At 44.1% G+C, this 72,089-nt stretch overlaps 1 protein-coding gene across 1 annotated transcript; it reads right to left on the reverse strand.

Annotated features, from left to right (window-relative positions):
- Positions 1-784: 784 nt before the first annotated feature.
- GCK (glucokinase) lies at positions 785-22,414 on the reverse strand. Its single transcript, XM_069766699.1, has 10 exons — positions 22,115-22,414; positions 14,444-14,606; positions 9,518-9,672; positions 8,259-8,378; positions 7,829-7,924; positions 4,125-4,224; positions 3,101-3,284; positions 2,469-2,624; positions 1,837-2,070; positions 785-1,685 (listed from the first exon to the last, which is right to left on the reverse strand). Exons 1-10 carry the CDS (start codon positions 22,136-22,138, stop codon positions 1,541-1,543), a joined length of 1,377 nt encoding a protein of 458 aa, XP_069622800.1. The 5' UTR covers positions 22,139-22,414; the 3' UTR covers positions 785-1,540.
- Positions 22,415-72,089: the final 49,675 nt, after the last annotated feature.

Genomic DNA, 72,089 nt, shown 5'->3' on the forward strand with positions numbered 1-72,089 from the left:
TAAAGCTCTGATAAATTGGGGACTATGTGTATTCGGGAGTTGGGAAAGATAGCTGTCTGCAAAGGAGCTTTTATACAACAGCTATTTGATGTATATGGCCACCTTTAGTCATTTTCCATAGAGCTCAGTATGGCTGAAGATAAGTCCTCTATCAAAGTTCATCACTAAAACAATCATATCTGACTCAGAAAACTCAACTGAATCCCAATGTTCATGTATTGGCTTCTAACCAGGTTGGCTTTATCTTGATTCCTCAAGGAAGAAAGGGACAAATTTTATTTGGTGTGAAGCAAACATGCAAAAAAAGGTCTAGAGATGGTGCTGGGAGGTGAGCATCATAGACTTAAGATGATGCGACCCTTCCTGGGTTCTGCAACTCCCACGCCTGTATCGGTGACGTATCACCGCCCAGCACCACTGATGGTTTTTTGCATGCTGGCTTCAAACCAAATAAAATTAGAAGTTTTCTTTAATACCAAAAGTGTGCGGTGAATTACTCTATGATTCTGAGACATACACCCTGCTCCACCACACCTCAACACCTCGACCAAGTGCACGCCAACTTTGCTTCCTTGATTCCTCAAGGACCTTGTTTTTTATATGGAATGGCATGGGTGGGACATGCGCCCCTTCTCTTAAAATTAATTAAAAAGTGAATGGTAGACCATAAATGTCCATGTTTTTCGAAGACTTCAGGTGTTTTGCCCCCCTATTTTATCAAGCTTTACAGTTTATTCTAGAAAGGTCCACTTGTCATAGTCGATTATAAATTAAACCTAATTTACATTGTACAGTTTTAATGCACTTTTCTATCATTACCGACTGCTGTTAGCCACATTATTGTATTGTATTCACAACATACATTATAAAAATTTCGAGAGAAGGGATTCCATTAGCAAACGCTTAGCTATAGATGGATTCTTCTCTTTTATTACATATTATAGATATATACTCTTCAGCTGAACTGCCACACGTCATCCCACGTTCTAAAGAAGGCTGTGGCTTAATTCTTCTTTTCATTCTCCAGGCTGAAAGTTGACCATTGGGTTTGGTCAGGCTGTCAAAGTCTGTAAAGTGGTAATGTGTCTGCTTACATCCAACATTTCTAATTTCTTACCTGAGAAATCCACATGGAATCTGAAAAAGTGCGAGTCTGTAACCTAACAGCCAATACTTTGAAGGTCACCAGTACGTGACTGTCTTGAGAACTCTTCTTAGAGTATTGCCTTACGCACAAACAGACATATTGATTTGGCATGCATTTATGTGAAGAAAGCCAAAATTACACAGACATCCTGTAGGATATCTTTCTAACCAGACCATGTAATCTATCAATGTTCTGCAAAATACATACTAAAGCTAAGGGAAGATGTTTGTCCCTTCTAAACATCATGATGGATCCATATATGCTGTTTAGGCCTGTAGGACAATGTTGATGTAATGAAACATTGTGCACTTTTGAGACTTTTTTTACAGGTCTGTAGAAACTGACTCAGGAGGTACTGAATTCATATGTCCAAGGATTATGTTGCATGAGTAGCTAATGCCCAATAAGATAGGCCATCTTGTATGCTACCGCCGAAATCAAGGCTGCACCTCGCCCGCTGCCTTCCTCTGATTGGATGAAGGTGATATCACACCTCGGTGCCAGCTTGTGGACAGCTGTGTGGAAGTTATCCTTAAAGCTGAAAGTAGAAGAAAATGGCATCAACATCATTTTATGATCATAAAAAAATATAGAGATAAGGAATGTGGATCTCAACACTTGGATTTGCAAATTGTGAATTGGGCAAATAATTTTTGTCTGTAATGTAGACAACTAGATAGTTAACTTACGAAGGGTGAAGTTTGTAGACAGATCCATCCACTCCAACTGTGATCTTGAGGATGTCTTCTCCCTGATTTTTATGCATACGATTGAGGACTCCAGCAAGGCCAGCTGCGCACATGGCGGCTGCTCGTGTAGACACGCTTTCACATGCCATACGCACTGCGTGGCAGTCTCCCACGGTGGGCTGTAGACCCAGTGTCCGCAGGATGTTGCAAGTTTGCTTGAAGTCTGAAGAGTCTCTGGAAATAAGAATCACAGAAAAATAAAAATGGGGTTGCAACTAGCAATAGGGTGGAGATATAAGTAAAAAAGGGATTGACAGGATTGCTCATTTGGGGTTACTATGAATTCGTAAGCTACAAACAACGTCTCTCATTTTAGAGGACTCTGCTTTTTCGACAACTACAAGGACAACATATTGATTTTAAAGGCAATGCCTAATTTCTCCTGTGGAGGCACTGCAGGGAAATTGTAGACTTGTAGCCATGTTTTCCAACAGATTACAATTGATATTTGAGCGTCTCAACAGAGGAACACTCTATGATTGACATATCATCAGATAACATTTTACCAAAATTGGATTGTCCAAAGCGGATAGTCGGATTGAGGATTTATTAGTAGAAATATAAGCTATTACATTTCTATCTGCGACACAAATTGGGTTTCAAAACTTCCTCTCGTCTTCAGTTTTTCAGAAGCTTCTCCTCCAAAAACCAGATTCTCGTTCACCATCTTCATAAGGACCAGTCTGACAAGTTCCCCCATATACTTTCCTCCAATCATCTTCTCGTAGCTATTCCATAGAAAAAGTAAACAGTGAACATCAGGTCACCATTGAGAACACCAAACCATTTTGTCAAAAATCTAAATTTTCCAGCAGATAAATACATTTATTTAGCATTCCGGCAATAGACATGCAATTAATTTGGGTTGACACTACCAATTTTTGGTATTTGTTATTGTAAACTGTTAAAAAATGGAAAAAAAACACACATATATATATATATATATATATATATATATATATATATATATATATATATATATATATTATAGACAATCAGGCTTTATAAGGCTTTTTAATATATTTTTATATTTTTTTATTAGGCTTTTAATATATATATATATATATATATTATAGACAATCAGGCTTTACTAAATGATGACATTGTGATAGAATAACTGATGATGGCCATAGTGTGTTGTGACCCCCACAGATCATTAGAATAAAGTGATCACTATGTGTGGAATGATATAGTGTGTCCTTACAGTTGCTGACCAGGATTCAGGGAGCCCTCGTCCACCACTCGATCATACTCCAGGCGGAAGTCTTCTATTTCACCTGTGTCACCAAATGCCCCCCATTCTGTATTGACACACATACGACCTTCTTCTCCTTCCACCAGTTCCACGTTGCACATCTCTTCCATGTAGCAAGCATTGCATCCAGTGCCTGGAAGATCCAGATAAAATTAAAATAAAGGGTCAACTCTATAAGGCTCAGTTCACATCTTGTTCTTCCGATGGAGGTATACATGGACACACAGTGGTAAACTGTATATCTCCCAGTGAAAAAAAAATCACATTCTGCACGACTCCAGAAGTAAAAAAATTCAGCTGGAAAAGTAATGTATATGGGGACCACCTGGATCTCCCCAGCATATGATGTCAGGGGAGAGAAGGATCAAATATGATGAAGCTAAGCGTTCCTGTTTATAGAGGAGTCAGTGGAAACAGTTGCGGTCTGAACATTCATTTGGTCGACAACTATCTGATTTTACTACCCAAACTACTCATATGTGCATGTAGTTCTTTAAAAGACAAGTCCAGCAATACCCTTACATGGTTAGCCCGTTTTTCCATTACTGAGAAATCAGTATTTTAATTTGTATGCAAATGGGTATGGTAGATCTGAAGCCTCTGTCACTCCAGCTCTATTCATCGCCTCCTGCTTGACTAATGGCTCCTTTGCCTGAAGTCACACGGCATATAGGCTGTCAGTCAAGCAAGAGAAGGCGGCACTGGGTGAGGAATAGAGCTTGAGTGACAGAGGCTTCAGATCTACAAATAAGTCTTGCGCCTCATATCAATTCAGAAGCTGATTTCTCAGTAACAGAGGAGTGGACTGGCCATGTAAAGGTATTGCTGGACTTGTCTTTGAAAGAGATAAATAGTTTTGGATGGTGAAATTCTGCTGACAGATTCCCTTCACGTTTTTCTATATTGACTTGGTGCTCGCCTCAAGAACAAAACTTTACCCTCCCAGACCACCGGCTAGTAAATGCACACTTACCTACTATCATGCCAACTTCACAACGGTGATCTTCATAGTAACAAGAGATCATTGTGGCAACCGTGTCATTGACCATAGCAACAACATCCATCTCAAAATCCTGGAGAGGACAGAAATAACAGCTCTGACAAAAGCAGGCAAGGCTAGGGAGGAGCTGGGGTTAGAACAAGGTGTCGCAATAGCCACTAGTCATATTCATCAATTCCGATGGCATTTCTTTATGCCAGAATTGTCACTCCAGTTTCTGGCTGGAGTAGCATTTCTGGTGAGGTCCACAAAGGCGAACCCCACTGAGAAGATGCACCAAATTCATTAAGGTAACGTTCACACTAGCGTTGTGCGCCGCTGCGTCGGCGACGCAACGCACAACGCACTCAAAAACGCAGCAAAACGCACGCAAAAACGCTGCGTTTTGTGACGCATGCGTTGTTTTTTGCCGAAATTTGGACGCAAGAAAAATGCAACTTGTTGCATTTTCTTGGTCCGACGCTAGCGGCAAAAAAGACGCATGCGTCGCACAACGCAACCAAAAAAACGCATGCGTCCCCCATGTTAAATATAGGGGCGCATGACGCATGCGTCGCCGCTGCGTCGCCCGACGCAAACAAGCATAACGCTAGCGTGAACGTAGCCTTAGTGACGTGTACCTCTTAATGAATTCGGCACATTATACTCCAAGATGCTCCATCATTAAGACTGAAGTATATAACACCAGTTTTAATTAATCAGGCCCTATATGTTTCAATAATTAAGGGGTATATCCTCAGGGCATATTTGGCAACTTCCAGAAAAGTTGACAATTCTCCTGAAGTCTCTTGGCAACTTCTGGACACTTGGTTCCCCCAATATTCTTTTTTTTGCCAGAGTGCCAAGTCTCAGAGTACAGAGGCACAGGGTGAAGGGATGGGGTAGTTATGGGGTTAGACCTGCCATAAAGGGGGCACAGCTATGTAAATATAAATTTGACACTGCAAAGCAATCTCTAATGTCCCAGAAAAGCTTTTTGAGTTGGGAAATATTTTTTAGGGAGTGCAGAAGCAAAAGTCAGACCTAGGTCCATGGTAGGTAGGGGAGCCTCTTTACAGAATTTACATAGGGACAACAGAGCTTCTGTGGCACCCCAGGAGTCCAGATGCCACAGTGGTATTGCCTGCCTCCCGGGAAGGGTGATGCCATGCCTGGAAGCGAGAAGGAATCCTCTTAGCAGGTAACATTTACATACAACACTTTCCTGACTCCAGGCCAGAAGGGGGAGCTCTAAACCCGGTTTCAGGGTAGCTTTCCTATAGGTTCTAGCTTGAAGGTGGAGTTAATCAGTCTGTGTGAGACAGTGAATGGAGAGGAAGCAAAGGAGAGAGAAACTGGGAGTGGAGCTGCGATTGAGCTCACTCCCAGGATTAAGCGCAAGAAACCGGACACCGGGGTCCGAGGTTGTGTGAGAACTGTATGCCCTACAGCTGAAACCGGAGGGCAGGAGATTGCAGGTCTTCTAGCCACAAATGACTCCCGAAGGCACAGCAGCAGATTAGAGCCCGGTGTCACCACAAGAAAGGGACACCTGTAAAAAGGCAGGAGCTGGTTGCCATGCAGGTAGTGTTCCACCTAAGGGACAGATTGAGAGAGGCACTTGAGGAAAGCTAAGGCACCAAGAACCCAGAATCCAGCGCAGAAAGGAAGGCTTCCAACCCCACCTGGCTAGGGGGATTCTGAACTGCTTCCAGGCTGCACGGATTTCAAAGATCACCTTTAACCTGTGCCCTGGACTGCAATTTCACCAGTAAAAGGTAAAGAGACTGAAAATCATGTGTCCTCCAATTATTTCCTGCACCACAACGTATACAACCCCTCATAGACTATCCTGGTAGCCCTTGGACCTCCCCTCCACCTGTGGGGAGCAAAACCATCTAAGCTGCATTACCATCAGCCCCAGTGGACCCCCTTAAGCAGCGTCAGCCAGATCATTACTACATTAGACTTTATTTGCCACTCCACTACGCTTTATTCCCTTTAATTGGATGCCCAGGGCCACGGACAGGGTCACTGCCGCCATGACTTTCCCTTAAAGAACTGAGCCGACCCGGTTCCGAGTACCCCACAGTCCTAGCGGGAGCTCCACTTCCAGTTATGTTTCTGTGATCATTAAGATTTTAGAAGGTATATAAATGTATGTATGGAACTAGATCAATTTTAGAAATGGTGTAAAATGTGTTTTGCAGAGCATAATTTAGATTAGCATGGCATGACATTAGGAGATGGGGCAATGACCACTTATCCAATCATCGACTGCTAAACTGATGATGCCTCAGGGATGATGCCTCAATGCAATAGATGATCAGCTCTCCCTTTGCAATACATATTCTGTTCAAGGAATTGTACACCTTTGCAACCATTTTGTACTACATCAGTACATCTAAAATAAAAAAGTAAAAAAATTGCAAAAAGTCTGCAGTTTTTTGCTTCTGAAGCTGTTTTGTAGACCTATCTGTTTGCCTCTTATATTAGCTCCTACAGCTTATTGTCTGCTACCTTTGCAAGATAGGAACACAGGGTCATTGAACAATCGATGTTTGATAATACTGTATGTTGATTGACCATTTTGTGGGACCCTGTGGCTTGTTGACTTGCAAAACAGAAGAGGAAAAACTATGCATATTTATTAAATACTCAGGCAATGAGTGTTAAACTCATCCCACCTCCCCCTGACGTGTGGATGATGACCTGAAACATAGATATGGGTATAAAAAGGATTCCTATTGTTCTGCAATCAGAATTAGAGACTCTTTTCAAAATCACAGGCAGGAACACGCTACAGCCTAAAGGACATCAGCCAAAACATCATAGCTCCATCTTGAAGGACATAGATTTGATATTCTACAGGATGCCAGCATAGGGACCACGGCCCCGGCTGAAATAATAGAGATCTGCTCTATTGACCATCACTGAACCCATGGATACATTTGGGGAAGCCAGGATATGGACCCACCTGTCACCTGAGCCCCATGGATATGTTTGAGGATATGTTTGAGGAAGCCAGGATTGAGACACTTCAGTCAACTGGCTCCTTGGAAACTTTTTAAAAATCCAGGTTGTGACCAGCCAGGTTACCTTGCCACGTGCATCAATGGACTGTCAGCTTCCTAAGTTTGTCGTTACCTCCTCTCTGTGGGTGTCAGCCCTGGAAGCTCTGAAGTTCCAGCTGCTCTAATCCCAGCTAGTGAAGAAGGATGAGACTCTGTAAATTTGCACTATTTTGGGTATTTTGCTGGAATTGTTCTATGTTATTGTCTTTTTTTGTGGTTCAATAAAGTATTGCTACACTGTTTCACCCTCACCCTGTGTTGTCTGAATACTACTCTTCCCTTAGGAAAAGTGAGTGGGCATTCAGTGGATGTTCAGGGGGATGAGCCCTGGTCCATGCGGTCTCAGGTCAGCAGACGAGAGTACCCACTGACTCCCGTGTATCCACAGGTTGCAATGGTGGACATATCTTAAAGCATTCCACCATTCAGAGGGACTTCAATGGAGTAGGAATGGGGAAGGAAGCAATAGGGGACCATAGAGTAGTTGCAATTATGTTCAGGCTTTTGGTCAGAATGGAGCATCAGTCATGGAGACCAAGGAGTGTCTGCTTTTTATTTACCAAATTACCATTATTGCTACCACACTGAAAAATTACATCAAGTTACAACCACATCACAGCTCACCCCTCGTCTCTTGATGGCATCTCTCAGCAGTCCAACAACATTGTTCCCCTCAGCACCAGAAGCTTTGAATCCTTTGGTCCAGTTCAGTAGGATCCCCTATAGAGAACATACACAAAGCTTGATTAAGAAATGCCCTATCAAAATTTCTTCATAGCATAGAGGTAAACACAATATACCATTTATATGGTAGTTAAAGCCATACAGTCACCATACACAATTAAAAAAAACCTCTGACTCTTCATTTTGGCGTGACTGGATGACCATCTAATTAGTAAAGGGTCATCCCAAAAGTCCCTGTTAGTTAAGATGATGCCAGAAGTAGCACACATGCACACTTACCTAATTGAGTGTGCATGTGTATCAGGGTCACTGGACACTTTTAGTGAATACTGTATTTGTCCACATTTCAAGTATGTTAAAACTGGTTCACCTTGTCAATATCCTCATGTCGGACTGGGAAGGAGAAGGTAAATCCAAGGGGCAATTTCTTGTGTTTCATGTTCTGCTGGTCCAGATAATCTGAGATACACTCCGCAATGTAATCAAACAGCTGGAAAGCAAACACTAGGTTGTTACATCACATGTAGTAGAGGACAACCCCCTTAGGCTTTTAACTTGTTAGAATAAATATGTAAATGATGATTTCACCCAAAATATGTTTCTAGCTTTTCCTAAAAATTTTTAGGTGTATTGATAAATGGATTGGGCTGTTGAAAATTATTAGTCAAGAGTATTTTGACGTAATCATCAATGGGGCAATCACAGAACCATCAGATGTTTTGTTGTGTTTAGGCAACAGGGAGCAAAATATGTGTTGAGAATAAAAGACGCACATCAACTGCCAAAAGAAGTGAGAAGAATCAAAGGGGAAGTGACAAGGAGCCATTATCCTCCAGAGCCATCATATTGCAGCACTGCAGCCTCCCTGGAGGCCCAGAAGTACAAAGTGTTCAGTGCTCAGACATGGCCGAGGTGAGAACACCCGAGCACCACTGAGCAAGACACAGAAGTACAAGGTGTTCAGTGCTCACAGACATGGCCGAGGTGAGGAGGCTGACACCCGACCACCACTGAGCAAGACACAGAAGTACAGTGTGTTCATGGCTGAGGTGAGGAGGCTGAAACCGACTACCACTGAGCAAAACACAGAAGGACAGAGTGTTCAGTGCTCCGAGACTTGGCTGAGGTGACGAGGCTGATACCCGAGCACCACTGAACAAAACACAGAAGTACAAGGTTTTCAGTGCTCAGACACATGGCCGAGGTGAGGAGACTGACACCCGACCACCATTGAACAAGGCGCAAACTTGAAATAGTCAAGACTGGGCCAAGAAATTTCAATTTTGAGACTGCTGCACCCTCTATAAAGACTTTTCACAATTTTGACTTTTTCCGAGTCAAGTAAATCTATTTTTTGGCCCATTTTTCCTGAGGAAAACAAGCTGCCTAATAATTCTGCATACCTTGATAAAGGGTGTTGTGTCCTTAGGCCACACACTCCTCAGACAAATACACGTCATCTGATTTGCGTCATCCAATAAGCACCGAAGTATAAACAACTTGGAGATGGAAATCATAACATTATGATAAGGTCCAAATACTCAGTTGCCTAATAATTCTGCACATAGTGTATTTATTATACTCCACCAATGTCACCCAACATTGTGTTGTTCCCATACATGTTCTCACCATCTCAGCTGTTCCTGTCATGGCGTCCTCAGGAATACAATACATCTTATGTTTGGTCTCCACTTTCCATTCTCCATCTAGGTCTTCCCCAACTTTAACCAACATTACTCGAAAGTTAGTGCCACCAAGATCCAAGGCCAAGAAGTCTCCAACCTCTAAAGAAGTCAAATGGAAAATAGGGCACAGAATTAAACTGAAGATTGCATAACTTCTGGTTACAATCTCCAACTTTTGAGTCACTGATAGTAAAGAGGAGAAAGTCACTTGCCAGACACTTCTGGCAGCATCCAATCTCTCCGAAGGACAAAAGCATTAGGTGTTGAAGTTCCAACTGCCTAATTTGTCTTTTACCCTAACATCTGCCCAGGGAGATTCGCAAGGCGCCCAAACACATCAGATGAGCAGCCAATCCTGCCAATATCGTCAAATTTGGACATATTTCATCTAATATGTATGGAGAACTTAAGATCTGATGGGGTAGTTGAGGACTACTGTCCATAATGTGGACCTACCCTGGACTGGTGTTTCTGTCCAGCTACGGAAGTGACCTTTCCAGGAATAAAAAGGGCCTTGAGACTGGAAGTGGTAGGGGAACACTTCTAGTCTATAGTCTGTATCTCAAATGGGCATAACTCGCTGGTTTAGGAAAGTGATCAGAGAGAGAGACAGTGACAAGTGCCAGATTGCAAATCCCTGCACATGCCTTGCTGAGTCAGTATGTTAGGGCATGTTAGGTTAGGCTATGGGTTGAACTAGATGGACTTAAAGTATTCCTTCAACGTTAATAACTATGTTACTATGTTACTATGTATGTAGTATGGATTGCTGCAGCATCATCTATTGAGGTTCAGAATCAGGGGATATATTATCAATCTCTCTTCCTCTCTTTATCTATCTAGCTATTCCCTTTTCTCTATTTGTCCAAGGTGTGGCTGATTTTTCCACTCAATGGACTAATAGATAAATCGAGAAGTCCCTCTAGATAAAAACTAACTATGAAGCTTCTCTATGTAATAAAAAGCTTCCATCTCTAGTATTTCATTGCTTGCAATTCCCATTGAAAGCCCCCCATACATATTAAACTGATGAAATCTAAAAAAAGAAGGAAAGAAGCTGGAGCCAGAAAATTATAGAGCAGTGAGTTTTACTTCTATACCAGGAAAGATATTTGAACAAATTATTAAGCAACATGTATGTAAGTTACTTTGATAAGAATACAGTAATTAACCAGAGCCAGCATGGGTTTGTGGCAAACAAGTCATGCCAGACAAATCTAATTTCCTTCTATGGTGGAATCACTGACTGGGTGGATCAGGGAAATGCGGTAGATATAGTATATCTTGATTTCAGCAAAGCATTTAATAAAATATTTCATACTATCCTTATTGAAAAAATGAAAAAGTATGAAAAGTATGGGATTGACAAAGGCTATGGTTAGGTGGATTTATAACTGGCTCAGTGATTGTAGTTAAAGAGTGGTAATAGATGGTTGCACATCCAATTGGAAGAGTGCTTCAAGTGGGGTATCACAAGGCTCTGTCCTGGCCCTGGTGTGGTTCAACATTTTTATAAATGATCTAGACAAGGAAACTGAAGGTAAACAAATCAAATGTGAAGATGATGCAAGTCTAGGAGGGATAGCTAACACTAGACAAGACAGAGAAAGGATTTCAAAAAGATCTAGATAAACTACAACAATAGGCAGTGACTAGTAGAATGGTATTTAACAATTAACCAGGGAGAAATGCAACATTTTACATCTGGGCAAGAAAAAAAACAAAAATTAAATCTATAGAATGGGAGGAATAGAATTAAGCAACAGCACATGTCAATAGGACTTGGGTATACTAATAGATCACAGACTGCACATGAGTCAGCATAAAAAAGGCAAACACAGTTCTAGGATGTATTAAGAGATGCATAGAGTCTAGATCACGTGAGGTAATTATCCCCCTCCACACCTCCTTGGTCAGGCCTCAACTGGAATACTGTGTCCAGTTCTGGGCACCACATTTATAAAAAAGAAAGACATTGAAAAACTGGATCAAGTTCAGAGAAAAGCTACCAGGATGGGGAGTGGACTGCAAACTATGTCCTATGAGAAACGGTTAAAGGATCTGGGAATGTTTAGCTTGCGAAAAAGAAGGCTAAGAGGAGACTTAATAACTGTCTACAAATATCTGAAGGGATGTCACAGTGTTCAGGGATCATCATTATTCTCATTTGCACATGGAATGACGAGAAGCAATGGGATGAAACTGAAAGGGAGAAGATACAGATAAGATGTTAGAAAAACTTTTTGACAGTGAGAGTGATCATTGAGTGAAACAGGCTTCCACATCAAATGGTGCGTTCTCCTTCAATGGAAGTCTTAAAACAGAGGTTGGACAGACATCTGTCGGAGATGGTTTAGTGAATCCTGCATTGAGTAGTGGGTTGGACACGATGACCCTGGAGGTCCCTTACAACTCTAACATTCCATGATTCTACTGGTCAGCTAATGTGTATGGGAGCCTCCCAACTTTCACTCTCAAATAGATAAACTCATGGGGATAAGAATCCGGCATGCCCAATTTCGGAGCTACTGATCCAGTTTTTCTTGGTAAGATAATCTGCTACCAGAGAAGTTCAGCAATGGCTTTCATAGAGAAAGTGAGAGCTCCTGTGTATGGAGGGGATGGAAGAGATGACCATCAGCCAAACAAACTTTCTGCAATCAGCAGAAATCTACTATGACATCTACTATGTATTGTCGTGTAAGTTTCCATCGGTATAGCTTTCCATGAATGAATGTCTCAGTCTGGCCCTGTCCTGCTCGGCCCTTATTCACATTGAAGTCATTTGACTCATGGTAAGGTTTTAATACTAGAGACAGGTTAGGACCGTCCCGATGGGTACAGCTTGTCATGGTAGGATGCCTATCATGGTCTTTTGATCAAAATAGTGTTAACTAAGTATCTTATATTATTTTCATGTATGCTTACTATTTACTTATTTATTTGCTGTAGGTTATATGCTTTTTTAAACATTTTTTCTAGGATGTTGTCTGTGTATGGGGGGCTTCAGATTTCTGCTGCAGCCAACCTGTGACATTATGTAACCTATCATTACTGCACACCCTCCCGCTGCACGGTCAGGCACTTTGAACATGAATAAATAAAAGAAATGAGAGACAGAGCGGGAGGTGAAGGACGGAGGGAGAAGAGCCGCACTGAGCCACTGTTTGATCAACGACTATGTTTGCTTTCAGACTGGTGACAAACCCTGTGCCCAGCGAGAGATGTGCTGTATGATGAAAATATCAGATCATCTTTTGAAAGCTAAAGTCCATGAAAATGGTGTTATGACCGATGAGGACATCGCCACTGGTTATACCCGGCGATGACCGCCTTGTTGTATTTGATTCCACTATAGGAAATGTATCACCCATATTCTTTTTACTATTGGGAAAATAACAGTGAAAAAAAAATATTTTTTTTCTATTCTGTTTTTTATTTTCTGATAGTAGATTTTTAAAAATTTCTATTTAAGTAAAACCTTTTATTTTCTATAAATATGTATTTTTTTTACCTACTGTAAATGCTGCTGTTCTCCTGAAACTGGCAATGCTTTTATTTTGGAACTGCACCTCTCCATTATTGAAATATGGCCCCCTCTTCCATGTAGAGAAATCTTTTTAGCCAATTAGGCATGGTCCTAATTGAGAACCACACCTACTTGGCTAAAAAAAGAGCAGGGGAGGTCAAAACATATCTCTGGAATGGAGAGGCACAGGAGTGAAAAAAACAACAACACCAGATTCAGGAGAATAGGGGCATTTACAGCAAAAAAAAATTACATAATTATGGCAAGTCTGACTTCTATGGTAGATTGTTGTGGGCATGCTCTGTGAGTTCTGCAGAGGGCGCTGAGCAGGGAGGGGAGGAGGTGAGCTGTGACAATCACCTATTGTGAATGACGGAATATTATCTATAAATACATGTACCTATCATTGTAATCCTGCCTGTGATGATAATGAGACGACTACAGCACAGGAAATATCAGCCTGTTAATGGGTCTCAATAGCCAAAAAATGCAGGATTTTTTAAAAATATGGTTACATGGAAAATCACCAAATTGCAAGAAAAAAAAAATTACCAAGAATTCTTAAAAAAATATTTTTAAAAAATTTGGCACCTGACCATTTTAGACACAATCCCTTCTGTGTATTCTGGAAAGAAACTTCCCTTTGTATGTGATGGTGACAGGACCAAAATAATTTGAGTCCTCATCAGAAACTGGCAAAACTAGAATATATTTCTATTTATGCATATTAATTTAAAAATATTCATAACATTCATGTTATCTGACTTTTAACTTTTGAGATCTGCTCTGGGGTCAAAAATTACAGATCTATTTTTTGGTCTACAAAATTAGAGGTCTGGTGTGAAGTTTGTCCGGGGGTCTAGGGGTGTAGGGTTTGGTCAGGAATCTAGTGTGGGGTCTGAATTTATTTCATAGTCTGTTCTCTAGTTTATATTATTGAATGTGTGTGGTCTATGGGCTCAATTAATTGAGGTGTACAGTCTTTGGTGTGAATTTATTTAGGGGTATGGTGAGAGGTTTAAATTAATTTATAGGTCAATTCTCGCGTCTAAATTAATTTTGGGGTCTGGTCTAGGGTATGATTTTTTTTGCATTGCTATAGATGCTGGAAATGGCTGCAGAAGTGAGGAGAACATGATGTCTTAGGAGAAAAGGGAGAGGAAGTTGACATAGTGGTCTGGGCTGGGTGAAGATGATATCAATTGTGATTTAGCGGATTTATAGAGGAGATGTTCACTCTCCTAAGCATATGGTGTGGAATATTTTTATTGACGGTGTCTATATTGTGTAAACTTTTTAGGTTGTTATTTGTATAGTATCACATTGCTCTATGCCTCTTACCAGAGCCATCGGGTGTGGAGCGCACATAGGTGGGTAACATTTTTACGCTGGCCTCTTCATTCGTCTCCAGGTGAAGACCTCTTTCCATCTCCGCCTGTATTCTGCTCATAAGGACCTGCAAGTCTTCTTCATGAAGCTTGAATTCAGACAGCATCTGCTCCACCTACCAAGGGTAAAGGACAAAGACAAAAGATAAGAAAACTCGACCAGGAAGATGTCATTTCAAGAAGATGTACATGTAATCGAAACCTATCACTAAATATTAGGACATTAAATCACCAGCGGGGTTTAGAATTCCAGACATGCTCTTCTTAAAACTGTCCATTTCAGAATTTCCTATAAAAAGAAGTTATAATACAGTGTTTGTTTGTAAATGACATATTTGCCAACAGTCCTTAATTTGTTGGTTTTTTTCCCAGTACTATCAGATACAATTCTGGCAAATCTGGAGCTTTTCCACACAATAAAAAATTAAGCGTTTTTTTTTAAAACAGGGGTTGGGAACCTCAGGCCCCAGGGCCATTTACGGCCCTCGATGACCGTTTATCAGGCCCCAAGTAGATTCTCAGGGACCGCATTCTTGGGCAAAGAGGTATATTTTGATTACCACCAGCTCATTAATTTCTCCTTGCGCTGTTACCACACACATGCAGTTTTCACCACTGAAGGGCATGCAATGAAAGATTTCGTCCTGAAATCAGTGCCAGAGTCAGGATATGCTTTGTGGGTGGAGTTTGTATGGCCCTTGAAGGATTGTATAAATATCCAAATGGCCCTTGGCAGAAAAAAGTTTCCCCACCCCTGATGTAAAACCTGCCCCAAATTAGGTGGACCCATCTAGTTCTCAGGATTTCCTGACTGTTACAGTGGGCAGGACTTACAGAAAATCTGTCAGTAGGATTAACTCTAGTAATCTGTCTATATGGGTATGCAGGTCATAAAAAATTGAATAAAATGTTACCTTAATATTTGAGAACTCATGTCTTATTCCAGAGAAATAATATGTATCTTAATATGTAAATAAGTTTTTAAGATCTATCGGCTGGACATAGATCTCCCTGAGAATCTGCCTTCAGAGCTGCTTATAAATGAAAAGTGGTGTTACCAGTGTGAGACATGTAGATCAGGAGAGCAGACTGTCAGTCATTACATGTCTCACACTGGTAACTCCTCTTTCGTTTACAAAAATCTCTGGAGGCGGATTCTCAGGTAGATCTACATTCGGCCCATAGATCTTAACAGCTCATTTACATATTAAGAAAAACATGGATTCCTCAGGAATAAGATACCGGATCGCAGATATCAATGTATCGTTTAATTCAGCTTCCTATGACCTTCATGCCCATATAGATGGCTTGCGAACGTAGATCCTACTGACAGATTCCCTTAAATATACTTTACATCTCTTCACCATTATCCCGTAGAATGTAAGTCCGCAAGGACAGGGTCCTCTCCCCTCTGTACCAGTCTGTCATTGTAAATTTGTTTACTGTAAACGATATCTATAACTCTGTAGGTAACCCCTTCTCATGTACAGCACCATGGAATTAATTGTACTATATAAATAAATAATAATAATATATAGCGCAATAGTAATGTTGGAAAGTATGACGTTATCGGTGGTGGAAGAGGAAGAGTCTGTAGAAAAGTCCAGCAGTGTTCAGCTTGGCATCGGCTGTGTCTGTACATTGTGTGCTTTGTGCCCCAGGACTTTCCTCTGGACACTTTATTTATTTATTATGCTTTGCTTATATAGCGCAATCTTATTCCGCAGAACTTTACAGACATTATCGGGACTGTCCCCATATGATCAAATATAAAGTAGTTTTCTGGGTTTAGCATACATTTCTGCAGTCACTCAATGTGACTGCAGATTGCCGAATTAAAATAGTGTGCAACATATACACTGTCAGGATTCTCCTCTATTTCCAGGTTTAGCAGTCTTTGTGGCATGTATGTGCAACGCCCCAGGGGCCTGGTCGTTGCAGTAATATCATTCTCCTCTAGGGGAGAGTGATATTATGTTTGGAGGCAAAGAAGGACAACTGCATCCAGGTATCACAAACATGCAACACATTTCACACTCCAGGCCCCCAGGGGGAGCTCTGCTCCTATTTACTAGGTCACTCCCCACACTGAGGTACAACTGGTGACCTGTAGGGAAGGTTAGTTAGTGGCTGGCTGAGCTTTGCTCAGGTGGTTGGTCCCTGACAGGGGTGGGATCCTGTCAGAGATCGATGAAGAAGGACACGGAGCTGTGCATGCCCTGAGAGCTGCAGCTTCCAGAAAGAGACACTGAAGGAGAACTGTATTGCAGAGAGGGTGAAAGAAGTCGTAGCAAAGCAGTGGATACCAGAAGGAGCCCAGCCCTACACAGGCTGCTTCCTTCTGAGGCGCAGGATCCCGGTAGCCGGAACACCAAGGGAGCAACGACCCTTTATGCCTTGCTCCTGAGGCCAGCAGGACAGCTAAATGCATGTTACCTGCCCGCCCTATACCCAGGAGGCAAGGTGGCACCCCTTAGAGGCTGGGGCATGATAGAGTCCCTGTAAAACGCCTCAAGCCACCGGTCATACGGGTTTGTCCTATCCAATCTGGGGGACAGAGAGAGACATAACATCTGTAACATCTGTGAGGGCCTTATGAGAAGCTTAGCAGTAAGGGACTATAACACCGCAGCGCTAGATGAAGGCTACTGATTTACACCTGGACAAGGGGACTCTGGACTTGCCTCCAAACCGGCCGGACTCTGCCTGCCCTGTGATCTGGTTCTCTGGACTGTGGATGCTGAAGTCTTCAGTAAATGTAAAGAGGCTGCAATCTTGTGTCCTCGTTCTTCACTGCGCCTCTCGCCATCCACCATCTGCACACTGGAAAGCCCTGGGGACATACTTCACCTGTGGGAAGGTATACCATCTAGCTGCCATAACATCACCCCAGCGGACCCCTTAAAGCAGCATCGGTCACCATGACCGAATACCACAGGTGGCATCACGAACATTCCCTTTAAAGACCTTTCCTTTTAACACGGACGTCCCAGGGCCACGGACCGGGTCAGCCACCGTGACATTCCCCGGTGAACCGAAGGACCCAGTACCGAGTACACCACGGCCCCATGGGGGCGCTCCATATGTAATTTACATAGTAGCACTCCTGTGCTGACTATCCTCTCATCTGCTTATCTCAATATAAAGTTGATAGATGACACGTGATCATAATTATAGAATTAGCATATTTATGGTCCTGTGACGATTGCTTGTGCTGGAAATGTGCTGAGAATCCTGACATTGTACATGTTGCACACTGTTAAGATTCGGCAATCTGCAGTCACATAGAATCACTGCAGAAATGTATGTTAAGCCAGGAAGACCACTTTAAGCAGACATCTAAATATCTCTTGCTTTAGTTTAGTGATGTAACAAGGAGTTATTCCGAGTGACCATGAGGCAAGTAAAGGACATAGCTGGAGGTCTGGGTGCTGGGTGCAAGGGTAAGGGCTTCCTACTTTGGCCAGGGTATTTAGATATAGGGTTAAGGCAGTAATCTGATTTTTGTCCTGGGTAGAGGAAAGCCTACCTACAACTAGGAGATGAGGATGACACAGAGGCATACCTATAGAATTGTCTATACAGCTCCACTGACACATATAAAGGGATGTGGATAACTTCAAGTCTTCTCAAGGAACATATATATTGAACCACCATCAGGACTGATCCTTCATCTAATGGTGGATGAATTTATGGATGCTTTTGAAAATAAACAGCCAAACCAACAACGGACCTTTGATACTAGAACTTATGATGCCATCTTTTCACATATTATGCGTAGTCGAGTCGCAATAACCCAAGAAGATGACAAATAAATGGTCACCTTTCCATCAATGGTAACTTTTGAATATTCATCGACAGTTAAGAACCTTATGGATAAATGCGATCAGACTCTGCATAGAAGCAATGGATGTTTCATCTCAATCATAATAAGCAGAGATCGTGAACAAGGAATCGAAACACAAAGTTCATCACAAAGGTGCCGAACTTCTCATTAAGCAGTGAATACATCCCATGATAGTGAGTTATGCCCTAACTATATGATAGGGGAAAGTTTGCTGATTGCTGGTGGTCCAACCATTCCAAGCAGTCCCAAGAACCCGGCTCTGGAACCCCTGAATTGGGGTAGACATGCTCGACCTCCTCTACTTTTATTTTTTCCTGTGCTCGGTTTCTCTTGCAGTTCCATAGACAATTATTGTAGCAGATGCTGAGAATGCAGAGTCCTGTTCTTGGGATCACTGCTGGTGTGACTGTTGGGGCCCTCAGAGTTCAGTAAGATATCCCCTATCAAATAGATAGGGGTTATCATACCAATTTGGGAATAATCCTTTAGGGGGAATCTGTCACCAGGTTTTTTTCCACCGAATCTGAGAGCACCATAATGTAGGGGCAGAGACCCTGATTCCACCAATGTGTCATTTACTTGGCTGCTTAGTATAGTTTTGATAAAATCACAGTTTTATAAAAAGTGGATTAGTCATGTGGGCGGGGTTATACAGAGCTCAGCATTCAGCGAACTGCTAGATCTGCAGCAGAGAAAACAGGGATTTTATCAAAACTGCAGCAAGCAACCCAGTAAATTATAAATCACAGGAATTAGGGTCTCTGTTCCTATATCGTGCTGCTCTAAGATGGGGTAACAAAAACCTTGTGAAAAATTCCCTTTAAGGTCTCATGTACACAACATTGGGCACAGAGCTTATGCAACTGCATAAATAGTCCCTAAGGATAAGTTTATGAAAACGTAGCATTGAAGTACTCTAGTCCATGTTTTCACAATAATAAATCTTGGAAAGATACATTAAATGTTCATATGGAATCCATGAGTAAGGGTATGTGCACACGTAGAAAAATCCGCTGCGGATTTTTCCGCAGTGGATTTTGAAAAACCGCAGTGCAAAACCGCTGCAGTTTTTACTGCAGATTTATTGCGGTTTCTACTTGCGCATTCTGCTGCGGTTTTCCATCTGCAGTTTTCTATTGGAGCATGTGTAAAACCGCTGCGGATTCCGCAGAAAGAATTGACATGCTGCAGAAAATAATCCGCTGCGTTTCTGCGCGTTTTTTTCCGCAGCATGTGCACTGCGGTTTTCGTTTCCCATAGGTTTACATTGTACTGTAAACTCATGGGAAACTGCTGCGGAAATGCTGCGGATCCGCAGCAAAATCCGCAACGTGTGCACAGAGCCTAAAGCCTCCATCTACAGTATGGGCATGAAGCAAGCTATCGGTGCTGTGTTATGGCTCCATATAAGTCAAACCAGTAATACATCCACGTGGACGAGGTACTTTACATAGGACCAGAATAACCCCTTCTAAAGGACACAGTGACCGTGAGCCAAAACTTGCCATGCTCAACATGGCTGAGTAAATAAGAATTTCTCATACTGTGACTTTCCTAACAATTCCGCTGCTTCTGGGTAAATGATGAAATATGCTTGTAATACCCTGTAATACCCCAATGTGTGCCCCACATAACAAAGTAACATGCTATTAATGGGATGCTGGCATAGATAAGAGCATTGGGGAATCTGATAAGAGTTCAGTTTGCTTGCTGTTTCATGCAGGGTCGATGGGGTCATCTGCTGATCATCATGCCTAATAACTAAATTATTCAATATTCTTTGATTGGGTGATGTATCCAGATGCCTCTCTATTCGGAACAAGGCAAATTGATGTGTCACGATGATACAGCAACTGAGTGGGGTCAGACGATCGCGGTATCTGGGTGATACAGACACCTGCGATTGTTAGAATGGCTTCACTGTCCTATTAGCAGTTCGGTCTTTCTTTGCTCTGCTTCTGCAAGGGTTAAACTGCTTAGTGGGACTCCTGGAGTTCCTTGTCTTATTGTATCAGCTGTTCTGAGTTTCTTACTCCCCCCTCCTCCTTGCTTCTTTGCTTGCCAGTGATAGCTTACCGCGTCCTTGTTTGGTGTTGAAGGAGAGTTCAAATTTAGCAACAAGTGTTTGGAGTTGTTTTCAGGAGATTTCTGCCTGGATTTGCTTTTTGTGTGTTTAATTATCTTTATCCTCTTCCCATTTGATTTGTTCCACCTACTCCTCCCTTGTTTCTCACTCGGTTGTTTTATTTGTGTATTTGTATGACTGTGGTTTTCTTTTATCCCTGTCTGTTTTCCCCTGTTTGTCAGGTTTGTGTTATTCCATACACTTCGGTCCTATATCTCCCTGGGTGGGGGAGGGAACAGATAAGCATGCATATAGGAGCATAGTGAGGTGCGAGATCCCGGCATCCTCACCATCAGGGGTAATCTGGAGGACAGGGATAATTAATCTAGGGTCTTCCTAGCTTGAGGCACAGTGAAGAAGCCCTATGTTCCTGGAAATCCTTCTGCAATATTGTGACATGACACATATATATCCATCTGGGTCTAGTGATGGTGACCATACTTTATGTGTGAAGCTCCTCATCATTGGAGGTACAGTATTTCCCAACGTCAGCCAAAAGCAAGGTTTCCTACTTGAGTTTTTAATTTTTCTGGACAGCTTAACAAAATATCACAGATAGACAATATTTTTTACGGACGCATTGGAAAACCATAATAAATCATTATGATTATACCGGTAAGTGATACATCTACAGCCCATAAATCCGATATGAATACATTAGTTACATTCTCTGTAAACTGTAAAACTGTTTCTTCAGTTTCAAAAAAATCATGGACGCCTTAAAAACATTTTTACGGACAGGGAAAAAAAATGCCTCATTTTTAAAACTGTCCTGGAATTTTGGATGGTTGGCAACACAGCCCTAAAGGACACCGCTGAGCTCCATTATTGGCTGGGTACAATTTACCAGACTTTGAGCACAGTTTTCTGGTCCACACTTTTACCTGCTCAATATGTATGTTTTGTCCATGCAGTTGACTGAAATAAACTTTTTGCATACTCATTCCCAAAATCTGTATGTATGATGATTTCCAACAACAGCCAATTGATTCCATACATTGATCGAAAACACGATCATCTTAATGTAGCCATAACCTAAGCTGTCCGTGTGTGCAACTACTTGCCCACGAATATCTTACTCACCAATAAAATAGATTTTCTTCACGCTAGATTTACCAATTTTGTAGAGAAGACAGTGCTCGGTTTAGCTCATGGAGCTCCACAGGGACTCCGTTTGGTCTATAATTTGTGGATGAGGCTGTCCCGATAAAACACATACTATGGCTACAATCGGTCAGTGCCATGTGAAATGTACTGATGCACATGAGAGATTTTCCACAAAAAACAATGATTATTGGAACAAAAAAAAACAAAACAAGGACTACTGGCATTTATTTCTTACGTAACCTGTCCAAGGATGGACAAGTCGGCTATCCGTGAATTTATACATTTGTCTGAACGGAGCCTTTCTAATACTTAGTAGTGACCTCCAAGACTATCTGTTCATATGGACGTGGGCCACCATGAGCGTATGGAGACAACACTATACAACCAATGATACTACTAACAACTTCTCAATAACCATCAAACATTCGGCTCTCCTTGTCAAATAAGTAAGTCACGTGGAACTCAGTGGATCATAGAAGTTACTTTAGTAATCCATTCTTTACCAAGTTCCCAGCACCCTCACCCATTCTTCCCCATAGACTTACATCGGGATGCACAGACTGATCCATGTTTCCATGCAGGAGATCTCACGACATGGAGACGTACACCGGGATACGGATACTTGTGTGCCTGTCACACGTTTGACATCCCCAGGCGTCTGTTCCTGATTTTGTATGGTGATATATATTTTAGTATTTTGCTCCTATATGCCTTTTATGCTATTCCAGTTCATATTCTCCATGTTTTCTCCATAGTCTTCTCCGACCGGTCACTACCTGGACTCTTTCTACTATTTACTGCTTGCCTACTACTATTTGCCCGGAGTTGTGGCCAGCTTACAGTTTAACTTGATGAAAGGTTTGATGTATGATGTAACTTAGGACTGAAGAGGGAAGGGAGGAGAATGGGAAAGGGTTGTCACATGCAGACAGCGTGGACCAAGATAAGTCACAAAGTGCCCAATGAGTAGAGAAGACTACTACTATGGGGAGATGCTAGAAGCCTTCTTGTAGGTCCTCCAAACAGCAGTAGTGAGAGTTTGTGCAGGAGTTAATCAGTAACGTTCTCAGTTAATAGGAGATGTGTCCTTCTCTCTGAGATCTGCTGAGTATACAGTCCAGCCCATATACATATATACATTTGTTACTGGTTCCACTATAGGTATGATGATAGGTATGGTTAGGCTACATACACCTACTATAGGCATAGGATCTGAAGGAAATCCTGATAACGATTAGATATTGAGACGTTCTTCCTATAAAAAACGTTCATTTCCTGCAGGAGGTGACCGCAATGTTATGTTTCCTGGCAGTTACACTCCTCAACAATGAAAATGCAACATCAAGAAATAAAAGTCGTGGCATTATAGAAATCACAGGATGAATAGACATGTTACTGATATAAAAATGATGAAAAAATAGAAACATTTTCAAAACATCTCGATTTAATTAGTATGGAGTATGAGCGTCACATGCAGAAATCCCCTCACTCACACATCTCAGCAGCTATCAGTGAGTTATTAATGGTTGTCTGAGGAAGGTTCTGCCGCACTGAATACACTTGGGCAAATCATCAAGATCAACTGCTGGCAGCTCCCTGTGCAATTGCCGACCAATGATGTCCCAGATGTGTGCGATGGAAGACAAGTCCAGAGATGCTATAGACCATGGTAGTATGCTTAGGCCACGCAGGCTGTTCACAGTAACATAAGCAATAAGTGGCCTGATATTTTCATATTGAAAATTGGCTCCCAGCAGAAATGGCCGTATGTACGATAGATTCTTTTCTATTATGCAATAGCATGAGGAGGCAAGATATAGAACAATACGTAAACTGCCCGTACAACACCTGAGGTACAGCAGCAGTCAGAGCCTGAAGTCACCGTGCCTGTGACCCCAAGAGAATGACTCAAGCTGCCTACCGTGCAGGTACTGTCCCTGGATAGGAGAGAAAGGAGTACCTTGCCAGCAAACTTTAGGGAGCAAGGGACCAGAAAAGCAGTGCATAGTGGAAGGCTCCCAACCTGACCTGCCAAGGGGATTTCCACTTGTTTCCGGGCTGCCTGGACTCCTTCTGTACCTGTTGCCGGTACCCTGGACTGTGGCCTGCTACCACCAGTAAACCAGGTAAAGACTCCAACCCTGTGTCTTCCGTTATTCACCGGCAACACATCATCCCTGCCATACACCTTGGGAGCCCTGGGGACCCGCTTCACCTTTGGGAAGCGTCACCATCTAGCCGCCATATTATCACCACAGAGGACCCATTTAAGCAGTGTCGGTCCCTACTGACCGAGAACCACAGGTGGTGTCACGAAAATAGACTTTCATAATTCCCCTAAGAGCCTGTTTGTTGGGCTCTTCATGCATGTGTTGTGACTGAGGCTGATGAATATGCATCACAGAGGAAACAGTGAGACTGCTGTTTACACATCACATAGGAGACACTGAGACAGGTGTTGCAGCAAAGCCAGGAAGGTTGGGGTTAAATCCTAGCTGCAGTGCTTGATTAGATGCACCTGACTAGCTTTGACTAAGAACCAGGAAATTTCTGTCTGCGAAGGACATTGAGCAGAGTGGAGTGTGTTGAAGCTCATGATGACCAGCCAAAATGTGAGCTGTTTCTGGGAGAGAGACCAACCAGAGTTTCACTCTGAATGGAAACTGGACGGGGCAGCTAAGAAAGCTGAGCAGTCTACGTGGTTGAGCTGTACAGCCAAAGGTTTCCCACCCCAGCTCTAGGGCATTTTGGTGTTTGGGGGATACTGGGTGTTACGTGTTACGGAACCACTCAGCACCCAGAATATGTTGTGCAGTTATATGTATGTATAATAGGTTCCATTTGAGACGCATGTCCCTAATGCATCAGCCCACAGGCTGCGCCCATGGGCAGAGGGGACACGATATTCCCCTTTTGTCCACCCCCCACCTTTGTAATTCCCACAGTAAATATCGGCAGGCTCCGGCCCCCTGCGGCTATTGTAATGTATGTCTGGCCTGCCGCTTTTCTATTGGCCTGCCCTCTGTATCTGTGTTATATATTCTGTCTCCTGTGAGTAAAGTTTTGTCAGACTGGAAATATGTGGAGAAGCAGTGATCTTTTATATGCGCCCATGTAACCAAGCAATTCCAGCCAGCGTCCTTCATTCAGACTCCAGCCAAAGCAGAGTGGACCTCCGAAACCACGGGGTGGTACTGAAAGAGGTACCCCAGATTGGTAGACCCCGTTACACTGGGGGAATCATTCTGTGGGGGAATGCACTATGGTGGGCTGTTGGGCATCATGCTATGGGTGTAGAGCTGTGGGGGCATCACAGAGTGGGGGTAGGAATGTTGGAGCATTATATTGTGTGGGGCACTATAGGGCATCATATTGTGGGAGCTGTTGGGGAATGTATTGTGAGTGGCTCTGGGGACATCATACTGTATGGGGGACGTTAGGAACATAATATTGTGTGAGACACTAGGATCATCATTCTGTGTAGGGACAATAGGGATATTGTAACTGTGGGGAATGCACTGTGGGGTGCTCTGGGGTATCATACATGGGTGTAGAACTCTAGAGATAGAACTGGGAGAGCATCACGGTATCAGTGGTTGTAGAGACATCATATTGTGTGTAGTGGGACTGTGGAGTTCATCATACTGTGAGGAAATCTACTATGGGGTTAACTGGGGGGCATTATGCTGTGAGTTGTCGGCACTGTGTGGTTCATGACTGGATATCATATTGTGTGGGAAGTCTATTGATCTTCTCTAGGAGCAATATATCTATATCAATATATATATATAGGCTCATATAAAGGACTGGGTGAGACTGTGTAAGTGGCTAAGCATAAAATACAAATTTTCAGTATATATCCGTTTTTCTTATCTTTAAAAGTTGGGAAGTACTGTATACCTACACCAAAGTTTAACACCTTTCAGGATGCAGCTACTTTGGACCTTTATTCTGTAGGTCAGTATAATAATAATAATAAGTGATGAGCGAATATACTCGTTACTCGAGATTTCCTGAGCACGCGCGGGTGTCCTCCGAGTATTTTTTAGTGCTCGGAGATTTCGTTTTCTTCGCCGCAGCTGAATGATTTACAGCTATTAGCCAGCATGATTACATGTGGGGATTCCCTAGCAACCAGGCAACCCCCACATGTACTTAGCCTGGCTAATAGCTGTAAATCATTCAGCTGAGGCGATGAAAACTAAATCTCCGAGCACTAAAAAATACTCGGAGGACACCTGAGCATGCTCAGGGAAATCTCGAGTAACGAGTATATTCACTCATCACTAATAATAATCTTTATTTTTATATAGCACTAACATATTCCGTAGCGCTTTACAGTTTGCACACATTATCATCAGTATGATTATGTACGTATGTAATTTACATAGAATTTCATGTTTTACTTAAAACCCGCCAAAATGCTGATGTTAATAAATTAAGAATATAGATTTAGGCTATGGCTACAAAGTGACTATGGCTATAGCAGATGGAGAAAGCCTGAAGATTGCAGTACAGCAATGCTACATCCCAAAATAATGAAAATATAGTGACAATTAAAGGGAACCAGACATTATTATTATTATTTATTATTATAGTGCCATTTATTCCATGGTGCTTTACATGTGAGGAGGGGTATACATAATAAAAAACAAGTACAATAATCTTAAACAATACAAGTCACGACTGGTAAAGGAGCAGAGAGGACCCTGCCTGCGAGGGCTCACAATCTACAAGGGATGGGTGAGGATACAGTAGGTGAGGGTAGAGCTGGTCGTGCAACGGTTTGGTCGATCGGTGGTTACTGCAGGTTGTAGGCTTGTTGGAAGAGGTAGGTCTTCAGGTTCTTTTTGAAGGTTTCAATGGTAGGCGAGAGTCTGATATGTTGTGGTAGAGAGTTCCAGAGTAGGGGGGATACGCGAGAGAAATCTTGTATGCGATTGTGGGAAGAGGAGATAAGAGGGGAAGAGGAGATAAGAGGGGAGTAGAGAAGGAGATCTTGTGAGGATCGGAGGTTGCGTGCAGGTAAGTACCAGGAGATGAGGTCACAGATGTATGGAGGAGACTGGATGTGGATGGCTTTGTATGTCATGGTTAGGGTTTTGTACTGGAGTCTCTGGGCATTGGGGAGCCAGTGAAGGGATTGACAGAGGGGAGAGGATGGGGAATAGTGGGGGAAAGGTGGATTAGTCGGGCAGCAGAGTTCAGAATAGATTGGTGGGGTGCGAGAGTGTTCGAGGGGAGCCCACAGAGCAGGAGGTTGCAGTAGTCAAGGCAGGTGATGATGAGGGCATGGACTAGGGTTTTTGCAGATTCTTAGTTTAGGAATTTACTGATCCGTGAAATATTTTTGAGTTGAAGGTGGCAGGAAGTGGAAAGGGCTTGGATATGTGGTTTGAAGGAGAGATCAGTGTCAAGGATTACCCCGAGGCAGCGAGTTTGTGGGACTGGGGAGAGTGGGCAGCCATTTACTGTAATGAATAGGTTCATTGGGGGGTTGCGTGAGATGGGGGAAAGATGATGAATTCTGTTTTGTCCATATTAAGTTTTAGAAATCTAGCGGAGAAGAAGGATGAAATAGCGGACAGACATTGAGGATTCTGGTTAATAGGGTGATGATATCTGGTCCAGAGATGTAGATCTGTGTGTCATCAGCATAGAGGTGATACTGAAAGCCGTGAGACTCTATGAGCTGTCCCAGGCCAAAGGTGTAAATGGAGAAGAGGAGGGGCCTTAGGACTGACTCCGACAGATAAGGGGCGAGGTGAGGAGGTGGTGTGTGAATGGGAGACGCTGAATGTCCGGTCTGTTAGGTATGACGAGATCCAGGATAGGGCCAAGTCTGTGATGCCAACGGATGAGGGGGCCTGTAGCAATAGGGAATGGTCCACTGTGTCAAAGGCAGAGGGCAGGTCCAGGAGGAGGAAGACAGAGTAGTGTCGCTTGGCCTTGGCGGTTAATAGTCATTGATGACCTTAATTAGGGCAGTTTCAGTGGAGTGGTGTGACCGGAAGCCAGATTGTAAGCGGTCGAAGAGATAGCAGGAAGAGAGATGGGAGGACAGTTCAAGATGGACGTGTTGTTCCAGTAGTTTTGAGGCATAGGGGAGAAGTGATATAGGGCGATAGCTAGATACAGAGGATGGGTCAAGAGAGGGCTTTTTGAGGATAGGTGTGATTGAGGCATATTTAAAGCTTGAAAGGAAAACACCAGTTGTTACTGATAGGTGGAAGAGATGAGTTACGGTTGGGATGAAGACTGTGGCGAGGTTTGGGATGAAGTGGGATGGGATCAGGTCAAGTGCACAGGTGGTGAGATGCGATCTTGAGAGTATAGTGGAGAGTCGATCTTCTGTAATGGTGGAGAAGTTGGTATTGGAGGTGGAGGGCTGGGCATTTGGGAGGAAGGGCTCTGAGGGTTGTCGACCAAAACTGTATCTGATGTTATCAATCTTCTGCTTGAAAAATGAGTCTTCAGCTGAGATGAGTGGGGAGGGAGGAGGTGCTGGGGGACGGAGGAGAGAGTTGAAGCTGTTAAATAACTGTTTAGGGTTGTGAGACAGGGAGGATATGAGAGATGAGAAGTAGGTTTGTTTAGCAGTGGCAAGTGTGGCCTTGAAAGTAGTGAGGGACTGTTTGAATGCGATGAAGTGCTCGTTGGAGTGGGATCTTTTTCATCTCCGCTCAGCAGCCCTGGAAGCTCGCCTCAGTTCTTTGGTCAGGCTGGTGTGCCAGGGCTGTCTGTTGATTTTGCGAGCTTTGGTATGTGTGAGAGGGGCAACAGATTCCAAAGCTACAGCTATTGTGGTGTTATATAGAGCGGCAGCGTCATCCACATTGTGTATGGAACTTATGTCTGTGAGAGGGAGGAGGGATTCAGAGACTGAGTGTAGATCAAGGTGTTTAAGATTTCTATGAGGGTGTGCAAGTTTGTGAGTTGGGGATTGTAGACAAGGAGTTGAGAGGGAAGAGAATGTGAGACATGTGCAAAAATACTCTTTACCTGCAGATATAGGTTAATCTGCTGGCAAATAGTGTTAAAATGTTGCCTGGCCTGCCTTAGTGCAAGCAAGGCTACTGGGAGGAAATGAACACTCACTTTTAGTCAAAGGGGCGAGGACAGCGCAGGTACAATCACAGCTCATTATGTGGGAAGATGTTGTGATCACTCTCCCTGAGCTTTGATTGACAGCTCTTTCTGCAGCATGTGTCTGCAGAGCGGCCTGTCATTCAAAGTGCAGAAGAGTGATGGTAGCATGCTCACAATATAATGAGTGATGTAACCGCTCTACCACCCTGTGATTGAAAGTGATTTTACAATCATAGTTTCAGATGTACCTCTCTTTTCAAGATGTTGTCAGCTTTGCTGTACTGCTCCATCCCCTCACAGTGGATGCCTGTGAGAAAGTGTAACGATTCCACCACTCACCGTGTCCAGAATGCAGTGAGTAACCCTTCAGCCACCCTATAGAAGAATCAGGGTCGTTCTGAGTTGTCAGTATTGTGTGTGGCTGCTCAGCCGGCCAACCTGGGGCAGGAGCGTGCTGAGCTGTTAGTATTAGGTGTAACAGTCTAGACGCCAATCAGGGCAGGAGCGTACTGGGTTTCTTCCAGTTGTCTTCTGTTCTGGGTACCTGGATATTTAGCTGGCTGTCAGTGTCTAATTATTTCAGTGGTAGCCTTAGCTCAGTTGTATGTATGTATGTGCTTTGTTTTCCAGTGCTCTGTTTCTGATCTTTTGCTACTCTATCTTAAGGCCCCTTCACATTAAGCGACGCTGCAGCGATACCGACAACGATCCGGATCGCTGCAGCGTCGCTGTTTGGTCGCTGGAGAGCTGTCACACAGACCGCTCTCCAGCGACCAACGATGCCGGTAACCAGGGTAAACATCGGGTAACTAAGCGCAGGGCCGCACTTAGTAACCCGATGTTTACCCTGGATACCATGCTAAAAGTAAAAAAAAACAAACACTAGATACTTACCTACCGCTGTCTGTCCTCCAGCGCTGCGCTCTGCTTCTCTGCTCTCCTCCTGTACTGGCTGTGAGCCGGAAAGCAGAGCGGTGACGTCACCGCTCTGCTTTCCGGCTCACAGCCAGTACAGGAGGAGTGCAGAGCACAGCGCTGGAGGACAGACAGCTGTAGGTAAGTATCTAGTGTTTGTTTTTTTTTACTTTTAGCATGGTAACCAGGGTAAACATCGGGTTACTAAGCGCGGCCCTGCGCTTAGTTACCCGATGTTTACCCTGGTTACCAGTGAAGACATCGCTGGATCGGTGTCACACACGCCGATCCAGCGATGTCTCCAGGGAGTCCAGCGACGAAATAAAGTTCTGGACTTTATTCAGCGACCAACGATCTCCCAGCAGGGGCCTGATCGTTGGTCGCTGTCACACATAACGATTTCATTAACGATATCGTTGCTACGTCACAAATAGCAACGATATCGTTAACAATATCGTTATGTGTGAAGGTACCTTTAGACTTTGCCTTTGACCATCCATTTGCCTAGCCTCTTTTGTCTTGATCCGTTACTTTCCTGGAAGTCTGACCTTGGATTATGACCTGACTATTACTTTGTCTTACCCCTCCCTCTGTTTATGATGAACTCACTAGGTATCTGACCCTGGACCTCCTGACTACCCTGTCTCACAGCTTGTCCATTAGTAGTAGCTCAGCATCACATTTGTAACTCAGAGTCAAATTACGAATTGCCATATACTTTTTTCCCCACCAGTATGGATCTAATTCATTCACTTTACGATCAGGTGGTGAATTTGACCCAGATGATTCAGGATCTGGCCATTGTGCACAAGAATCTAGAATTGTCGCAATCCCAGCTACAGGGTCAATTGTCTAGCGTGATGAGTGCTTCCTAGAACTCTCTGCTACGGGCAGTAGCTATGGTGTCTGTACCTTCTGATATGCAGTTGGTCTCTCCCGAACCAGTAGTGGCCCTTCTTGACAAATTTTCAGGGGAGAAAAAAAACAGTTTTGGGTGTAGGCTATTTTTTACCATGTGACCTCAGTCTTCAGAGGATAAGTGACAGCGAGTGTGAATAATCATGTCTCTACTGCGATGAGGCCCTCTTACTTGGGCATTTTCTTTGTCATCACAAACCCCAGAACAGTCTTCTGTTGATGCCTTTCTTGACATCTTAGGGTTGATCTATGACATACCTGATAGGATCCAGGTTGCAGAGGCAAGGCTCATGAGCCTGACAAAGGAGGGCCCAACCGCTGAGGACTATAGTATCAAGTTCCAGCAATCTTCCGCTGAAATTCTGTGGAATTATGCAGCTCTTAGATCAGTTCTGAAACACTTAAAGATGCTGTAGTTCTCCTAACTCCACCTTGTTCCTTGGAGAAATCCATGACTCAGGTCATTCGGATGAATCACAGAATTCGGGAGATGTGTGATGAATAGCAAGGGTGTTTCAGTCATTTTCCCTGAATCTGTCCATTTACCTGAGGTGGAACCAATGAAAGTTGGAGCTGACAGCTTTCTGGCCGTTGGTGCAATTTTGAAACGCATGATGAGAAGTGTGTGACAGCTGCCAATCATCAAAATCAGCAAGAAAACCCACTATAAACAGAAATAGCTCGGGTTAGGGTTATGATCCCTAGTAACCCTAGGGATCCTAACCCTAACCCTAAGGGATCCTAACCCTAAGGGATCCTAACCCTAAACCTAACCCTAACCCTAGGGATCCTAACCCTAACCCTAGGGATCCTAACCCTAACCCTAAGGGATCCTAACCCTAACCCTAAGGGATCCTAACCCTAAGGGATCCTAACCCTAACCCTAAGGGATCCTAACCCTAAGGGTTAGGGTTAGGATCCCTTAGGGTTAGGATCCCTTAGGGATAGGGTTAGGGTTAGGATCCCTTAGGGTTAGGGTTGGGGGTTGGCTTATCAGTGTGTATTTTTGTGTTTTTCTATTAAAACGCATGCGTTTAAAAACGCATGCAAACGCATGTGCTTAAAAACGCATGCGTTTACATAGACAACAATACTTTTTTTGCCGCAAAAAAAGCCGCTAGAAATTACTACATGTTGCATTTCTGCAACACAACGCATGCATAGGAACGACGCATGCGGCGGCAAAACGCGGCAAAACGCATGCAAAAAAACGCATGCTTTTTTTATGTTAAGTATAGGAAAAAAATGCACGCTTTTTTGCGCTAAAACGCAGCGGCAAAAAACGCAAATGTGAAACCAGCCTTAAGAACAGTTAGGTTGCAAAGCCCCATTAACATTTTTGCAATTGACAGGACACCGTTACTTCAGAATGTTGTCCAACTGGTAATAGTAGAGTTCACCCTGCGAGTGGGAATACTTTACTCTGAGTCCATCTGCTGTTTTGTTTTGGATAATTACCTGCTGTTATTCGGATTTCCATGGCAGCTTATTCACAATCCTATTATCGATTGGTGTTGGAAGTATATTGTTAAATGGAGCCTCAATTGTCATAAGAGATGTCTTAGTTTTGTACAAATTTGCTCTGCTATTCTGGAAGGTCTGCCTGGGTATCTGAAAGACTTTGGAGATGTGTTTTCAGAAAAAGAGGCAGAAATATTGCCTAAGCATCGTCCTTACGATTGTGCTATTAATCTTATCCCTAATTTCAAATTAACTAAAGCTCGCCTGTACAATTTGTCTAGGCCTGAACGTATCGCCTTAAAAAATTATGTGTACGAAAGTTTACGGAAAGGTCATATCCTTCCTTTCTCTTCGCCTGTAGCTGCTGGGCTTTTCCTTTGTTAAAAAGTAAGTTGTTCATCCCCGTCCTTGCCTCAATTTCCGAGAATTAAACAAAATCATGGTTAGGAATACATACCCACTTTCACTCATCCCCGACCTATATAATTAGCTTATGGGGGCTAAATGGTTTTATAAACTTCATTTTAGAGGGGCTTATAAATTGATAATTTGATACACATCCAGAAGGGTGATGGGTGGGAAAAGGCGATTTTAACGTCTATGGGTCTATTTGAAAATCTTGTCATGCCTTTTGGGTTAACCAATGTGGAACGCCCATCAGGGCAGTGGGGTACTCGGAAACGAGTACGGTTCTTAAAGGGATGTGTCATGGCGTTGGTGACCCGGTCCATGGCCCTGGGCGCCAACGTAAAAGGGACGGTCTTTAAAGGGATTTGTGAGATAATAAGAGTTTGTGACGCCTCCTGTGGTATTCGGTCAGGGATGACCGACGCTGCTTTAAGGGGTCCACTGGGGTGATGTTATGGCAGCTGGGATGTTGTAGCTTCCCACAAGTGAAGCTGGGTCCCCAGGGCTCCTGGTGTAGTAGATGAAGATGGGGAGTGGCGCGATAAAGAACGGAGGTCACAGGTTTGTAGTCTCTTTACCTGGTTTACTGATGGTAGCAGGCAGCCACAGTCCAGGGCACCAGATCACAGGTACAGGCATTGTCCGGCCAGCTTGGAAGCGAGTTCAGAGTCCCCTTAATCAGGTGTAGTTAAAAGCCTTCTTCATAGCGTGGTGGTATTGTAGTCCTTAACTGCCTAAGGCTTCTGGCAAGGTCCTCTCAGTTCTCTCTGTCCCCCTTTTGGTAGGACTCAAACCCGTATGACAGGTGACTCGAGCCTTTTTACAGGGTCTCTATCAAGACCCGGGCTCTATGTGTCACTGTGCCTCCTGGGTGTGAGGGCGGACAAGTTACATGTAGTCTACCTGTCCTACCGGTTTCTGCTGTGCCTCTTAGAGTATGACACAACCTTGGTCTTCCGCTTTCCGGTATCTGCGCCCCATCAGGGAGGTAGCCCGGTCGCAGCTAATCTCCCTTGTTGTCACTCTCCTGTACTTCGCTCTTTGGCACGTTCGCTACAAGCTGTTCTCCCTTCCGTATCTCACTATCTAGGAGCTGCAACACTTCAGGCTGCACGGCCCCTCACTCGTCCTTCTGCCTCAGACTGCTCCAGTCTGCTGTCTGGCACCAACTGGCAACTCTTCCCAACTGCCAGCAACTGCCTAGCAACTAACTCCTTCTCCCGACCAGAGAGAGCAGCTTCCCTGAAGTTGGGTGTAGAGCTCCCCCTTCTGGCCTGGAGTCAGAATGGTGTTGTATGTGCTGATTACCTGTTAAAAGGAATCCTTCATCTCTTCCAAGCATGACATCACTCTCCCCGTGAGGAAAGCAATGCCACTGTGACTACCAGGACCCTGGAACGTCACACATGCACCAGCAGTTTTTCAAAACATTATGAATTTTATGAGTTACATATTTTCTGAATGCAATGGAAGTTTTATTGCAGTGTTCCTAGATGATATTCACTTTTTTTTTATCTGGATTCACACTTTGAACAAGTCCACTTTGTATTACAAAACCTGAGTGAGAATTTTTTGTTTGCTAAATTGTAGAAATTTACTTTTTCTGTTCAAGAAATATCATTTTTGGGTTTCATTGTTTCAGCTGAAGGATTTAACATAGATCTTGGGAAGGTGCAGGCCATAATTGATTGGGTTCAACCTTGTGACCTTAAAGCATTGCGTTTTATAGGATTTGCTAGTTACTATAGTAAATTTATTAGGGTTTTTTCTCAGATTGTTAAACCTTAAATATCTCACATGTAAGGGGCGGATTTTACGGTTTGGTCGCCGGATGCTATGGGGTTTTAAAAAAATTGAAAGTGTTTCATGTCAGCACCAGTTTTAATCCAACCCAATCTTCAGGAACCGTTCATTGTGGAGACAGATACTTCGGAGGTCAAGGTAAGAGCTGTATTATCTCAAGGTCTCAAAAGAAAACTCTCACCAACTTGCAACCATGTGCATATTTTTCTAGGAAATTTTGTGACCTGAAAGAAATTATGATGTTGGGAATTGCAAGCTTCTTGCTGTAAAATTAGCTTTTGAAGAATTGAGATATTTTTTGGAGGAGGCAGTTCATCAAGTCACTAGGGTGACGGATCATAAGAATTTAACTTAGATTGAATCAGCTAAACGCTTAACTGTTGTGAATTCTGTGGCCAAGCTCCCTCCTGTGGTCGTGAGTGGTACTGCGGCTGGATCTGTCTATAAGCTTCCTTTGGTGGATGAGAGTGGTACTGCGGCTTCTGAGTTTCCTTCCTCAGGTGATGAGGTTAAGTCGTTAGGTGCTGCTCTATTTAACTCCACCTGGTGCTTTGATCCTGGCCTCCAGTCAATGTTCTAGTATTGGTCTTGCTTCCTCCTGGATCGTTCCTGTGGCCTCTTTATCCTGCATAAGCTAAGTTCTGCTTGTGTTATTTTTGTTTGCTATATTTTCTGTCCAGCTTGCTATATTGGTTTTTCTTGCTTGCTGGAAGCTCTGAGACGCAGAGGGAGCACCTCCGTACCGTTAGTCGGTGCGGAGGGTCTTTTTGCCCCTCTGCGTGGTTGTTTGTAGGTTTTTGTGTTGACCGCAAAGCTATCTTTCCTATCCTCGGTCTATTCAGTAAGTCGGGCCTCACTTTGCTAAATCTATTTAATCTCTGTGTTTGTATTTCATCTTAACTCACAGTCATTATATGTGGGGGGCTGCCTTTTCCTTTGGGGAATTTCTCTGAGGCAAGGTAGGCTTATTTTTCTATCTTCAGGGCTAGTTAGTTTCTCAGGCTGTGCCGAGTTGCATAGGGAGCGTTAGGCGCAATCCACGGCTACCTCTAGTGTGGTGTGTTAGGATTAGGGATTGCGGTCAGCAGAGTTTCCACGTCTCAGAGCTTGTCCTATGTTTTTGGTAAATGTCAGGTCACCTTGTGTGCTCTGAACTTCAAGGTCCATTGTGGTTCTGAATTACCTGTTCATAACAGTACTGTAGGCCCAAAGTACTAATGCTTCTCAATAGAGGGAAAAGAGAAGTTCTGAGACCATTTTTTTCCCTTTGCACTGTGTTCTGTCTTTCTTTTCCCCTATACATCAGGGTGGTTCAGAACACAGGTGTGGACATGGACATTCAGGGTCTGTCCTCTTTGATGGATAATCTCACTATAAGAGTTCAGAACATTCAAGATTTAGTGGTTCAGAATCCTATGTTAGAACCTAAAATTCCTATTCCTGAGTTATTTTCTGGAGATAGAGCTAAGTTTTTGAATTTTAAAAATAATTGTAAACTGTTTCTGGCTTTGATACCCCGCTCCTCTGGTGACCCAGTTCAACAAGTTAAAATCATTATTTCTTTATTACGTGGCGACCCTCAAGACTGGGCATTTTCCCTTGCGCCAGGAGATCCTGCATTATGTAATATTGATGCGTTTTTTCTGGCGCTCGGATTGCTGTACGACGAACCTAATTCAGTGGATCAGGCAGAGAAAAATTTGCTGGCTCTGTGTCAGGGTCAGGATGAGATAGAGATTTATTGTCAGAAGTTTAGAAAGTGGTCCGTGCTCACTCAATGGAATGAATGTGCGCTGGCAGCTATTTTCAGAAAGGGTCTCTCTGAAGCCCTTAAGGATGTCATGGTGGGATTTCATATGCCTGCTGGTCTGAATGAGTCTATGTCTTTGGCCATTCAGATCGGTCGACGCTTGCGCGAGCGTAAATCTGTGCACCATTTGGCGGTATTATCTGAGTATAAACCTGAGCCTATGCAGTGCGATAGGACTTTGACCAGAGCTGAAAGGCAAGAACACAGACGTCAGAATGGGCTGTGTTTCTACTGTGGTGATTCCACTCATGCTATCTCTGATTGTCCTAAGCGCACTAAGCGGTTCGCTAGGTCTGCCACCATTGGTACGGTACAGTCGAAATTTCTTTTGTCCGTTACTTTGATCTGCTCTTTGTCATCCTATTCTGTCATGGCATTTGTGGATTCAGGCGCTGCCCTGAATTTGATGGACTTGGAGTTTGCTAGGCGCTGTGGGTTTGTCTTGGAGCCCTTGCAGTGTCCTATTCCATTGAGAGGAATTGATGCTACGCCTTTGGCCAAGAATAAGCCTCAGTATTGGACCCAGCTGACCATGTGCATGGCTCCTGCGCACCAGGAGGATATTCGCTTTCTGGTGTTGCATAATCTGCATGATGTGGTCGTGTTGGGGTTGCCATGGCTACAAGTCCATAACTCAGTATTAGATTGGAAATCAATGTCTGTGTCCAGCTGGGGTTGTCAGGGGGTACATGGTGATGTTCCATTTCTGTCTATCTCATCATCCACCCCTTCTGAGGTCCCAGAGTTCTTGCTTGATTACCGGGATGTATTCGATGAGCCCAAGTCCAATGCCCTACCTCTGCATAGGGATTGTGATTGTGCTATCGATTTGATTCCTGGTAGTAAGTTTCCTAAGGGTCGACTGTTTAATTTATCTGTACCTGAGCACGCCGCTATGCGGAGTTACGTGAAGGAGTCTTTGGAGAAGGGTCATATTCGCCCGTCATCGTCGCCGTTGGGAGCGGGTTTCTTTTTTGTGGCCAAGAAGGATGGTTCGCTGAGACCTTGTATTGATTACCGCCTTCTAAATAAAATTACGGTCAATTTTCAGTACCCCTTGCCGCTGCTGTCTGATTTGTTTGCTCGGATTAAGGGGGCTAGTTGGTTCACCAAGATAGATCTTCGTGGTGCGTATAATCTTGTGCGTATCAAACGGGGCGATGAATGGAAAACAGCATTTAATACGCCCGAAGGCCATTTTGAGTACCTGGTTATGCCATTCGGACTTTCTAATGCTCCATCAGTGTTTCAGTCCTTTATGCATGACATCTTCCGAGAGTACCTGGATAAATTCCTGATTGTGTACTTGGATGATATTTTGGTCTTCTCGGATGATTGGGAGTCTCATGTGAAGCAGGTCAGAATGGTGTTCCAGGTCCTGCGTGCTAATTCTTTGTTTGTGAAGGGGTCAAAGTGTCTCTTTGGTGTTCAGAAGATTTCATATTTGGAGTATATTGTGGAGAAGATTTGGGATTCTCGTGTTTCGAGATGGAAACTCCAGTATCTGGTTAAGTGGAAAGGTTATGGTCAGGAAGATAATTCCTGGGTCTTTGCCTCTGATGTCCATGCTGCCGATCTGGTTCGTGCCTTTCATGTGGCTCATCCTGGTCGGCCTGGGGGCTCTGGTGAGGGTTCGGTGACCCCTCCTCAAGGGGGGGGTACTGTTGTGAATTCTGTGGCCAAGCTCCCTCCTGTGGTCGTGAGTGGTACTGCGGCTGGTTCTGTCTATAAGCTTCCTTTGGTGGATGAGAGTGGTACTGCGGCTTCTGAGTTTCCTTCCTCAGGTGATGAGGTTAAGTCGTTAGGTGCTGCTCTATTTAACTCCACCTGGTGCTTTGATCCTGGCCTCCAGTCAATGTTCTAGTATTGGTCTTGCTTCCTCCTGGATCGTTCCTGTGGCCTCTTTATCCTGCATAAGCTAAGTTCTGCTTGTGTTATTTTTGTTTGCTATATTTTCTGTCCAGCTTGCTATATTGGTTTTTCTTGCTTGCTGGAAGCTCTGAGACGCAGAGGGAGCACCTCCGTACCGTTAGTCGGTGCGGAGGGTCTTTTTGATCCTCTGCGTGGTTGTTTGTAGGTTTTTGTGTTGACCGCAAAGCTATCTTTCCTATCCTCGGTCTATTCAGTAAGTCGGGCCTCACTTTGCTAAATCTATTTCATCTCTGTGTTTGTATTTCATCTTAACTCACAGTCATTATATGTGGGGGGCTGCCTTTTCCTTTGGGGAATTTCTCTGAGGCAAGGTAGGCTTATTTTTCTATCTTCAGGGCTAGTTAGTTTCTCAGGCTGTGCCGAGTTGCATAGGGAGCGTTAGGCGCAATCCACGGCTACCTCTAGTGTGGTGTGTTAGGATTAGGGATTGCGGTCAGCAGAGTTTCCACGTCTCAGAGCTCGTCCTATGTTTTTGGTAAATGTCAGGTCACCTTGTGTGCTCTGAACTTCAAGGTCCATTGTGGTTCTGAATTACCTGTTCATAACACTTAACCCCAAGACAGACGAGATGATCCTCATTTTTTTCTAGATTCAATTTTTCTATCACGTTCAGCCAGGGTCCAAGAATGTGAGGGCTGACGCTTTATCATACTGCCTTGATTCAGTTCCTCCTCCAGAATCTTCATCTTCCATTCGTCCTCAGGGCATAGTGGTTTCCATGTTATCCTCAGAGATGGAAGCAGAGATACTTAGAGTCCAGTCATTGGCCCATTACGTTACTCCAGGGTCCAAGTTATTTGTACTGGTGGACCTAACATTGTTTCTTTTACAAGAGTTTCATGATTCTATCTTGAGTCACCCAGGGGTCATAGCTATGCAAGTAGCCATTATTAGACTTTTTTGTTGCCAATCAATATATAATGATATTAGAGATGTTGTTTCCGCCTGTGAAGAGTGCACACCCACTAAAATCTGTCATAACCGGCGAGACGGGGAACTGGCTCCTTTGCCAATTCCAGAAAAGCTGTGGACTCATTTGTCCATGGATTTAATCATGGATTTGCCTTTATCTGGTGGAAAACAGTTATTTGGGTGGTTGTTGAAATATTCAGCAGATAGACTCATTTTGTTTCTTTATCGGGGTTACCGAATGCTGAAACACTTTCCACGTTATCAGTTATGTTGTGAGATTGCTTAGAATTACTCTTAACTGCAAGGGGGATGCAATTTGTCACCAAATGAGGATTGACTTGTCATTTTCCTCTGCCTACCACCCTGAAACCAATGGTAAGACAGAAAGGACAAATCAATCTTTGGAGCAAATTTGAAGGTGTTTCATTGCGGCTCAGCAGGAGGACTGGTCCACATTTTTACCTCTTGCTGAGTTCGCCAGTAACAGTCAGTTCAATCAGTCTACTGGAAACTTACCTTTTTTGTAATTATGGTTTTCATCCTCATTTTTGTGAATTTTTGTAAGATGAGCTCTGGGTGTCCTGTAGTGGAACTTGCCACACAGAAACTTGGGGATATTTGGAGAGAAGTTCAAATGAACATTGGGGTGGCTCATCTTTGCCAAAAACGGAAAGCCGAAAGGAAATGTTCGGCGGGTCCTGCTTTCACAGTAGGTGATAAGGTTTGGTTGTCATCTAAAAATATTATGCTGAAACTACTGTTTGCGAAGTTGAAACCTAAATTTATTCACCCTTATGAAATTCTGGAGTTAGTCAATCTGGTGGCCTTTAGATTAAAATTTCCACCATCTCTTCACATTCTAAATGTTTTCCTTAGATCCCTGTTAAAAGAGCTTGTCCTTTCGGTGTTGTCTCCTTCGTCCAAATCTATTCCTGATTATCTTGATTGAGGTTTGGTGTACGAGTTGCAGAGGAACGTGGATAATCGAAGAGTTCGACATTTTCTCCAATATCTTGTTCGTTGGAGGGAATACGGACCCAATGAGAGATCCTAGGTTCTGGCTCATTCTGTGAAGGCCAATCAGTTTCCTGGGAAACCTGGGGGTCCGTTGGCCCCATCTAGAAGTGCCGAGATCTGAATCTGAGCATGCGCTGCCCCTGGTGGCCATTTTCCCAGAGGCCACCACATCGCAGGAATGGATCTGCGCGGGCCTCCAGTCATCCGCCGCCCCATCCCAGGGAGCACCACCACCGGCGCCCCACAGGCCATCACAGCCCCACAGGCCACTGCAGCCCCACAGGCCACCGACGCCCCACAGAGCACCTGTCTCAAAATTCCGGCGGAGCCCCACCACAACACAGAGCAGCACCACAGAACAGCACCACCGCACCAGCCTGGGATGGAATTTCCCGGAGGCCACCGCACCAGCCTGGACCACCGAACAATCCCTGTGACCACTCCTCCACCTGTGTCGAAACCACTCCCTGGTAAGCTGAATTCGGAATGAAAGACGGTCCCCCATTTGACACTTTTTTTCCCCTATTTTCCTTCTGAAAATTTGGGGTGCGTCTTATGGTCCGGTGCATCTTATAGTCTGAGAAATACGGTAATTTGTGACAAAGCTTTAGTGTAGTAACTTCAACTCCGCCACTCCATATTACGCCAAGGCTTTTATTAACATGGTAGTTCACATCCCAATGTTATATAACAGCCTGATGTGTACATACTACCAGGCTTCATGTATATGGAGTTTTTCAATTAGTTTTTGGAACAGAAACTGTCTTTCTTGAAACATCTTTTAGCATCTTTGCATGGATTTTTTGTGTCTTGTTCACTACCAGTGTTTTTATTTTTTTCTTCTCTACCTCTATAAAAAAGTGGCGACTACTCAGCGGAAGGCGACTGAAGAATGAACAGTGTTTTAACTGCTTCGCGTCTGATAGACTGTGTGCACAGCAATCCATTTCTATATTGCAGTACACGGGTTCATTCTTTTGAATGTTTATTGAGCACTTTTTTTTTAGGCAGGTTAAAAGAATACTGCCTGAGAAAGATGTTGTGTGCTTATGCCCTAAAAGAAAGTTGCAAACGCTTCTGCCAGAAAGAGCTCATAGATGTATTCACAGTTATCTCATTCATCAGCCAGCAATGTGTAGGAAAACGAAGAGAGTGGAAAAGTCAAACGGTGCAATATTTTAAATCAAACCCAGTTGCAAAAATGATTTTTAGCCCAAATTTATGCATTTAAGGGAAAAAAAAGACTTTTAAGAAAAGAACTGTTACCTGTGTCCATTGAAAATTACAGAACAGAAAGATACAGGTAATTGCAGCTGAAATACCTTTCTTACTGCTGACAGCATGGAGCAGAGAGACGCATGGATCAGGTAAATGTGACTTACAATAGGGATGACACTATGGGTACTAGAATTTAATTGGTAACGTTTCTCCTTGTTGAGGGTGACATGCCTTACAAGTGTAAGGAGACTCATAGGCCATGAAATACTCCCCTGAGAAATGAAATATGCAAATTGCATCTTTAGAGAGAAAGAGGACGTGTCTGACCGGGATCCACGGGGTAGCGTATCTCCTTGTGGAGAGTGACAAGCCAAGTCTAGCATGCCAGTGTGAGGAAAATCAGACCTTTTGCTTTGCAATGAGGAGGGGCAGTATCCCAAAACACATTACAAATAAAGTTTCTGGTTTGGATTCTTATCCCAAGTCATGTGGCAATGCTCCATAAAAGGTCAATATTGACTTTTAGTATTGCTGCTTCCAATAGGCAGCATCAGAGTTCTAGTCCTATACTATGGGTACTACAATGGCACTGGTGACTACTATGGGTGTTTTTTATGTTTTTTTTTTTTAACAATTTGTATTGATTTTTTTAACATAACATTGGATAGGATAACATAACATAGGATAGGATACAACATCAGCAATGACACTGTAAGTTACCAAAAGTACATATACAAATCTTACTTGTCAGACAACACTTTTCTCCTTTCCCCCTCTATTAATTCAATTATCTTGGCTATTATCATCACCATCGTTGGGATGCTTTGTTTAAGTCATTCTCCAAATAAGCCATGAAAAGCTACAACTAAGAATGTGTGAATGTTTTTAGCGATCTTTGCTTTAACCCCTTTCTGCCATTGGACGTACTATTCCGTCCATGTGACCTGGGCCCTAATTCCCATGGACGGAATAGTACGTCACATGCGATCAGCCACGCTCACGAGGGGAACGTGGCCGATCACGGCTGGGTGTCAGCAGATTATTACAGACCGCTCCTGGCACTTTAACCACCGAAACACTGTGATCAAGCAAAATCGCAGCGTTCCGGTGGCATAGAGAAGCATCACGCAGGGAGGGGGCTCCCTGCGGGCTTCCGAGACCCTCAGCACAACGCGATGTGATCGCTTTGTTCCGAGGGTCTCCTCCCTGCAGGCCCTCGGATCCAACATGGCTGCGGGGTCCTTCCGGGTCCTGCAGGGAGGTGGCTTCTCAGTGCCTACTGAGAGCAGGCGCCGGCAAGTCTCCTTCACTGCCTGTCAGATCGCTGATCTGACACAGTGCTGTGCAAAGTGTCAGATCAGCATACTGACTTTATACAGTGATGTCCCACCCTGGGACAATGTAAAAAAATAAATCATCGCTGGTCAACTTTTAACCCTTATAACTTCCTAAGGCTCGGTTCACATTGCATTAGGGCAGTCCGTTTAGCGCATAGCTCTACGGACTGCGCTAACGCAATGTCCCAAAAGGGATCGCGTTTGCCAATCTCGCTAGCGCAGATGCCCGATCTGTGCTAGCGAGGAACGGACCGCGAATGCTGCAAGCAACGGGAGCAACGTATGCATTTTTCCAACGCATCCGCTGCCCCATTGTGAGTTGCGGGGAGGTGGGGGCGGAGTTCCGACCGTGCATGCACGGTCGGAAATGGCGGACATGACGCTCAAAAAACGTTGCAAGCAAGCAACGTTTTTTTGTTCGGACGATCCGCCACAACACGACGCAACCGGCGCATGACGGTTGCGACGTGTGGCAATGCGTCGCAATGCGTCGTTAATGTTAGTCTATGGAGAAACATGCATCCTGCAGACAACTTTGCAGGATGCGTTTTTTCCCCAAAACGTCGCATTGCGACGTATCCCAAATGACGCTAGTGTGAAAGTAGCCTAAGTCTTCACAAGGTTGGCGCACGCTGTCGGTGGTATGTTGACCCATTCCTCCATGCAGATCTCCTCTAGGACAGTGATGTTTTGGGCCTGTCGCTGGGTAACATGGACTTTCAACTCCCTCCAAAGGTTTTCTATGGGATTGAGATCTGGAGACTGGCTAGGCCACTCCAGGACCTTGATATGCTTCTTATGAAGCCACTCCATCGTTGCCTTTGTGGTGTGCTTGGGATCATTATCATGCTGAAAGACCCATCCACATTTCATCTTCAATGTCCTTGCTGATGGGAGGAGGTTTGCACTCAAAATCTCATGAGACATGGCCCCATTCATTCTTTCATGTACACGAATCAGTCATCCTGGTCCCTTTGCAGAGAACCCCAAAGCATGATGTTGCCACCCCCATGCTTCACAGTAGGTATGGTGTTCTTTGGATGCAACTCAGCATTCTGTCTCCTCAAACACAACGAGTTTTGTATCTACAAAACAGTTCTACTTTGGTTTAATCAGAGCATATGACATTCTCTCAATAATCTTCTGGATAATCCAAATACTCTCTAGCAAACTTCAAACGGGCCCGGACATGTACAGGCTTAAGCAGGGGATCACATCTGGCACTGCAGGATCTGAGTCCCTGGCGGTGTAGTGCGTTACTGATGGTAGCCTTTGTTATGGTGGTCCCAGCTCTATGCAGGTCATTCACTAAGTCCACCTGTGTGGTTCTGGGATTTGTTCTTCTTGTGATCATTTTGACCTCACGGGGTGAGATCTTGCGTGGAGTGCCAGATCAAGGGAGATTATCAGTGGTCTTGTATGTCTTCCATTTTCTTACTATTGCTCCCACAGTTGATTTCCTCACACCAAGATGCTGCCTATGGCAGATTCAGTCTTCCCAGCCTGGTGAAGGGTGCAGGGCTACAATTTTGTTTCTGGTGTCCTCCGACAGCTCTTTGGTCTTCACCATAGTGGAGTTTGGAGTGTGACTGTTTGAGGTTTTGGACAGATGTCTTTTATACTGATAACAAGTTCAAACAGGTGCCATTACTACAGGTAATGAGTGGAGGACAGAGGAGCCTCTTAAAGAAGAAGTTACAGGTCTGTGAGAGGCAGAAATCTTGCATGTTTTTAGGTGACCAAATACTTATTTTCCATCATAATTTGCAAAATAAATCTTGCCAAATCAGATAAGGTGATTTTCTGGATTTGTTTTCTCATTTTGACTCTCATAGTTGTGGTCTACCTATGATGTCAAATACAGGCCACAGTGGGAGAACTTGCACAATTGGTGGCTGACTAAATACTTTTTTCCCCCACTGTATACCCTGATAACGCTATGGCTATGTCTCTGCCCTCTCGGCTATTCCCATACACTGATGTTTATGAATGGGTGAGTGCTTGTGCGTATATGTTTATGTGTTTCAGGAGCAGATGGCTGTTTTGCCTGTTATCTCCTCTAATGGTCGCTTTGGTTGTAGCACTGTCCTATTAATCAGCATGTTATGGCAGTACAGAGGTGTTTACCTGGTATATTGTATGCACATGCTGAGATCAGAGGTCAAGCAGGACAATGGTGTGCATGACTGCGCTAAGTCCTACATGTTACATATACCCATCCCACATGCTGACATGGACATTGCATACATCCACAAGAGCAATGCATCTCTCCTGGCGATGGACAAAACATAGGGTCTGATTCATTCCTGCTTTTTGGTGTTTTTCATTGTGTCTTATTCTTCAATTAATATGTACCTTTTAAAGTCTACCTACTTTATAAAGTATGTATTCACCTGTTTGTTTTTTAGTTCAACATTTTGGGTGTTCTAGTTTACAGATGTTTCCAGGTGATTCATCAATTGCAAAGTTTTATAAAATCTCTACACTTTTGCACTCCATTCCCTCTCCCCTGGAGTGATTTTATGTACACTTGAAAGTTGTATATAAATTCTGCATCATTTTAACTGAACATGCTATTTTTTTGTGCTAAACAGTTGCCTACCAGGTAAAGGGAGGAAAAAAAGAGCTTTTTTATTTTGTGCAAAATTCATGGGCCATTTTTTAAGAATTTGGCACAAAGAAAACATTAATGAATGCCACAACACAAAACAGTGGCATAAAACCCCCAAAAGAATCCACAAAATTACAAACCTTTTTCAGCGAAATTGAAATTTGCTGGGAAAGGAAGTCTGCAACATTGTGTAGTACAGCGGGGTTGGTTCAGTGCGACAGTGACCACAGGAAAAGTTCACAGCAAAACATGTTTAATGTCCAAACTCACACAGTGCACAGCACACAGTATCCTCCGGATGACAGCCGGGAAATGAGACAGTCCATAAGTGTGCCCAGTTACCGAGGGCGACAGCACCACCGTATCACACTGCAGGATGCTAGGAATTCGCTCTGCTTGGCTCTGTGTTTCCTCACACAGACGGCGCTTTTGCAGAGCTGTCTGCTCTGCTTGCTGCAAACTCTGCACTGACACACCCAAACCCTTCCTGCAGGGTTTTTTCTAAAATGAAATCTGTGGCCATGGGCCACTTGTAAGACCCGGCTTGGAGGAAACGGACCAGCCCCACTACCTTCCTGCAGTCCGTTTAAAAAATAAAAGCCCATACCAGGTTTTCCTGAACAATGCCTTGGCCAAATAGCTTGACCAGGTCCATGCTTACTTTTATTTTGTCTTGCGACTCACAGGCATCCTGCTGTGACCACATGGCACTCCAGCGGGTCTAATACGCTTCTGAGCGCACTCTGGGGGGCACATAGCGACTTTCGCAAATAACACCGGTCGCTGTCTCACAATTGCAATTACTGGTAAACACTTTTGCTTTGCAGTTGTAACACGGTGCAGGCTGTAGCCGTGGTAGAGGCACTCGTCTTCTCCTGTCATGCCCAATCGTGTTTCATGAAAGAGTGGGTCCTGGCTAGGTGTTGGTGTTAGTGTTTTGGGGGCCTTACGCCTGTGCGGGCCAGCCTTTAGTCAATTATGTTGGCTGGCCAGGACCACAATTAATAAAGAAGACTTCTGTTCAAACATGGGGACTTTACTGAACTTGATAAGGGTTATGTACAAGGGACAGTGGGTACACAGTGTTAAGCATGTTTCCTTCACAGCATGAAGCCTTTACATTCCGCCTGTATCTTTCCTCTGTAGGCTACTCCAGGTTCTGCAGCTTACCTATTTTGTCTCTACATTGCCACAATCCAGCATCTAGCCACAGTCCTGATCAGCAAGTTTCTCTCTACTCGCTCAGTGGTTTCATGTCCTATCACTATGGACGCCTTGGATTTACTGCTTAGGACCCTCACCAGTCCCAGGTTGTCAGTCCTCTTTAGGTCCGTTACCTTCGGCACTAGCAAGCTCTTGGGTTTCTCATGACTGTGTGTCTTAGTTGATAACGCCTTCTGGAAGGTCTCTCAGTCTTGTCAGTAACTCTCTTTAGGATCCTGCTATTCTTTCTCCATCCCTCTATTCCGTCTCTTCTAGTTGTGGATCACCCCATGGCAGCACTGCACACTTGCTACTTTCCAAACTCTACCAGGAAGCACAGTCCTATCCCTATCACTATGCCCTCCCCCTGTGGGCTAGTCCCAACATTGCTTACACTAGTACCACTGGACGCCCGATCTAAGCGCCTGTCACTGGTCAGGACAGCGCTTTCTAATCTTCACAAGAGCGTGCATCCACAAGTCACCAGAGACTAATTCATACGATTTATTTAACTTGGACCTATCATACAAGATATCTACCACACGTACTTGAGCACCTTAATCATCAGGACTTTGCAATAGTATCCGAAGGACATCTACCTCACGCACTGAGGCACTTTAATCATCAGGACTTTTCACCAGCATCTGAAGGTAAAGTCTCGTCTGTTTAGCAATTGCCTTTAAGGTCTCATAAGTGAAACGTTGTATAAAGGTTATCACTTCGTTTTCTGTACAGAGAAGGAAGATATAATACCTGAAACAAGTGCAAATTATTTTTAATTTTTAGTCCCAACACTTAACTACTTCTGACCATGCTGTTTGTTGCTTGGCAGAACTCCCTTACACTACATACTATGACCTGCATTACGTAGCTTACAATATACATTCCCTATAACACTGCAATACACTATGCATATTACACTAACAATACTTATCACACTCTGTACATTACCCAGGCAAACAGCACAATGCAATAAAATTCACATGACACAATACATATAAATAAGACACAAAACACTATTCACATAACGCGATTGGCTCCTTCAGGGGTAGGTACATGACAGTTCAGTCCACACCCCTTACAGCAGAATTTGGACATTGGGGTCAAATCCAAACAAGGACAACATTTACATGAGGTTTGTATGTGCTCTATATTTCTGTGAGAATTTATAGCCACTCTGTTTAGAACCCACACTCCAAAACCACAGATAAAAATCTGTTTACAACACTAGAATATCATGGGCAATCACGACTCGACAATAGGAAATCTCATTGAATGAATAAGGCTATGTTCATATGCAGTTTCTTGCTGCTTCTTTTTTTTCTTAATGAAAAGTAAAAGTTGCTTCTTACACTACCAGCAAAACCTATAAGATTTCAGAAATTTAATGCAGATGCTTGTTTTCTTCTTTCCCCATTGAATTTCAGAACTGCAGCATTTTTAAAATCTGCGCTTTTTCACCCATAGAAAGAAATGACAAAGTGAAAAAAATGCTGTAAAATGGCAACTGCGCTTTTTGCAACGTTTTAGTGAATAAAACTAACATTATATTAAACATGTACCGTAGAAGAAGCACACATGTAATCCTCACCAAAAAAACGATGCAAAGTAACATGACAAAAGTGCAGCAAAAATGCAAAAACACTTCAAATCGGTCAGAAGGCAGGTTTTGGCTACACAAAAAAATGCACATAGCCGTAGGCTATGTTTCCACTATGAGAAATTTAGCACAGAAAAATCAGCATACCCACAAGAGAAATTGTCATGCAGCGAATTTAAAACAAGTAATGCAAGTCAGTTTAGGCTGAGTATAACGAATCTTCACTTTAACGCATAAATCACCCATTTGCTTTCACTTCCATGAGGCCAGCTATAAGCTGCCCTTTTGGTGGTACAGAGGCCCAACGGCCTACATTCTATATTCCCAGATGCTAGTCCCATGTGATGGAGATGAAGGGATTAGGAAGGTGACCTGTTACATATTTTTGGATCCTGCAGGCTTCTTGCTCCTTTTCGGGTAACAGTGCAACTAGTGAAATGTAAGATCACAGATTTCACATCGGACCTTAACCCAGCTCTTGTCCTTCTCCATCGATGCGACATCCCCGAAAAATGTACAGGCACTCTATATTAAGACACTTAACCTTCACTTTCTTTCCACTGCCATTCCCACTATCATCATGGGTGACTTCAACATCCCTACTGATACCCTTCAGTCAACAGCCTCCAAACTCCTGTCTCTTACTTCATCTTTTGGCCTTAACCAGCGGTCCTCCTCTGCCACCCACACAGGCAGACATACATTAGACCTGATCTTTACCCATCTCTGCTCTCTTTCTAACTTCACAACCTCCCCTCTCCCTCTATCTGACCACCATCTACTCACTTTCCCATCCCTGTCCTCCTCACCTGTCACCCATGTCTAGCAACTGTGCACCCCCGCAGAAACCTCTCACACCTAGACACCCACACACTCTCTGACTCTATTCTACCACTGCCATCCATATCCTCACTCCACAACACAGACACTGCTTTCTACAATGCTACTCTCGCATCAGCTATTGACACGGTTGCCCCTCTCGTTCATGGCAGAGTGCGACGTATCAATAGACAGCCCTGGCACAATAACATCACTATAAAGCTCTGGCAAGTGTCCAGGGTTGCAGAGTGGCGTTGGATGAAAACAAATTCGCAAGATGATTTCACTGCACTCAAACAAGCAACACTGGTATTCAAATCTGCCCTCACCTCGGCTAAATAGGCCTACTTTACATCCCTCATATCTTCCTTATCCCACAACCCCAAATAGTTATTCAACACTTTTAACTCCCTCCTCTGCCCACCACTGCTCCCTCCAACCTCCCTCATCTCTGCTGAGGACTTTGCCACACACCTCAAAAATAAGATCGACCAAACAAGGCAAGTCTTTATTGTTCAACCACCACAACCCCTTTGTATACCAGACTAATGCCCTCCCCCATAACCTCCCTCTCCAACATCACTGAAAGGGAGCTTAATTGTCTCCTCTCCAAATCAAACCTCACCACTTGTGCACTAGACCCCATCCCATCCCACCTCTTCCCCAACCTCACCACCACACTAATCCCATCCCTAACCCATCTCTTCAACCTATTACTAACTTCTGGTACCTTCCCTTCTGCTTTCAAGCATGCCACAATCTTGCCTATCCTTAAAAGCCAATGCTCAACCCAACCACTATGTCCAGCTATCGCCCAATATAGCTGCTCCCATTTGCTTCCTAACTCCTGGAGCAGCACGTCCACGCTGAACTTTCCTCCCATCTCTCATCTAACTTGCTCTTTGACAATCTACAATCTTTTTTCCATCCCCATCATTCCACTGAGACTGCCCTGACCAAAATTACTAACGACCTATGGATCGCTCCCAAGGGCGGCGGGGTACTCGGAGCCGGGCCCTTCGGTTCTCAAGGGGGATGTCACGGTGGCTGACCCGGTCCGTGGCTCTAGGGACGTCCATTGTAAATGGAGGGAAAGATCTTTAAAAGGGATAATGTTCGTGACGCCACCTTTGGTATTCGGTCAGGGTGACCGACGCTGCTTAGGGGTCCGCTGGGGTGATGTTATGGCAGCCAGATGGTATACCTTCCCACAGGTGAGGTGTGTCCCCGGCGCTTCCCAGAGTGTAGATGGGGAATAGTGGATGGTGTAAGGCGCAGTGAAGAACGAGGACACAAGGTTGCAGTCTCTTTACCTTTTTACTGAAGGCTTCAGCATCCACAGTCCAGAGCACCAGATCACAGGGCAGGCAGAGTCCGGCCAGTCTGAAGGCAGATCTAGAGTCCCCTTATCCAGGTGGAAATCAGTAGCCTTCCTCTAGTGCCTGAGTGTTGTAGTACCTTACTGCTAAGCTTCTCATAAGGTCCTCACAACTGATGTTGGTGTTCTAGATGTTATGTCTTTCTCTTTGTCCCCCAGATGGATAGGAACAACCCGTATGGCTGGTGGCTTGAGGCTTTTTACAGGAGCTCTAGGATACCCCGGCCTCCCATCGTTGCCACCATGCCTCCTGGGTAAAGGTCAGGCAACTAATATGGAATTAGCTGTCCTGCCGGTCTCCGGAGCCAGGCTTGGAGACGATGACTCCCTCGGTGTTCCGGCTACCGGATCCTGAGCCTCAGAAAGGAGGCAGCCTTTTACAGGGTAGAACTCCTTCTGGTTTCCTTTCCTTTTACTATGACTTCGTTTCTCACTCTGTGAAACGCAATTCTCCTTCAATGTCTCTTTCTTAGGATGCTGCCGCACGTCGGGCCGACACAGCTCCGTGGCCTTCTGTCTAGGCCTCAGACAGGATCCCACCCCTGTCAGGGACCCACTACCTGAGTGGAGCTCAGATAGCAGCTAACTGGGTGAAGCCCAGCTCGCTTCAGCCTAACTTCCTATCCAGACCACCAGTTTTACCTAATTGTGAAGAGTGCCCTACTAAATAGGAGCATAGCTCCCCCTGGTGGACTGGAGTGTGAAGTGTGTTGTGTGGTTTGTGATACCTGGTAAAGTGATCTCCTTTATTGCCATCAGACGTAACATCACTCCCCCTGGTGGAAGAATGACATTGCTGCAACGACCAGGACCCTGGGGTGCTGCACCTACTTACAGCCAAAGCTAACGGACAATACTCTGTACTCCTTTTTGTCCTGTCCTCTGCTTTCGACACAGTTGACCACTGCCTCCTACTACAGATCCTCTCTTCCTTTGGCATCAAAGACCTTGCCCTATCCTGGATCTCCTCATACCTTTCCAACCGCACATTCAGTGTCTCCCACTCCCACACTACCTCCTCATCCCACGCTCTCTCTGTTGGAGTCCCCCAAGGCTCTGTTCTAGGACCCCTACTCTTCTCAATCTATACACTTGGCCTGGGACAACTGATAAAGTCCCATGGAATCCAGTACCACCTTTATGCTGATGACACTCAGATCTACCTCTCTGGCCCACACGTCACCTCTCTGCTGTCCAGAATCCCAGAGTGTCTATCAGCCATATCCTCCTTCTACTCCTCTCACTTCCACAAACTCAATGTGGATAAATCTGAACTCATCATCTTTCCTTCATCTTACCTATTTTCCTTACATGATCTATCTATCACAATAAATAACATCATGCTTTCCCCCATAACGGAAGTCCGCTGCTTCGGAGTAACCCTTGACCCTGCCCTGTTCTTCAAACCACACATCCAAGCTATTTCATCCTCCTGTCGCCTCCAGCTCAAAAATATTTCCAGAATCTGTCTTTACTCAACCCTCAATCTACTAAAATGCTTGTGCATGCCCTCATCATCTCCAACCTCAACTACTACAACATTCTTTTCTGTGGCCTCCCTGCTAACACTCTCGCACCTCTCCAGTCCATCCTTAACTCTGCTGCCCGACTAATTCATCTCTCTCCTCGCTACTCCTCTGCTTCTTCCCTCTGCAAATCTCTTCACCGGCTCCCATTCCCTCAACGTATTTAGTTCAAATTACTAATACTGACCTACAAAGCCATCCACAACCTGTCTCCTCCATACGTCTCTGAACTAATCTCCCGATATCTTCCCTCACGTAATCTCCGGTCCTCCCAAGACCTCTTTCTCTCCTCCACACTTATTTGCTCCTTACCTAATCGCCTCCAAGGCTTCTCCCGAATATCCCCCATCCTCTGGAATTCTGTGCCCCAACACATCCTACTATCAACCAAATTCGTATCATTCAGACGTAATCTGAAAACCCACCTCTTTAAGAAGGCTTACAGCCTGCAATGAACCCGCTGCCTTCTCACCACTACTGGAGCTACTGCTTTACCCACACCGGAGCTGCTGCAACCCCCCAACCTACTGTCTCCTTCCCCACCATCCTGTCGAATGTAAGCCTGCAAGGGCAGGGTCGTCACCCCTCTGTATCAGTCTGTCATTGTTAGTTTTGTTTACTGTGATATCTGTAATCTGTATGTAGCCACTTCTCATGTACAGCACCATGGAATCAATGGTGCTATATAAATAAATAATAATAATAAACTGTAAGAGTGAGAATCCATCTGCTTTGGAAAAAAAGACACCACATGAGGTGATGTTAATGGAGGAGCTCACCTCCACTATCAATAATTCCTATGAACATTCCTACAAAACTTGGTTTTGGAATTTATCCCCTTTGCTGATTATTTGGCTTTTATTGGGGAAATACTGAGCCGTAATCATACGATCCCACCTTTGAACATCCTTCCCCATCCCCTTTCCTCAATTCCATTTCTTCCCTCTCTCCTTCGTGCTTCTTCTGCTCTTCTCTTTTCCTTTCTTCCTCTTTGATTTCTCTGAAGGTTGTGTTATTTCACTCTGGTTTTGTGGTTATGGAATTTTATATCCTGTTTCTTAATGTTCAACATGTGATATTGCCTTTGATTGCTTTCATGATCGTAATGATAATACAATACTTCTCATTTTTCATGACAGTCTTTACTGCTACTATTAGTCCTATTGGTTTTGCCTGTCTATCTCAGCACTGTTTGTGCCTTGTTATTGTATTACCTTTTCACTTTGAAAAATTCATTAAATAAAGATAAATTAAAAAAAAAAACAGTGGGGTTGAGATTTCTATAAATACCACCCACTTTGCTGGACCTGTAAGATGTTGAGTTTTTTTGTGCAGTAAAAGTACACAGCGTCATAAACTCACCAAAAACTCGTTATAGGAACTTAACCTAAGAAGGTCAACTGGTCTAATTTATTATTGTTCCTTCAGCACCAATTTCAGAATTAGGCTTCCTTCACACGTGCACATAAAAACATGTTCGTGTGTGACTGTCACAGGTTTACCGTGACAGAGAAGAGCCAGAAGATAGCAGCGTTTGATTTCTCCTACTCCTGCACTGATTATAGAACCAGAAACACATGGGCTACTTGCACACTGAACAAGTCTGCAGGAACCTGCTCACACACCACCAAGAAACCCGAAGACACAAAAGAGCACAGTGAGGTAAAAAATACTCTGTTGTAAAAAAAAAAAAAATCACAGAAATAAGCAAGTGCTAGTCAAAAGATGGAAAAAACAGGGTATTTAGTTGATACTTTTTTGCAAAAAAATCTATACTAAGCTGCTCCACCAATCGTCAAGTTATACCCATATAGAGCAGTCCTAACTAATGTATATAATCCCTATTTGATGTATTTAAAAACCTGATCATCTGTATAGTACATGTATAAGCAGGGCTCAGAGAGGGAATATCCATGTGGACATGCTGGATGGAACAGCTTTTATGCAAATGACCCATAAGGAGTGGTGGACTCCCTAGTCTTGTAGAAACAAGAGAACAATTATAGAACCAGAAACACATGGGCTACTTGTACACCGAAACCAGAATACACAAAAGAGCTAGTCAAAAGAGCAAGTGCTAGTCAAAAGATGGAAAAAACACTCCTTATGGGTCATTTCCACGATTGGTGGAGCAGCTTAGTATACATTTTTTTGCAAAAAAACTTATCAACTAAATACCCTGATTTTTTCCATCTTTTGACTAGCACTTGCTTATTTCTGTGATTTTCTTTTTACAACAGAGTATTTTTTACCTCCCTGTGCTCTTTTGTGTCTCCTGCACTGATTAGTAGCACTTCCCCTTCATATTAAATTGTGTAAGTTTCTTTGAGCAGTGCAGGGGTTAATCTGCTCAGTTGAGAGGTCTTGGAAGTTTTCCTGCATTAAGGATTCTCAGCTGTGCACTGTTATTGAGTCACCCGCCAGGGCCATAGCGTACTCGGTACCGGGTCCGGTACTTAAAGGGGATGTCACAGTGGCTGCGACCCAGTCCGTGGCCCTGGGCACCCAAGTAAAAGGGAAAGATCTTTTAAGGTAGTTGTAATAAAGTTTGTGTTCGGGACGCCACCTGTGGTATTCGGTCAGTAGGGATCGACGCTGCTTAAGGGGGTCCTCTGGGGTGATGTTATGGCAGCTAGGATGGTATCACTTCCCACAGGTGAAGAAGGTCCCCAGGGCTCCCGGTGTATAGGTGAAGATGGTGAATGGTGCAATAAAGAACGAGGACACAGGTTTGCAGTCTCTTTACCTGGTTTACTGGAGACTTCAGGTATCCACAGTCCAGGGCACCAGATCACAAGTACAGGCAGGGTTCAGCCAGCTTGGAAGCAAGTTCAGAGTCCCCTCTACCAGGTGGAGATGAAAGCCTTCCTCTTAGAGTGGTGGTATTGTAGTCCCTTAGTGCCTATGGCTTCTAGCAAGGTCCTCACAGTTCCTCTCTGTCCTCCATGAAGGTGGGACACAAACCCGTGTGATAGGTGGCTTGAGCCTTTTTATAGGGTCTCTATCACGACCCGGCTCTATGCGCCACTGTGTCTCCTGGGTATTAGGGCAGACAGGTGATATGTAATCCAGCTGTCCTTCCGGTTTCTGCTGTGCCTCCTAGAGTCCGACACAACCTCGGTCTTCCAGCTACCGGTATCTGCGCTCTGCCAGGGAGGTAGCCCAGTCACAGCTATCCTTCCCAGATGTCACTCTCCTGTGCTTTGCTCTCCTGCATGCTCTCTACTATCTGTTCTTTCCTTCTGAATTCTCTTTCTCCAGAAGCTACAGCAACTCTGGCTGCATGGCCCCTTCAGTCCTTACAACACTCATGGTCAGACTACTCTCTTCTCTGTCCCTCAGACAGACTGCTCACTCACTTCCCCTCCAGCCAGAATATATATCAAGGGTCGCTCCCCTGGAAATCGGGTTCCGAGCTCCCCCTTCTAGCCTGGAGTGTGAACATGTTGCATGTTTGTGTTTACCTGAGAGAGGATATCTGCCCTTGCTTCCAAGCGTGACATCACCCTCCCCGTGAGGAAAGCGTGCCACTGTAACAACCAGGACCCTGGGGTGTTACATTAGCCACTCCCATCTCCTATATAATCTGGGCCCTGGCTAGTGCTCATTGTCAGAGTAGCTTATGTTGCATGGTTAACCCCTTCATGACCCAGCCTATTTTGACCTTAAAGACCTTGCCGTTTTTTGCAATTCTGACCAGTGTCCCTTCATGAGGTAATAACTCAGGAACGCTTCAATGGATCCTAGCGGTTCTGAGATTGTTTTTTCGTGACATATTGGGCTTCATGTTAGTGGTAAATTTAGGTCAATAAATTCTGTGTTTATTTGTGATAAAAACGGAAATTTGGCGAAAATTTTGAAAATTTCGCAATTTTCACATTTTGAATTTTTATTCTGTTAAACCAGAGAGTTATGTGACACAAAATAGTTAATAAATAACATTTCCCACACGTCTACTTTACATCAGCACAATTTTGGAAACAAAATTTTTTTTTGCTAGGAAGTTATAAGGGTTAAAATTTGACCAGCGATTTCTCATTTTTACAACGAAATTTACAAAACCATTTTTTTTAGGGACCACCTCACATTTGAAGTCAGTTTGAGGGGTCTATATGGCTGAAAATACCCAAAAGTGACACCATTCTAAAAACTGCACCCCTCAAGGTGCACAAAACCACATTCAAGAAGTTTATTAACCCTTCAGGTGCTTCACAGCAGCAGAAGCAACATGGAAGGAAAAAATGAACATTTAACTTTTTAGTCACAAAAATGATTTTTCAGCAACAATTTTTTTATTTTCCCAATGGTAAAAGGAGAAACTGAACCACGTACATTGTTGTCCAATTTGTCCTGAGTACGCTGATACCTCATATGTGGGGGTAAACCACTGTTTGGGCGCACGGCAGGGCTTGGAAGGGAAGGAGCGCCATTTGACTTTTTGAATGAAAAATTGGCTGCACTCTTTAGCGGACACCATGTCACATTTGGAGAGCCCCCGTGTGCCTAAAAATTGGAGCTCCCCCACAAGTGACCCCATTTTGGAAACTAGACGCCCCAAGGAACTTATCTAGATGCATAGTGAGCCCTTTAAACCCCCAGGTGCTTCACAAATTGATCCGTAAAAATGAAAAAGTACTTTTTTTTCACAAAAAAATTCTTTTAGCCTCAATTTTTTCATTTTCACATGGACAACAGGATAAAATGGATCCTAAAATTTGTTTGGCAATTTCTCCTGAGTACACCAATACTTCACATGTGGGGGTAAACCACTGTTTGGGCACATGGTAAGGCTCGGAAGGGAAGGAGCGCCATTTGACTTTTTGAATGAAAAATTATCTCCATCGATAGCGGACACCATGTCGCGTTTGGAGAGACCCTGTGTGCTTAAACATTGGAGCTCCCCCACAAGTGACCCCATTTTGGAAACTGGACCCCCCAAGGAACTTATCTAGATGCCTAGTGAGCACTTTAAACCCTCAGGTGCTTCACAAATTGATCCGTAAAAATGAAAAAGTACTTTTTTTTCACAAAAAATTTATTTTCGCCTCAATTTTTTCATTTTCACATGGGCAATAGGATAAAATGGATCCTAAAATTTGTTGAGCAATTTCTCCCGAGTACGCCGATACCTCATATGTGGGGGTAAACCACTGTTTGGGCACACGGCAGGGCTCGGAAGGGAAGGCGCGCCTTTTAACTTTTTGAATGGAAAATTAGCTCCAATTGTTAGCGGACACCATGTCGCATTTGGAGAGCCCCTGTGTGCCTATGCAATGGAGCTCCCCCACAAGTGACCCCATTTTGGAAACTAGACCCCCCAAGGAACTTATCTAGATGCATACTGAGCACTTTAAACCCCCAGGTGCTTCACAGAAGTTTATAATGCAGAGCCATGAAAATAAAAAATAATTTTTCTTTTCTCAAAAATGATTTTTTAGCCTGGAATTTCCTATTTTGCCAATGGTAATAGGAGAAATTGGACCACAAATGTTGTTGTCCAGTTTGTCCTGAGTATGCAGATACCCCATATGTGGGGGTAAACCACTGTTTGGGCGCACAGCAGGGCTCAGAAGGGAAGGCACGCCATTTGGCTTTTTAAATGGAAAATTATCTCCAATCATTAGCGGACACCATGTCGCGTTTGGAGAGCCCCTGTGTGCCTAAACATTGGAGATCCCCCACAAATTACCCCATTTTGGAAACTAGACCCCCAAAGGAACTAATCTAGATGTGTAGTGAGCACTTTGAACCCTCAAGTGCTTCACAGAAGTTTATAACGCAGAGCCATGAAAATAAAAAAAAAAAAATATTTTCTCAAAAATGAATTTTAGCCCGCAATTTTTTATTTTCCCAAGGGTAACAGGAGAAATTTGACCCCAAAAGTTGTTGTCCAGTTTCTCCTGAGTACGCTGATACCCCATATGTGGGGGTAAACCACTGTTTAGGCACATGCTGGGGCTCGGAAGTGAAGTAGTGACGTTTTGAAATGCAGACTTTGATGGAATGCTCTGCGGGCGTCACGTTGCGTTTGCAGAGCCCCTGATGTGGCTAAACAGTAGAAACCCCCCACAAGTGACCCCATTTTGGAAACTAGACCCCGAAAGGAACTTATCTAGATGTGAGGTGAGCACTTTGAACCCCCAAGTGCTTCACATAAGTTCATAACACAGAGCAGTGAAAATAATAAATACGTTTTCTTTCCTCAAAAATAATTTTTTAGCCCAGAATTTTTTATTTTCCCAAGGGTTACAGGAGAAATTGGACCACAAAAGTTGTTGTCCAGTTTCTCCCGAGTACGCTGATACCCCATGTGTGGGGGTAAACCACTGTTTGGGCACACGTGGGGGCTCAGAAGGGAAGTAGTGACTTTTGAAATGCAGACTTTGATGGAATGGTCTGCGGGCGTCACATTGCGTTTGCAGAGCCCCTGGTGTGCCTAAACAGTAGAAACCCCCCACAAGTGACCCCATTTTGGAAACTAGACCCCCAAAGGAACTTATCTAGATGTGTGGTGAGCACTTTCAACCCCCAAGTGCTTTACAGAAGTTTATAACGCAGAGCCGTGAAAATAATAAATACGTTTTCTTTCCTCAAAAATAATTTTTTAGCCCAGAATTTTTTATTTTCCCAAGGGTTACAGGAGAAATTGGACCACAAAAGTTGTTGTCCAGTTTCTCCTGAGTACGCTGATGCCCCATGTGTGGGGGTAAACCACTGTTTGGGCACACGTGGGGGCTCAGAAGGGAAGTAGTGACTTTTGAAATGCAGACTTTGATGGAATGGTCTGCGGGCGTCACGTTGCGTTTGCAGAGCCCCTGGTGTGCCTAAACAGTAGAAACCCCCCACAAGTGACCCCATTTTGGAAACTAGACCCCCCAAGGAACTTATCTAGATATGTGGTGAGCACTTTGAACCCCCAAGTGCTTCACAGACGTTTACAACGCAGAGCCGTGAAAATAAAAAATCATTTTTCTTTCCTCAAAAATGATGTTTTAGCAAGCAATTTTTTATTTTCTCAAGGGTAACAGGAGAAATTGGACCCCAGTAATTGTTGCGCAGTTTGTCCTGAGTATGCTGGTACCCCATATGTGGGGGTAAACCACTGTTTGGGCACACGTCGGGGTTCGGAAGTGAGGGAGCACCATTTGAATTTTTGAATACAAGATTGGCTGGAATCAATGGTGGCGCCATGTTGCGTTTGGAGACCCCCTGAAGTGCCTAAACAGTGGAAACCCCTCAATTCTACCTCCAACACACCCCTAACCCTTATCCCAACTGTAGCCGTAACCCTAATCACAACCCTAACCCCAACACACCCCTAACCACAACCCTAACCCCAACACACCCCTAACCCTAACCACAACCCTAATTCCAACCCAACTCTAAGGCTATGTGCCAACGTTGCGGACTCGTATGAGATTTTTCAGCATCATTTTTGAAAAATCCGCGGGTAAAAGGCACTGCGTTTTACCTGTGGATTTCCAGTGTTTTTTGTGCGGATTTCACCTGTGGATTCCTATTGAGGAACAGGTGTAAAACGCTGCGGAATCCGCACAAAGAATTGGCATGCTGCGGAAAATACAACGCAGCGTTCCCGCGCGGTATTTTCTGCACCATGGGCACAGCGGATTTGGTTTTCCATATGTTTACATGGTACTGTAAACCCGATGGAACACTGCTGCGGATCCGCAGCGGCCAATCCGCACCGTGTGCACATAGCCTAATTCTAAAGGTATGTGCACACGCTGCGGAAAACGCTGCGGATCCGCAGCAGTTTCCCATGAGTTTACAGTTCAATGTGAACCTATGGGAACCAAAAATCGCTGTACACATGCTGCGGAAAAACTGCACGGAAACGCAGCGGTTTACATTCCGCAGCATGTCACTTCTTTCTGCGGATTCCGCAGCGGTTTTAGAACTGCTCCAATAGAAAATCGCAGTTGTAAAACCGCAGTGAAATGCGCAGAAAAACCGCGGTAAATCCACGATAAATCGGCAGCGGTTTAGCACTGTGGATTTTTCAAATCCGCTGCGGAAAAATCCGCATAGGACCAGAATACGTGTGCACATACCGAAACCCTAACCCTAGCCCTAACCCTACCCCTAACCCTACCCCTACCCCTACCCCTAACCCTAGCCCTAACCCTACCCCTACCCCTAACCCTAACCCTAACCCTAACCCTACCCCTAACCCTAACCCTACCCCTAACCCTACCCCTAACCCTAACCCTAGTTCTTACCCCAACCTTAGTGAAAAAAAAAAAATTCTTTATTTTTTTTATTGTCCCTATCTATGGGGGTGACAAAGGGGGGGGGTCATTTACTATTTTTTTTATTTTGATCACTGAGATAGGATATATCTCAGTGATCAAAATTCACTCTGGAACGAATCTGCCGGCCGGCAGATTCGGCGGGCGCACTGCACATGCGCCCGCCATTTTGGAAGATGGCGGCGCCCAGGAAAGAAGACGGACGGACCTCGGGCGGCCAGGTAAGTATAAGGGGGGGAGATCAGGGCACGGGGGGGGGGGCGTCGGAGCACGGGGGGGTGGATCGGATCATGGGGGGGGTGGATCGGAACACGGGAGGGAGGATTGGAGCACGGGGAAGGATTGGAGCACGGGGTGAGGGATCGCTGTGCGGGGGGGGTGGATCGGAGCACGGGGGGGGTCGCTGTGTGCGGGGGGGGGTCGCTGTGTGCCGGGGGGGGGATCGGAGTGCGGGGGGGTTTGATTGCAGCACAGGGGGTGTGATTGGTGCACGGGGAAGCGGACAGGAGGACGGGGGAGCGGAGCACAGGACGGAGGGGAGCGGACCACAGATCGGGGGGCTGGGGGGGCGATCGGAGGGGTGGGGTGGGTGCACATAAGTGTTTCCAGCCATGGCCGATGATATTGCAGCATCGGCCATGGCTGGATTGTAATATTTCACCAGTTTTTTAGGTGAAGTATTACAAATCGCTCTGATTGGCAGTTTCACTTTCAACAGCCAATCAGAGCGATCGTAGCCACGAGGGGGTGAAGCCACCCCCCCTGGGCTAAACTACCACTCCCCCTGTCCCTGCAGATCGGGTGAAATGGGAGTTAACCCTTTCACCCGGCCTGCAGGGACGCGATCTTTCCATGACGCATATGCTGCGTCATGGGTCGGAATGGCACCGACTTTCATGACGCAGCGTATGCGTCAAAGGTCGGGAAGGGGTTAATAGATGGTGGTTGGAGGTTGTTGTTTGAGAAGGCATTTGGTGGATTTATCTGAGACTGTTGTTAAATTTTGGGTGAGTGTTAATTCCCTTCCTTCTCCTACTTTGGTTTGACCCCATCCTCCACTCCCCGGTGTTTACCTCTGTTGTTTGTTTGAGTATATTTGCACGATTCGTATTTTCCTTTATCTCTGTTCGTATTAATTAGTCTGGTTGGTGTACACTACTAATCCCCTCTTACTTGGGTGGGGGAGGGGTACAGACTGAGGAACTAAGGCATGGTACGTGGCCCCGGTGTCTTCACCATCAGAAGTAATCCGGAGAACAGGGCAAGCTAGGGTGAACCTAGAATTAGGGACAGGGAAGGAGCCCTTGGTACCAGGATACCCGACAACAGAGTTGTGACATGAATGTTCTCTTTTGACCATCGGTGCGCTTTTTTGTCAACATCTGTGTGTACACTTTTTCAAACCATGTGTCATGCGTGTGCTATCTATGTATAAGTGTGGATCATCCGTATATCATCCATGTGACACACACTGGAAAATAATGCACTTATTTTTAAGTATTAAAGATGTGCAAAGATAATAGATAGATAAATGGATGGATAGATGGATGGATGGATGGATCGATACAGTTGTGCTCAAAAGTTTACATACCCTGGCAAAATTTTTGCTTTCTTGGCCTTTTTTTTTCAGAGAATATGAATGATAACACCAAAACTTTTTCTCCACTCATGGTTAGTGGTTGAGTGAAGCCATTTATTGTCAAACTATTGTGTTTTCTCTTTTTAAATCATAGTGACAACCCAAAACATCCAAATGACCCTGATTAAAAGTTCACATACCCCATTTCTTAATACTGTGTATTGTCCCCTCAAACATCAATGACAGCTTGAAGCCTTTTGTGGTAGTTATGGATGATGTTCTTTATTTTCTCAGATGGTAAAGCTGCCCACTCTTCTTGGCAAAAAGCCTCCAGTTCCTGTAAATTCCTTGGCTGTCTAGCATGAACTGCGTGCTTGAGATCTCCCCAGAGTGGCTCAATGATATTGAGGTCAGGAGACTAAGATGGCCACTCCAGAACCTTCACTTTGTTCTGCAGTAGCCAATGACAGGTCAACTTGGCCTTGTGTTTTGGATCGCTGTCATGTTGGAACGTTCAAATATGTCCCATTCGCAGCTTTCGGGCTGATGAGTGCAAATTTGCCTCCAGTATTTGCTGATAACGTGCAGCATTAATCTTCCCTTCAACTTTGACCAAGTTTCCTGTGCCTTTGTAGCTCACACATCCCAAAACATCAGCGATCCACCTCCGTGCTTTACAGTAGGAATGGTGTTCCTTTCATCAGAGGCCTTGTTGACCTCTCTCCAAATGTAATGTTTATGGTTTTGGCCAAAAAGTTAAATTTTGGTCTCATCACTCCAAATTACCTTGTTCCAGAAGTTTTGAGGCTTGTCTCTGTGCTGTTTTGCGTATTGTAGGTAAAATACTTTGTGGCATTTGCACCCCATTTTTCTTCAAGTGCCTCCTTATTGTGCATCTTGAAACAGCAACACCGCTAGTTTTCAGAGAGTCCTGTATTTCAACTGATGTTATTTGTGGGTTTTTCTTTGCATTCTGAACAATTTTCCTGGTAGTTGTGGGCGACATTTTTGTTGGTCTACATTGACCGTGGTTTTGTTTTTACAGAGCCCCTGATTTTAAGTTTGTTAATCACAGTTTGAACACTGCTGACTGGCATTATTAAATCTTTGGATATCTTTTTGTATCCCTTTCCTGTTTTATACAGTTCAACTACCTTTTCCCGTAGATCTGTTGACAATTCTTTTGCTTTCCCCATGACTCACAATCCAGAAATGTCAGTGGCTGGATGAAACATGCAAGAGTCTGTCTGGATCCCAGAAACTGAGTAGATTTGGAGCGGTGTTTTGGATCATTGTCTTGCTGAAAGATCCATCCCCTGCGTAACTTCAACTTTGTCACGGATTCATGAACATTATTGTTAAGAATCTGCTGATACTGAGAGGAATACATGCGTCCCTCAACTTTAACAATATTCCCGGAGCCGGCATTGGCTACACAGCCCCAAAGCATGATGGAATCTCCACCAAATTTTACTGTGGGTAGCAAGTGTTTTTCTTGGAATGCTGTGTTTTTTGGCCGTCATGCATAGTGCCTTTTTGTATGACCAAACAACTCAATCTTGGTCTCATCAGTCCACAGGACCTTTTTCCAAAAAGGAATTGGCTTCTCCAAATGTGCTTTTGCATACCTCAGCCGACTCTGTTTGTGGCATGCTTGCAGAAACGGCTTCTTTCGCATCACTCTCCCATACAGCTTCTCCTTGTGCAAAGTGCGTTGTATAGTTGACCGATGCACAGTGACACCATCTGCAGCAAGTTGATGCTGCAGCTCTCTGGAGGTGGCCTGAGGATTGTCCTTGACTGATCTCACCATTCTTCTTCTCTGCCTTTCTGATGTTTTTCTTGGCCTGCCACTTCTGGCCTTAACAAGAACTGTACCTGTGTTCTTCCATTTCCTTACTATGTTCCTCACAGTGGAAATTGACAGGTTAAATCTCTGAGACAGCTTTTTGTATCCTTCCCCTGATCAACTATGTTGAATATTCTTTGTTTTCAGATCATTAGACAGTTGTTTTGAGGAGCACATGATGCCACTCTTCAGAGGAGATTCAAACAGGAGAACATCTTGCAAGTGGCCACTTTAAGTAGCTTTTCTCATGATTGCATACACCTGGCTATGAAGTTCAAAGCTCAATGAGGTTAGAAAACCAAAAAAAGTGCTTTAGTAAGTCAGTAAAAAGTAGGTAGGAGTATTTAAAATAAGAAAATGATAAGGGTGCCTATACTTATGCGCCTGTCAAATTTTGTTAGAATGCAGATTGCACATTTTCTGTTAGTACAATAAGCCTCATTTCAAGGCAGAAACATTACTGTGTCCAACAGTTATTAGATATATGAAAGTGAAATAGCTGTTGCAAAAAAAACAATTTTTATAAAACATTAAGCTTAAGATTAATAGGGGTGCCCAAACTTTTTCATATAACTGTATCAGGCCAAAATCACCAGGGTATGTGAACTTTTGATCAGGGTCATTTGGATGTTTTGGGTTTTCATTATGATTTATAACGAGAAAACACAATAGTTTTGGTGTTATCATTCATATTCTCTGAAAAAAGGCAGAGAAAGCAAAAATTCTGCCGGGTATGTAAACTTTTGAACACAACTGTAGATAGATACTGTAGATAGGCTGGGAAGGCCCCAATAACCAGGGACCTTCCCAGCCTAATAATATAAGACCACAGCTGTCTGCTTTATCTTAGCTGTTTTAAAAAATAGATGGGATCCTACGTCTTTTTTTATTTTATTTAATTGTCCGTTTCTGAGGCTTACTAGAAAGCTCTACAAGCTATCTAACTATTTAATTATCTATTATCTTTGCACAACACTTAAAAATCTGTAAAACCAGGGTCCAATCTGCTTCTATTCAATCAGAATTCTAAATTATGGTATCGATTTTCTACACTAGACAACTTGTTTGAAGGATTGCTAATTGTCCTGCCTCGGCATAATCATGATAGTTTGTTTTGAAGTGCATTTTATAATTTACTGTTTTAGGCTGCCGTCACACTAGCAGTATTTGGTCAGTATTTTACCTCAGTATTTGTAAGCCAAAACCAGGAGTGGAACAAATAGAGGAAAAGTATAATAGAAACATATGCACCACTTCTGTATTTATCACCCACTCTTGGTTTAGGCTTACAAATACTGAGGTAAGCACCTTTGAGCATATGTCCCAACTTTGAAATATAGGAAAGAGGGGCACATACTGTAGCGTGCATAGCACAACATGACAACTTCTCCTTATGTTAGGCAGCTTCTCTATCCTTGCCCAGTCTTTTTTATCTGCTGTAGTTCCGCGGTAGCACACTATGCAGTGATGAGGCAGTGACCCAGCAAAGTTCCAAAAACAAAAGTCTCTTTAATGATCAAACTCACAGCACTACACAGTCCACGATATCCTCCGGATCACAGCCAGGAACCATATCCTCCAGATTTGCAGCTGATAAACACGCGAGTCCACCTCTATGACCAATTGCGGTGGGCGACTGCAGCGCTGTGCACGCTGCAGGGTGCCAGGAGTTCGCTCTGCTGGGCTCTATGTTACTCACACAGGCTGAGCTTTTGCAGAGCTACCTGCACTACACCATGCAAACTCCACTCTGATATTGACACACCCAACCCTTTACTCGAGGGCTTTTTTACAAGCAACCCGTGGCCATCAGCCACATGGAAAACCAGGCCAGGAATTAAACGGACTGCATGACTACCATCCTGTAGTCCATTTCAAAATGCAAAAGCTCATGTAGGTTTTCCCAAATCTGCCTTGGACAAATAGTTTGTCCAAGACCAACACTTAACCCGTGGCCATAGGCCACATGGAAAAAAACTACCTGGGGGAGGAAACGGACGAACCCCACTACCATCCTGTAGTCCGTTTCAAAAATAAAAGCCCAGCAGGTTTTCTTAAATCTGCCTTGGACAGATAGCCCGTCCAAGACCAATATTTACTTTTATTCTGCATTGCAATCACAGCTACACCTGTGACTGTAATGTATTCCCATGACCTGAGTACACCTCTGTGCGCTTCCTGGGGGAACACAGTGACCCTCACATGTGACACCGGTCACTGCGTCACAGTGCCCACACAAATATTTCTCTTAGTGAAGATGATTAGTATTCTGACACCGTATGGTACCACTTTCATGTCCTCCAGAGTCTACACCACACATAGCATGATGCCCTCACAGTATGTTCCCCCACACACAAAGTGATGCCCCCACAGTACATTCCCCTGCATACAATATTCTGCCCACACACACAGTATACATTCCTAGCACATTCCCCACACAGTATGATGTCCCCACATAAATTATGCCTCCCCCAGTATATTAGGCATTACCTATATAGTACTGTCATATTTCTCAGCACTTTATATACATTATTATATCTGTCACCACTAGGGTTCACAATCTATCACTATGATTTTGGAGTATGATGTCCCTACAGTACTCTCCCCTGCACACAGTATGATGCCCCCCATAGTACACTCACTCACATCCAGTATGTTATCCCCACAGTATTTTCCCTTGCATACATGATGGCCCCACATTACAATCCCCCACATACAGTATGATGTCCCCACATACAGTATGATGTCGCCACAGCACCAGTCCCCACCAGTAGTATGATGAACTCCACAGTAATTCTTCCAGAGTCTGAATAAGGTAAGATGGCCCTACACAAGCATCACAATTGCCTGTCATATATCTGCTCCTGCATTACTGAACTGGTCTCTGCTGCTAAAGTAGTGCTTGAAGGACCTGCGAAAATGTTCAGATCACGGGACATTCTTAGGTCACATGAACCTTGTTGAACCTTCAGGCTCTACCTAGATGGAATGTTGAAGCAATGACCTTTTGGCTCCGTGCTCCAGCATTATATTCAACTGGATCTGTTGTCTGAGGACACAGATGTACTTGGAGTTGGGACATTCCCCCGACCTCCACCAAATTTGGGACTGTCCCACCCATTGGATCTAGAGTGGTTTGGAGCTATAATTGTGAGTGGTATTGTTAGAACTGTTTAGGAACCACAGCAACTGAGCTACCAAATCCCTACTGACTCAATAACTGCAGAGCTCCATACTATAAAGTTTGTTGGTGGAGAAGAGATGATGACATAGGTTTATTTTTGGTGGGTCGGCCTAAACCCCTTAGTTCTAGTACTGCATAGCAAAACAAATTGAAGCTTCCAGCTTTGTACGAAAGTTTGGTGAATTCCCTTCTCTGTTCCTGCAGGACTGTGTCTTAGTGCATAAAGTGAGGTATATAAATACATTTTGGGAGATTGGTGTGGAAAACATGACCAGCCATATAGAGCCCTGACCTCAACTCCATCCAACACCTATGAAATGAACTAAATCTTAGATTTTTAGCCCGATGGGCAAAAATTCCTACAGAAACCTCCAAAATCCTGTAGAAAACCTTCTCACAGAAGTGGAAGCTGATATGTCTGCCAAGGGACCAAATACATATTAATATCCATGGCTTTAGGATAGGAGGTCATAAAAGCTCCTGTAGGTGTAATGTGGAGATGTACCAATACTTTTATCCATACAGTGCAGATAGATAATAGTTGAATATGAGACAGTTAAGTCAAAGCAGTTGTCCGGGACTAGTATATTCATGACTTATTCTTAGGTCATTATGGGGTCCTGAGCTCAGCTCACATTCACTTCAGTAGTAGTTTCCAAACTGCAGTACCAGAGAATGACCACTACACGGTGTGTGGAGCTCTACTGTACAAGCTCTGTACAATGTGCATCCAGCCCTAGGTCCGAACAGCTGATCATGGGGGATATGGGTTTGTATCCCCACCGATATATTGATGACCTATCCTAAGGATACACTGTTAGTTTATTGATAGTAGACAAACCGTAGATAGATAAATAGATAGATACTATAGATAAATAATTGAGTTTTAGAAATTGCATTGAAAAACAGTAGAGCGTAATATATATATATATCTACTATATCATTGTTTAAGGGTCACTTCCGTCTGTCTGTCCTTCTGTCTGTAACGGTTATTCGTTCGCTGATTGGTCTCGGCAGCTGCCTGTCATGGCTGCCGCAACCAATCAGCGACGCGCACAGTCCGGAAGAAAATGGCCGCTCCTTACTCCCCGCACTGACTGCCCGGCGCCCGCATACACCCCTCCGCTCACCGCTCACACAGGGTTAATGCCGGCGGTAACGGACCACGTTATGCCACGGGTAACGCACTCCGTTACCGCTGCTATTAACCCTGTGTGACCAGGTTTTTTACTATTGACGCGGCTTATGCAGCGCCAATAGTAAAAACATCTAATGTTAAAAATAATAAAAAAAAACAAAAAACGATGATATACTCACCTACGCCGCCTTTCCCGCTCCTCGCGATGCAACCGCCACGTTCCGTCGGCACAGATGGTCTGGCAGAAGGACCTGCCGTGACGTCACGGTCATGTGACCGCGACGTCATCACAGGACTTGCGCGCCTGCGCGAGCAGGACCTGCCGTGACGTCACGGTCATGTGACCACGACGTCATCACAGGCCCTGCGCGTGGGATCGGAAGCTGCCGCCTGTACCTCGCACAGGCGACAGGACTACAAGTATGGTGAGTATGTTAGAACTACAAGGGGCCCTCGGATCGGAAGGTATGTTTATTTTTTATTTTTTAACCTGTGACATACGTGGCTAGGCAATATACTATGTGGCTGGGCAATATACTACGTGGCTCTGTGCTGTATACTACATCGCTGTGCAATATACTTCGTGGCTCTGTGCTATATGCTACGTCACTGGGCAATATACTACATCACTGGGCAATATACTACATGGCTGGGCAATATACTACGTCGCTGGGCAATATTCTACGTGGCTGTGCAATATTCTACGTGGCTGGGCAATATACTACGTTGCTGGGCAATATACTACGTCGCTGGGCAATATACTACATGTCTGGGCAATATACTACGTGGCTTGGCAACATACTACGTGGCTGGGCAATATACTACATGGCTGGGCAATATACTACGTCGCTGGGCAATATACTACGTGGCTGGGCAATATACTACGTCACTGGGCAATATACTACATCGCTGGGCAATATACTACATGGCTGGGCAATATACTACGTCGCTGGGCAATATTCTACGTGGCTGGGCAATATTCTACGTGGCTGGGCAATATACTACGTTGCTGGGCAATATACTACGTCGCTGGGCAATATACTACATGTCTGGGCAATATACTACGTGGCTTGGCAACATACTACGTGGCTGGGCAATATACTACATGGCTGGGCAATATACTACGTCGCTGGGCAATATACTACGTCGCTGGGCAATATACTACGTGGCTGGGCAATATACTACGTAGCTGGGCAATATACTACGTGGCTGGGCAATATACTACGTAGCTGGGCAATATACTACGTGGCTGGGCAATATACTACGTGGCTCTGTGCTGTATACTACGTCACTGGGCAATATACTACGTAATATACTACGTGTCTGACCAATATACTACGTGGACTGTGCAATATACTACGTGGACATGCATATTCTAGAATACCCGATGCATTAGAATCGGGACACCATCTAGTATATATATATATACTGTATATATATATATCAGGTGCGGAATTGCATCGTAACACAGTAAAAGTGCCTCTATGGTCGAACCACTTAGTTAATGGTTAACTAGTTGGTCACAGTTAGGTGAACCGCCATCCTGGACCTCTGAACAAGCTGCAGAGTGACCAAATATCAGGCAGCGTCAGATCTGTATGTAGGGTTAATGTTCACAGTCTGTACCAAGTGATGATGTGTCGTTAGTATTATGCCCATACGATGTATATAACAAAGAAGATAGTGAAAGATCAGACGCCCCCGTTGTTACACTAGCAGCCAGGGTAGCAACTTATTAAACAAAAAAAAATCACAGCCAATATTTTTCATGGATACATGGAAAAACTATAATTAAGATTATAAGTGATAGATGTCTATAGCCCAGAATTCTCATATTAACTATAAGCTGTAAAACGGTGATCGGTACAGGTATTAAAAATCTGAACAAGCTTCTATAACTACCCAAACATTATGGATGCATTAAATTTTCTTTACGGACAAGAGACAGAAACAGTGCCCTATCTGTCCAGGAATATGCGTATGGTTGGTAACCCTGCTTTCCACCCATAGGTGGTGGTTTGCTATGTCTTCTGCCAGGAGCGTCACTTCTGTTATCATAGTTTTATTAGTTATTATTGTTTATTCAGTTTCGTAATATTATTTTTGAGTTGATTTGAAACCAAAAGTATGCTTTATATCACCGCACTATAGATTAAAAAAAAAAAAGATAGAAACTCAGATACTGGACAAGCTATGAGGACCCAATACTTAATGTGAGGACACACGACCAACATGACCACAGTGGCTCAGTGGTTAACACTGATGGAGGACATCACCTGAGTGGAGTTTGTATGTTCTCGCCAGGTTAACACAAATACACTCCAGATATCTCACATTCTAAAAACATGATAATAGTGTTTGTATAGAAAAAAAGTAGATTGTGAGCCTCGCTAATGGCACAGATTATACTCTCTGTAGATCCATGCCGAATGTATTGATGACCTAAAATAATGATTAAATGACTTGCAGTGTTTAAGAATGTGCGAAAAGTGGGTAATTCCGCAATATTTTACCTTCTGCATCTGCGTGACATCCATCCTGACCTTGTTTTCCAGCATGAGGACCAGATAGTGCAGATAGTTATATACTGTAGTCCTTAAGTCTCTGTCCCTGGTGCTGATAAAGGTGCACAGTCCCAATCTTCTTCCACAAGGATCCTGCCCTCCTGGCACTGTGCGGATGATGGAGGATGCTGCCAGGTGTTTGCCAACCACCCAATGCTTCCTTCCTCGGCTACCTGATGCCTCCTACTGCCTTACACACTCCTTACTGTACAACCGATGAAAAGTTTCCCAACTTATAACACATGGCGAAATACTGTGAAGGAGCCACATTGAAAAGTCCCAAAAGCTCGGTCACCAGGCACAGAGACAGTCCGAGCCCCCTCCCTTACAACCTGCTGGTCTGTGTAAGCTCTCTATATATAGACACAAAACTCATTGAACCTTTAAATGTGTTTCTCCTCCTTTTAACCCATTCAGCCTACACTCAGCTAGTCAGCCCTTCAGCAGATGTCGGCTGTTTTAGGGCAGCCTGTGCCTCTCGCTGGCTAACCTGCAGCACGTTGGTGAGGAAGGAATGTCCCAGGCGTGCCTGGTATATTATTTCTACTGAAATACTAAAGATACCGTGTGGACAACCCCTTTAAACCCATTTTAGGAAACAGAGCATGTGACACACAGTGAATTTTTGCATAAATGCATAGTTTTGCCTGCCCTTCTATGGTGTATGACCTGTGACATGAAACTATCTCATACATAGTAACATAGTAACATAGTTAGTAAGGCCGAAAAAAGACATTTGTCCATCCAGTTCAGCCTATATTCCATCATAACAAATCCCCAGATCTACGTCCTTCTACAGAACCTAATAATTGTATGATACAATATTGTTCTGCTCCAGGAAGACATCCAGGCCTCTCTTGAACCCCTCGACTGAGTTTGCCATCACCACCTCCTCAGGCAAGCAATTCCAGATTCTCACTGCCCTAACAGTAAAGAATCCTCTTCTATGTTGGTGGAAAAACCTTCTCTCCTCCAGACGCAAAGAATGCCCCCTTGTGCCCGTCACCTTCCTTGGTATAAACAGATCCTCAGCTAGATATTTGTATTGTCCCCTTATATACTTATACATGGTTATTAGATCACCCCTCAGTCGTCTTTTTTCTAGACTAAATAATCCTAATTTCGCTAATCTATCTGGGTATTGTAGTTCTCGCATCCCCTTTATTAATTTTGTTGCCCTCCTTTGTACTCTCTCTAGTTCCATTATATCCTTCCTGAGCACCGGTGCCCAGAACTGGACACAGTACTCCATGTGCGGTCTAACTAGGGATTTGTACAGAGGCAGTATAATGCTCTCATCATGTGTATCCAGACCTCTTTTAATGCACCCCATGATCCTGTTTGCCTTGGCAGCTGCTGCCTGGCACTGGCTGCTCCAGGTAAGTTTATCATTAACTAGGATCCCCACCCACCTCACCATTGTCGAAGAGTTCAGATGTTCCTAACCCAGTTTTAATAAACTATTAACACTTCCATATTTGAAATATTTCCACTTTGCCACATTTTTCCACACCTGCGTACAACTTTTGCACAGTACTCTACAAAGTGGTATATATTGCCATTGGCTGTAATGTTATACAAATATATGGCTACTAGATTGTGGCCCGATTCTAACGCATCGGGTATTCTAGAATATGCATGTCCCCGTAGTATATGGACAAAGATGATTCCAGAATTCGCGGCAGACTGTGCCCGTCGCTGATTGGTCGAGGCAACCTTTATGACATCATCATCGCCATGGCAACCATTATGACATCTACGTCAATACTGTGCCCATCGCTGAATCAGAAACGTGGGATTTCTACGTCCTTTATGACATCATTGTCGCTGTGCCCGTTGCTGATTGGTCGAGGTCTGGCGGCCTCGACCAATCAGAGTCGCGGGATGTCTACGTCCTTTATGACATCATCGTCGCTGTGCCCGTCGCTGATTGGTCGAGGCCTGGCGGCCTCGACCAATCAGAGACGCGGGTTTCTACG

This window comes from Ranitomeya imitator, chromosome 4 (assembly GCF_032444005.1).
Source record: "Ranitomeya imitator isolate aRanImi1 chromosome 4, aRanImi1.pri, whole genome shotgun sequence".
In the NCBI taxonomy this organism is placed as follows: Eukaryota; Metazoa; Chordata; class Amphibia; order Anura; family Dendrobatidae; genus Ranitomeya; species Ranitomeya imitator.

Bases quoted from the DNA above. Each gene is read 5' to 3' on its own strand.
- GCK (XM_069766699.1), bottom strand. From the start codon at position 22,138: ATGGATCAGTCTGTGCATCCCGAT. The intron at 14,607-22,114 runs GTAAGTCTATGG...TACCCTTGGTAG, and splicing joins ATCAGTCTGTGCATCCCGAT to GTGGAGCAGATGCTGTCTGA. The intron at 1,686-1,836 runs GTAAGTTAACTA...TTCTACTTTCAG, and splicing joins GTCTACAAACTTCACCCTTC to CTTTAAGGATAACTTCCACA.